This window comes from Narcine bancroftii, chromosome 4, assembly GCF_036971445.1.
Source record: "Narcine bancroftii isolate sNarBan1 chromosome 4, sNarBan1.hap1, whole genome shotgun sequence".
Taxonomy (NCBI): domain Eukaryota; kingdom Metazoa; phylum Chordata; class Chondrichthyes; order Torpediniformes; family Narcinidae; genus Narcine; species Narcine bancroftii.
The window spans coordinates 3,708,244-3,780,332 of NC_091472.1; the positions used below are offsets into that span (position 1 = coordinate 3,708,244).

Here is a 72,089-nt window from a genome sequence, read left to right on the forward strand (position 1 = left end):
GCTCATTTTGTCAAGGCATGCAATCTGCCCTACTCCATGCAAGACATTGGGGAAATGACCAGGTCTTACCAGATCTGGGCGGAGTGAAAACCGCACTTCTACCATCCCACAAAGGCGCACCTGATCAAGTCATCCAGGCCCTTCGAACGGGATTTTAAGGGACCTCTCCCCTCCACGAACGGGAACAGGAAGGCCTTGGACTGTGGAGAGAGTAAGTGCTGCAACGTGTGTGGGGAAGCAGGTGACCTCTACAGGGTCAGCACATAACGTGTAGCCACATACGCACAGGCAATGAGAGTGCAAACAGCCAACGTCACCACCCCTGGCGAGGTCAACACCCCTCAAGCTCAACTGCGGTAGAGAGCCCAGTAGAGACCAGGAAACACCTCCAACCCTCAAACCCCAGGCATGACGGTGGAGACCCCTTCCGAGGAGGGAAGGTCAATGGAGGAGGGAGCTGTGAAGGGACAGAAGCCAGCAAAGTCTCGAGGTCTGGTGATGAAGTCGGCACGAGCACAAGAAATTAAAATTAAAACCTTAAATTAAAATGTAAATATTAAAACAAATTGAGTTACATTTAATTAAAAAAGTAAAAAAGTAAACATTTTAAAAATTAAAAATTAAAAAGGTTTATAAGGGAATTTCTACTTTATTCAAGCTTTGTGTACAAGACAAAGTATAAATCCTGAACGATTCATATTCTGTATTGCATTATGTAAAAGTTATGTAACTAAAACAAATTTAAAAATTAATATTAAATTATAATTACAAATATAAATTAAATTGAAAATTTTAAATTTTAAATATATAAATTTAAAAATTAAATTAAATGGATGAAGTGTTGAGACAGAGGGGAAAGAAAGGACAATGGGTTATGGGGAAGCCCAACTGTGGGATGTACAGCAACCAGAGACCACCATCTCTGGACAACTGGGAACAATGCAGAGACTCCCAGCTCCGACAACTGAGAGCAGTGCAGTGATCCCCAGGTGTGGGGGACTGGGAGCACAGAAGAGGCCACCAGGTGTGGGGGCAGGAGGCAGTGCAGAGGTACGCAAGTCTGGGAGATGGTAAACAGCACAGAGACCCCCCCCAGGTGTGGGGGACTCGTAACAGCACAGAGACACCCCCCCAGGTGTGGGGGACCAGGAACAGTGCAGAGACCTCCCAGGTGTGGGGGACCGGGAACAGAGAAGAGAACACCTAGGGGTGGGGGACTGGGAACAGAGAAGAGACCACCAGGTGTGGGGGACCGGGAACAGCACAGAGACACCCGCCCCCAGGTGTGGAGGACTGGGCAGAAGGTCAAACAGATGATGACCATGGTGGTGAGGCTCCTTCAGGATTTTGGCTGTTCTGCTGAGGCAGTGAGATCTGTATAAATCCTCTAAAGAAGCCAGTGCACAGCCGATAACTTTCTGGGCCATCCTGATGACCCTGTGAAGGCCCCTCTTCTCTGGTGCTGCAAATTGCGTGGGAATGCAGTAGGCCAGCACACTCTTGAAGGATCAGCGATCGAAGGACACTAGCAGTTTCTCCTGCAGTTTGATTTCCCTGAGAACTCTTAGGGCATGGAGTTGTCATTGTGCCTTTACTGCGATGGTCCAGGAGAGATCTTCAGCAAAGTGCGTACCCAGAAACCTGAAAACAGTGACCCTTTCCACATAGTCCCCATTGATGTATAACGGGTCTGGAACTGAAGACTATTATAAGTTCTTTTGTTTTTGAGAAGTTCAAGACGAGATTGTTCTCTGAAGAACTCCGCGCTGTCGGTCTTTGGACTTCACCCCTGTAGGCTGTCTCGAATCCTTTTGAAACAAGTCCAACCACAGTCATGTTGTCCACAAAGTTAATGATGGTGTTGGTAGAATATGTGGGTATAAAGAGAGAAGAGGATGGGGCTTAATACACACCCTTGTGGAGTGCTGGTACTGTGTATAAGGGTAGAGGAGAGAGGAGCGCCAATTTTAACTGTCTGTGAGCAGTTCATTAGAAAATCTTTAATCCAGAGACAAATAGATTTGGAAAACCCTAATTTAGCAAGTTTTGTAACCAGTCTGCCTGGCATGACATCTATAAAAAGCATCCTCCCCTGGTATTCAAGGTGGATCAGTGCAGTGTGAAGAGCAGAGACGATGGCATCCACTGTAGACCTGTTTTGCCCTGTAGGATCAAAGGTGGGTGGGAGGCTGGCTTTGAAATGTTGCAAGGCCAGCCCCTCGAAGCCCTTCATAATGACCAGTGTAAGTGCTGCCGGACAGTAGTCATCGAGGGCGCTGATGACATTGTTCTGCGGCAGCGGGGCGATGGTGGCAGGCTTCAAGCAAGATGGGATGGTGGATTTAGACAGGGGCAGATTGAAGATCTTTGTGAAGAACACTTGCAGAGCTGGTACATACACTCCTTCAGCACTATTCCTATCGTGGCATCAGGCCAGGCTTCCCTCGGATTTGCCGCCTTGAGTACCCATCTCGCGTCATACTCCTGTACAGTAAGGGCATGACTATCAGGGGCTGATGGGGGTGTTGTGTTCGCTTCCGCTGCCTGCACCTCAAATCGAACAAAGAAACGATTAGGATCCTCGGCCAGCATGGCGGCACCGCTGACAGTCACACGGTTACTGGTTTTGTAATTGGTGAGACGTCGGATGCCCTGCCACACTAGCCGTGGGTCGTTATTGATAAAGCGCTCCTCATTTCTCTTTTTATAAAGCCACTTTAGCATCCTTGATGCCTCCCTTCAAGTTGGCTCTAGCAGCCTTGCATTACCTGCCAAAGGTCATGACAGGTGAGACTTTCACACAGGAGTGTGGGTTTTCATACATACTATCAGAGGTGGTGGCGATAGTGGCCCCATGGCCGGGGCTGCAGGGAGGCAACTTTGCAATCACTGAGGTGAAGGAGGAGATGGGGGGGGGGGGCAGCATCTCCTCGTGGTGGACCTGAAGTTCTGCCTCACCCCACTCTGGCTGATCAATGTGTACGCCTCGCCCGTGCAAACCGAGAGGCTAGCAATCTTCCAGCAGTTCCCACTGTGGCTGGTGACATCCAGGCCAGTCGTTCTGGCCGGTGACTTCAGCTGCGTGCTCGATGCAGTGCCAACTGTTATGGGCCCAGAGGACCCCAAAACCCAGCAGCAATAGAAATTCACCAAGGCTAATGTTTACTTAAACAAAAGTTGCTTTTAATTATCTTTAAGCATGAAAACAGGATCAAACTTATTACTATTAACTTAACCCCCTTCTAATTCTAAGTACACACGTATGTAATGTGTGTATAAGTTCATGAAAATTCTTTAATTCACAGTCCATTCTCACTTCTCACTTCTCCAAGTTTCACTGGTATCAAGCAATTCTTAGACTGTGCACTGAATTTAACATTTATGAATCTTCACCAGGCTTTGGTGCTTGAAAGGTAAATGGTTACCATTCAGGAAGGTTCTTGAGAGAAATTTGTTCCTCATTGGACACAAACTGATTCCTTCCAATCAGCCACGTTAGTGTCTTGCCAAAGAAACTTGACCCATCAGGGTTTTCCAGATGATAACCTCTTTCTTTCAGGTCACCACAGAGTTCCTTTTCTGTTTCCCTTATCTCAGGCTAAACATTATACAGCCAGTCATCTCCTCTTGCATACACCACAAGGGCTTTGAACAAGCTGAACTAAGAACTCACAACCAGTCTTCAAACTAGGGTTTTCCTCAAACTTGCCAGCTTGACATGTTCCAGTCCCAGCTACTACTGCTGAGCTGTAGAACTGAATTCTCTCTCTCTCTCAAAGAAAAACACATGACCCTCTTAGAACAGCCAACTGCACTCAAACAGACTGCGGCTCCAGACCTAATTTCTGAGATTGTTCATCTGTTGCTTTCCAAAACAATAACCCATTACTCCACAGCATGTCCAATTAACACCTATTTGTTGAAGTCCTTATAACCCTTCTTCAAAGTTTTTGCAAAGGCTTGGACTGACTGGCTTGAGCAGAGTTCTGACATTTTAAATGAGATCTGTTTTGAAGTGTTTGTGATTGTTTGTGACCTACACAAAAAAAACCCCACAATTTATCTCCCAAAAACATATCTATATACAATACAAAATATAACATAATCTGTCACACAAAAAATCATCCAGACTCCTAATGGAGAGGAAAAAGCATAGTACTGGAGAAACTCAGCTGTGGTCACACAGTGCACTTCATGTAGCAAAGGTAAAGATACACAACCAACGTTTTGGGCTTGAGCCCTTCATCAAGGTGTGGAAAAATGTCGGCAGACACCCGAACAAAAGGATTGAGGAAGGAGGAGAAGGGGGAGGAGCACACTCCCACTGGCGGGAGGTAATAGGTGGATGAGGGACGGAGGGCACAGCAGCAAACAGGGGGGGGGGGCTTGGCTCGGTGAATGGAGAGGGAAGAGGGGTAGAGAGATGGGGAAGGGAGGGAGAATGGAAACCGGAGAAGTCGATGTTAATGATGCCACGTGTTCTGAATGAGGGCATCTTGGATGACCCGGAATGGAGCAGATGGGGGCAGAGGCGGAGAAAGAGACAGAATCCTTGCGGAGACAGGGTGGGAATAGGTTCTGTTGAGGTATCTGTGAACGTAGTGGAATAATCTGCGGATAGTTTGTTTCCCAAAACGGAGACAGATAAATCGAGAAAGGGGAGAGAGTTGTCAGAGATGAATTTGAGGTCAGGCTGAAAGTTAGCAGTGAAGTGAATAAAGTTCATGAGCTCATCGCAGATGCCTGAGGCAGCACCAATGTAGCTGTCAATGGAAGAGTTGAGGGGCCTTGCCTGCATAGGCTTGTGGTACGGATTGCTCACAGAACGGCAGACATCGCTGGGACCCAGGAGGGTACCCGCGGCTACCCCTTTGACCTGAGCCAAAGGAAACGTTATTGATGGTGAGAACAAGATGAAGTGAGAATTGCTTTAACATCCCAAACTGTTCACCTGATACAAAGCAAAGGGGATATGATTGAGCTCATCAAACTATTTGTCCCTGAGTACCAGAGGCAATTTGCACTACATCAACTCGCTGCAACTAATTTAATGTCCTGTGGGAACTGGGTAACCGCAATAAAATCCATCCTGAAAGAGAAGAGGAAGCATTTTGCCGTAAGCTCCCAATAACTAAATGCAATTTCACAGCCAGATTAATGGTCTCAGATGGAATGGACTTAATGGAAAGCATTATACAGTTCCCATAAAATAGGCTTTAAGCTGTTCTTTAGAAATCGATCTCCTACTTTGTCAATTACATAACCTGAAAACTGCTCTCTTGCACATTGTTAATTGAAGTACATCTTCTCTTCAGCCGGAGAGCAGTGAACCCACTGGAATTTGCTACCACGGGCAGCTGTGGAGCCCTAGTCATTGTGTGTGTTTAAGGTAGAGGCCTTACCTTGAAGAAGGGCCCAGGCCCAGGTTATCTACCTTCATAGAACCATAGAAAACTACAGCACAAGCCATTTGGCCCTCCTAATTGGTGCCAAAACATAATTCTGCTCATCCCACTGACCTGCACTCATTCCATAACTGACCGGACATCTCCCATGCATGTACCTATCCAATTTATTTTTCAAACTTAAGAGTGAGCCTGCATGTAGCACGTCAGCTGGCAGCTCATTCCAAACTCCCACCACTCTCTGTGTGAAGAGGTTACCCCTAAATCTTTCCCCTTCCACCCTAAAGCCATGTCTTCTCATATTTATCTCTCCTCATCTAAGTGGAAAGAGCCTACTCACATTTACTCTGTCTGTGCCCCTCATAATTCTGTAAACCTCGATCAAATCTCCCCTCATTCTTCTACGCTTCAAGGAATAAAGTCCGAACCTGTTTAACCTTTCCCTGTAACACAGTTCCTGAACATCCTAGTAAATCTTCTCTGCCCTCTTTCGATCTTATTGATATCTTTCCTCTAGTTTGGTGACCAAACCTGCACACAATTCTCCAAATTTCATCAATGCCTTGTACAACTTTACCATAACATCCCAACTCTTGGATTCAATACTTTGATTTATGAAGGTCAATGTGCCAAAAGCTCAATTTACAACCTTATCCACCTGTGATGCCACTTTCAAGCAGTTCTGTATCTATATCCCCAGATCCCTCTGTTCCACTGCAACATATTACCAGAAATATTGCCCTCTTTTCTCCTTTCAGCTGTGAGCTCAGGTGTTTGTGTTTCATTTTGTGACTTGCTTGAATCCAGTTTCCTCTGTTTATTCTCCTAGGTTTTCTGTAACACTGTTGTCAAATTTCCCCTCAAGGATCTAAAGGACTTTAGAAGTGAAATCCTGCAGAGATTCTGGTTAGGAGTCGAATGATAAATCTAAAATATAAACTGCTGGAAAGATCCAAGGGATCGGGCAGCGTCTACGGAGCAAAATCTGGAATGAATGTTGAGATTATTTACTGCTTATTAGACAATGTAAGTGACTTGTTTCTTCTTTCAAAGAGGCAACACTGATACCATGGGCTGGACAACCTCACAGTCAATTTGATTGTCAAGTCAAGTTTATTGTCATCTGATTGGACAAGTACAACCCGACGAAACAGCTTTCTCCGGTCCTGGGTGCAAAACACACAGTCAGACCATCAGATGTAACACCCATACAGACAAACATTACAAATGCAGGACAAGTATTTCATCTACTCAAATAAATAAATAAATAAATTTTGTCAATGTGAGAGTCTCGGGTGGTCAGGGTGAGTGGTTCCTTTGGTCGTTCTACCTTCTCACAGCCCGTGGGAAGAAGCTGTTCCTCAGCCTGGTGGTGCCGGCTCTGATCCTCCTGGATCTCTTCCCCGACGGGAGAAGCTGAAAGATGCTGTGTGCAGGGTGGGAGGGCTCCTCAATGATTTGAGGATAACGATCCTGGTAGATCACATTGATGGGAAGGAGGGAGACTCCAGTGATCCTTGCTACCACTCTTGTAATCCTGTGGATTGACCTTCTCTGCAGCGACTGTACCGCACAGTGATGCAGCTAGCCAGGACGCTCTTGATAGGGCTCTTTTAGAAGGTTGACATGGTGGTGGCCGGTGGCCTTGCCCACTTCAGTCTTCTCAGCAAGTGCAGTCCCTGCTGTGCCTTCCTGACAGGTGAGGAGATGTTGAGGGTCCACGATAGGTCACTTGTTCAATGAACTCCAAGGAACCTGGTGCTCTCCACCCTCTCTACTACAGAGTTGTTGATGTGTAGTGGAGGGTGGTCATTCCTGGTCCTCCTGAATCCACGATCATCTCCTTCATCTTGTCCACGTTGAGACTCAGGTTGTTCCTCTCGCTCGATTTCACAAAATTTTCCACCCTTTCTCTGTAGTACAACTCATCATTTTTGCTGACGAGGCCAACGACTGTTGTACCGTCTGCAAACTTGATGACTCTGTTGGAGCAGGATCTGGTGATGGCGTCATGGGTCAGTAGCGTGAACAGGAATGGGCTGAGCACATGGGCTTGAGGTCCTCCAGAGTGTGCGTTATCCATTGGCATACTTCATGGAAAACACCCAATTTCCTAATGACCTACACATACACTCTAAACATGGGTTTCAAGGATGAAGCAGCATAATCTTTGAGTCTTTTACACCTGCACATCAAGTTCAAGGTGAACTTATATGTACATGTGTACATATATACATATTGTTTAATTAATAGCTCTGCTAACCTTGCTTCATCAGGATTAACAGATATTTGAATTTGGATCCATTCATACTCTTAAGTTACCGATCGTTAACCCTGTACTCAGCCTTCTGGTTTGTCCTTGCAAACTGCATCAACTCACACTTATCCAGATTGAGCCCCAGCTCCCAATTTTCTGCCCAACTCTGCATCCTGTCTGTATCCTTTTGTAACCTACGACAACCTTCAAGTCCATCCACAACTCCTCCACCATTGTCCGCTTAGAACAGAGATGCGGAGGAATTTCTTCAGTCAGATGGCGGTGAATCTGTGGAATTTGTTCCCGCGGGCAGTTGTGGGGGCTGGGTTATTGGGTGTATTTAAGGCGGAGATTGATTAGCCAGGGCACCAAAGGGGAGGAGGTCAGGCAGTGGGGCCGAGTGGGAGAATGGATCAGCTCATGATGAAATGGCAGGTCAGACTCGATGGCCAGTTTCTGCTACTCCATCCGATGTTCTTACAGTTGTTTTAGCAGATCCTTTGGTCTTTCATCAGCCTCGCTGCCCGTGGGAAGAAGCTGTGGTTCTGGCACCAATATTCCCTTATCTCTTCCCCAACAGATGATACCATGTGTGGGGTTGTAGGAGTCTTCCTGATTATATAACATTTAAAAATACCTTTAAAAATAAATACATTTGTCCAAAAGAAGAGAAAAAAGTGAAATTGTGTGGACCTCCTTCCCAATGGGAGCAGTTAGAAGGCAGGGCCTGGGGGGTGGGGATCCTTGAGGATAGAGACTCCTTTCTTAAGACATCACCTCTTGCAGATGTACTTAATGGCGTGAAGACTGATGGAGCTGGCCAAGTCACAACCCTCTGTAGGTCTTTCCCTGTCCTGTGCATTCAATCTCCACGGTACACCTGTAGAAATTTGCAAGAGTCTTTACCAACCAAATCTCCACAAACTCCTCACGAAGCGTGGCCGCTGGCGAACCTTCTTCATGGTTGCATCGACATGGAGGATCCAGGACAGATCTTTAGAGACATTGACAACGAGGAATTTAAAGTTCGACCCCCTGCACTGTTGACCTCTCTATGAGAATGGGTTCGTGCTCTCCTCGTTTCCCCCTGCGAAAGTCCACAATCAGCTCCTTGGTTTGGCTAATGCTGAGTGAAAGAATTTCAGGATGACACCGCTTAGTGAGCTGATCTAACTCCCTCCTGTAGGCTTCATCATTGCTGTACGTGATTCTGCCGGCAACCGCGGTGTCGTCGGCCAGCTTGACGAAAGGAAACTGGATTCCAGCAAGAAGCAAAATGAAGCCCAGGCACCTGAGGTCACAACTGAGAGGAGAAAAGAGGGCAATTTTTTTGGTAGTATGTTGCATTTTGTGGCAATCCACAGATCATTTTGTCTCAGATTTTTCTGCATTAATTTCATGATTTCTTCATGGTCCAACTGATGCTTTGCATTTTAACAATCATTCATTTATGCTTGTAGAAATGATTCATTTCCATGCTGGTGATTCTATCTTGTTCCGCTTCAGACCACAGAAGAAACAATAGTGTTTCACTAGACAGTTTGCTAACAATCTTGACTTGGTCAAGGCAACGCTGCTTGGACAGTTTATTGGGTATCAATACATTCTGTGCTTGCATTATTCTGTGAAGCTGAAGTAAGTTGTTCTCTGAAGTGGCGTCACAGTGGACAGGGTTGTAAAGAGACCTTTTGGCATACTGGCCTTCATAAATCAAAGCATTGAGTACTGGAGTTGAGATGTTATGGTCAAATTGTACAAGACCTTGTTGAGGCCGCATTTAGAGAATTGTGTGCAGTTTTGGTCACTGAACTTCAGGGAAGAGATCAATAAGATTGAAAGAGGGCAGAGAAGATTTACTAGGATGCTGCCCAGACTTCAGGAACTGAGTTACAGGGAAAGGTTAAACAGGTTCGGACTTTATTCCGTGGAGCGGAGAAGAATGAGGGGAGATTTGATCGAGGTATTTAAAATTATGAGGGGGACAGACAGAGTCAATGTAGGTTGGCATTTTCCAATAAGGGTCAAACCAGAGAACATAGGTTAAGAGGGAAAGGGGAAAGGTTTAGGGGGAATTTCTTCACACAGAAAGTGGTGGGAGTGTGGAACGAGCTGCCGGCTGAAGTGGTGAACGTGGGCTCATTTTTAACATTTAAGAAGAATCTGTACTGTCCTATGGTTGAAAATAGTGCGGCCCGGTTAGCATAAGCAATCAGCTCCATGCTGCTACAGCACAAATGATCGGAGAGGGGGGCATTTTTACGTTGGGGGGGAGGGGCGTACAGAGGTGGTTCAGGGTAGGCAGTAGGCACCACCACACCTGCTGAGCAAGTTTTGAATGTCAGATTGTGTCCCCCCCACTGTTACCCTAATTCCCCTGCTGGGTTTAAATCCCGCACTGTCTATAAAGAGTTTGCACGTTCTCCCTGTGTCTGCGTGAGTTTTGATATAAATTAAACTCTCCCTGTGCACACTCAAACCATAGTTCTGTGTTGTCAGTAAATGAGCTGTAGGATAATGCTAAACATGATCTCATCTTCCATCTGAACACACTCCAACCGGATGCAACTAACATCAACTTCTCCGGCTTCTGTTACCCCCACCCCTCCACGTTGCCATTCCTCTAGCTCTGTCTCTCTCTCTCTCTCTCTCTCTCCTTTTCCCTCTGACTCCTTCCCGCTCCCCCAGATCTGTTTCCATAGACCTTCAAACCCTTTAATTCCAACAGATGTTGCATGAGCTGTGGAGTTTCTCCAACATGTTTGTGGATTGCAGTCGACCACAATATCCTGCAGACTTTCCTGTTTAACAAGATTGCTAATATGGTGAACCACTGTTATGTAAAATTGTCTGGTCAGGCACGTCTATTGGCCGATTGTACCTGTGGCCCCTCCCCACAGGCACTTGTTTAAAGGTGATTTTTCCTCAGCCTCCTGCAGCTCAGTGCAGGACAACCAAACAGTGGGGATATGCTTGCGTTCTTGCCTATTGGCTTCTCTACAATAATCTTTTGAGTAACTGATGGAGCATCAATTTTATTCATTTAATTTTTTTTTTAACAATGGAGCAGATCCTGATGCCAGAAAAGCTGGAGATCGACCCTCAATCGCCTGGGGCATCCGCCAGCTTCGAAATCTGGCTGTGCTGTTTTGAAGTCTTCATGCAGGCCTCCTCTGTAAGGCCGACAAACTGCAGGTGCTGCACTCCTGGGGCAGCACCCTGGTGTATTCCATAATCAGGGAACATATCAGGAACCCATGGACATTTTCAATGGACAGAACCTGCATGTTGTCTACACCAGAGTCCTCCTAGTGACTCGACAACAACGACCCTAGTGTGTTCAACACCGAATATCTTTGGGCCCTGTGAGCCCTCGACAGAGCCTGTGAATTCATGGACACGGAGTAAGCAGAGGTCCTGATCTGGGACGTCTACATCATGGGGATCGGGTTGAACTACGTCCGACAGAGACTCCTGGAGCAAGGGGAACTCAGCCGGCGGAGAGCAGTTGAGATGGCAGGTGGCTCTCCAGAACATGGAAGCCTACTCGACTGACAATGCGGCCACCTCATGGTTATTCCAGACGCCGCCATCTTGGATGTGCCACCACCAATGGCTCGGCCACAGTAGGAGTGCTCCGCAGCCACCTCCTGCCGCATTTTTCAAGCTCTGGTGGCTATCTGACCACAGCCATGATGCTAAGGAAGGACCCAAAGTGCTACTTTCTGCAGCCTGGGACAAGCAAGAGAGGAAATGCAACCCAGCGAAGGATTCGATCTGCTCCAGCTGTGGGAAGAAGGGCCACTATGCCAAGGTGTGCATCCAAACCCCTTCCTAGCAATGCTGCGTATGGATCGAGGGGGGCCGCCATTTCAGAAACCATCATCACCTGGAGCCAGCAGCACCATGTGTGATCCGTGAGGTCCATCATCTTGGGTGCCATCTTCGGATTACAGCAGTGCCGCGTGTGGGCTCTGGGACTGCCAATTTGGACATCGCCGCCACCCATAATGGCGCCAAACAGCAACCCGACTGGCCTCCACCACACTCGTCCAGGACGATGGGCCCCATCCACCCCTCAGTGTAAGTAATCAACAGTTTTTGAATTGGCAACACCACCACTCACCACACACGACCTGCGGGCTCTCCATACTCAAAATTGCTCCCCTGTCGCTATTCGCCAATCTCACTCCCATTGGCACCAAAAGTAGGTGGTACAGCACCAGGGACAGGGCATTCATCCAGGCAGAGGTCCAGCTCTTACTCGAGGAGGGGGTCATTGAAGCCAGCACCACCCCCTGGAGAGCACAGGTCATGGTCGTACAGAACAGGGAAAAGAATAGAATGGCCATCGACTACAGTCAGACCATCAACAGACACATACAATTGGACACATACCCCCCTCGCACACATCGCCGACAGGGTCAACCAAATTGCCCAGTATCGGGTCGTTTTGACCATTGTCTAAAATCAGTATATCACAAATCCCCATCCTCCCAGAGGACCGCCTGTATATGACGTTCGAGGTGGATGGCCACCTCTACCATCCCTGCGGGTCCCCTTCGGTGTCATGAATGGCCTATCGGTCTTGCAGCGGGAGATGGGCTGGATGGTGGATCAGTACGAGTTGCTGGTTACTTTCCCGTACCTCGATAACTTCACTATCTGCGGCCATGACCTGCAGGACATGATGCCAATCTCCTGGACCCTGACCACCTGCGGCCGCTCCTGGAGCTTCCCCTCCCACACAGCCTCAAAGCCCGAAGTGCTTTTGGGTTCTTATTGATCTCAATGGGTCCCCATTTGTGCAGACAAGGACCACCCCCTCATCAAATCAACATCACTCTCCCTGGCGCCAGAGACTCATGTTGCCTTCAACCGCATTAAGGCTAAGGCCACAATGCACGCTGTGGAAAATGATGCATCAGACTTCGCCCTGGCAACCATCCTTAACCAGGCAGGTAGGCCAGTGGCCTTCTTTTCATGTACCCTGCAGGGCCCCATGATTCAACACTCCTTGGTCGAGAAAGAGGTCCAAGCCATTGTCGAGGCAGTTTGGCATTGGTGCCATTACTTGGCCGTTAAGAGACCAATCCACACGCTATCGCGTTCATGTTCAACTATCAGCAAAATCAAAAACAATCAAATACTGCGGTGGACGATCGAATTGTCCACCTTCAATTACGGTATTCTGGTCCGGTTGGGGAAACTTAATGAGCTGCAAGATGCCCTGTCCCGTGGGGCCTGTGCCAGCGCACAGATTGACTGGCTGCAAAAACTCCATGATGATCTTTGTCACCCCGGACTTGCCAGGTTTTTTACACTTTGTCAAACCACGCAACCCGCCGTACTCCATCAACAAGATCAGATCCGTGACAAGGAAATGCCAGGTCTGCACTGAGAGCCAGCCACACTTCTACCAGCCAGACAGGGTGCGATTAATTAAAGCCATCCACCCCTTTGAGCGGCTGAGTGTCAATTTTAAAGGAGCCCTGCCCTCCTTTACTTTGCTTTGTCCCCACACAAGATTCCCGCACCAATCCCATGCCCCTCCAGTTCCATCCCTGCCTTTATGCCCCTCCAGTTCCATCCCTGCCCTTATCAGACTCCGGATGGGAAGCCCCACAATCATAAGGACTATGCCTTGCGCTGTTTAACTGTGCCTTTCTTTCCGACGCTGTACCCCGCGAGACACTATCCTTCCACTCTCTGCCACACTCTGCAGAGGGTGACTGTCCTGGATAGTGTGCAGAACAAAGTTTACCACTTGAGAAACAGGAACGTCTGCAGACGCCGTGGTTGAAGTAAAAACACGACGCTGGAGAAACTCAGCAGGTCAAACCGTGTCCTTAATGTAGCAAAGATAAAGATACAGAAACGATGTTGCAGGCTTGAGCCCTTCACCAAGGTGTGGACAAAGTGTCGGCAGACATCTGATCTAAATGTAAGGATGGGAGAGGTTTCTATTTTCTCAGTGCACTTGGCAACAAACAATTCCATTATAATTTAAACTGGAAGAGGTTGCAATGTCCAGGGGCTGAGACAGGCAGAACTACAGCTCCAAATCGTACTGATAGGGTCGGACCTGTGGTGACGTGAGAGCAGTCACTGTCACAGAAGAGCTGTTAACTGTGTCTCGGGGGGGAGTAGAGTCTCCATTTGGCTCCGAAGCTTGTAGGTTTGAGTCCTGCTCAGTGCAACCTCTGTGCTGCGGAGGGAGTGCTGCATGGTTGGATGTGACGGAATTAAACTGGAACCACCTGCTGCAAACCCCGTGTGGTCAATGCCGCAGATCCCACAGCATCATGGAAAGGAAAATGTGAGTTTATCCTGGGGGAGGGGGGGCTTGGCTACTGTGAATCCTCACCCCCATATGTACTCTACTCACTTCTGCCTTTGGGATCTTAGAACCATTACCTACATTACAGCATTACAGTGTTTCCAAATTAATTAATTGCCTTGGGATGTCCTAAGATAGAATAACAGCAAAACAGTATCAAATGTATTTCACCTCCACCCCCCCCCCCTCCACCAGTTTATCTGACTCTCTCTCTCCCTCTCTTTCCTTCTCTTTCTATCGCTCTCTCTGTCTCCGTCTCTCTCTTTCTCTTTCTCTCTCTCGGTCTCTCTGACAATCTCTTTGTGTTTTTCTCTCTCTGACTCTCTCTCTCTCTCCCCCTCCCTCTCTGTCTCTCTATCTCTCTCCCTTCCCCCCTCTCTCCCTCTCTCCCTCCTGCTCTCTTCCTCTATCTCTCTCACTCCCTCTCTCCCTTTCCCTCACTCTTTCCCCTTTGTATGGTATGCAGGGCTTTTTAAGGTTCGTCAAGCCTTACTTTACATTTCTGCATTGTCCTTAAAGAAATTACGTTATTTCTCTTTCAGAATTTAGGAAACCACTTCAAAACATCGTTAAGGCTTCCCCGGGACATTGGATCCGTGGAACCGAGTCTCTCAGAACTTTCCTCCAGGTGGGAAAAGCGTTGGTGGACGCTCCACGGTGGATCAGCGATGCCGTGAGTAAAGCCATAGAACCAAATGGGAATAGAGAAGGGAGCTGCGAGTGAAGGGGGTGAAGGGGGTGTGTGGGTGAAGGTAGTTGGGGAAAGAGTGGGTGAAGGTAGTGGGGGAAAGAGTGGGTGAAGGTAGACCACCGTTTCTCCATCAATTCTGGACTGGACGGCATTTAAAGATATAAAAGTGCCCCAATGTGACATTAATCCATGGAGATTAACATCCATCATCCCAAGAACGTGGTCCTTTTTTTGAATACTTTATTTATAAATTTTAAACCACTATATAATTACATCGCATTCAATGGTAAACTAACCTTTAAAAAATTAATACATGTGGTAATAAACTCCCATCCCCCTCGACCCACCCTCCCAACTGCCCCACCCCTAAAGAGAAAGAAAAAACTGGAGAATGCCAAGAAAATAAAACATTTATGTTGAAAAATCTATTGGAAGTTATCAAGAAGTGAGGTCTTCAGAGAAGCAAACCAATTTTTTAAAAATATGGGCTCCATATTTTCTAAAAAATCTGGTATTTATCTCGCAAATTATAATGAATTTTCTCTAACGGTGTACAACTACAAAGTTCTGCCACTTTTCCAAACCTAAATCTGTATCTGACTTCCATCATATTGCTGTACATTTCCTAGAAACTGCTAAAGCAATTAACACAAGTTCAGTTTGATTCATATTTAATATTAATTTTGGCCTTATAACCTTCATATAACTCAATAAAAATAACACCGGGTCCTGTGGGAATTTAACCCCAGTGATTTGTCCCAAAAAAATTACCAGCCCCCAAACCAAAATTGTCTATCTTTAGGACATTGCCAAGTTGAATGAAAAAAGGTTCTTAACTCAGATCAACATCTAAAACATAAATCTGGTCCTTGTTCTAAAAACATCCAGTTGCAATCATCGTGTCAAGCCAAGCAGGAGTTCTCTATGCTTCGAAAACTCTGTTATAACGCTAAACTATATAAACTGTCTTCACTGGAGAGTGCCACCCCTTCCCCCTACCCCATCCCAGGAACCTTTCTGGTGAATCCTTCACTTGTGAGCACGGGTACGGAGAGCCAACCCACAGACAAGGACCCAAGTATGGCCTTGCAATTTCAGTTGAATGTCTCTCCTCTTGACCATGAATTCTCTTGAATTAAAAGCCAACCATTGCATACCTACAGCTTAACTGCAGTGATTCACGTATAAGAATGTTCAGGATGCTTTAAGCACCAACACCTTCTGGTCTCTCCCTACTGTACTCTGTGCCCTTCCACATTACTTTAAACCTGTCATGGCCCACATCCATTCACTAAGCTTCTGAAGTCCCTGAACCCACTCTGCATTCATTAAACCCATGCTGCCATGCAGTTCGGGATCTACTGCAGCCTTGGATAGAGTACATAAGGTCTGCTTTTATATAGAGCACAGAATTCTACAGCACAGTACAGGCCCTTCAGCACTCAATGTTGTGCCAACACATATATTCCTACCGAAAGAAACAAAAACCCTCCCTATCCTGTTACCCTCTACTATCCATGTGCCTGTCTAAGAGTCTCTTAAATGCCCCGAATACCTCCACCACTATCCCTGGCAAGACATTCCAGACATCTACAGCTCTGTGTAAAAAAAACTTACCCCTGATTTCTCCCCTAAACTTCCCTCCCTTCACTTTGTGCACACACATCCTCTGGTGTTTGCGATTCCTTCCCTGGGAAACAAATGTTCACTGCCTCTCATAATCTTGTCAACCTCTATTAAGTTTTCTCTCATCCTTCTATGCTCTAAAAAGTCCCAATTCTGCTAACCTTGCCTCATGAGACTTGTTTCCCAATCCAGGCAACATCCTGGTAATTCTCCTCTGCCCCCTCTCCATAGCTTCCACATCCTTCCTGTAATGAAGTGACCAGAACTAAGCACAATACTCCAAGTGTGACTAAATAGATAGTTAAATAGGTCTATACAAACCGAAGGGTCTCACTCCATTATCACGGAGTCCTAGCTAGAAAATAGACCATTGGACAAAGTAAAGAAAGAATCCTTCCTACAGAGAAGGATTCCCTGCATGGTTTATTCTCCACTTCATATTCAACATACAACAGTGTAGCCATCCCTTTCTGAGACCCCTGTGGTCCCCATGTCCCTAGCTGCAGAGGAACCCTCTTGGCCACTGGTGAGTCTGGATAGATCCATCTTCAAGGTCCATTGGCTATCCTGGGCCAGCCGCACTCACGTGAGATGCTCCCAACCTACAGCTGGATGCCCGAGTTGTTTGCCCCATGGTCTCAGCATCAGCTGGGCACAATGTGTGATGGTGCCAACCCCCAACAAGGGGAAGAACACTTGAAATAGTTAGACCAAAGAGGAAGAATCAGAAACAAAATGGATTGTCACAAACAAGTCTCAAAATTTGTTGTTTTGCGGCAGCGTCACAGAACAGACGTTCATATAAACCACCTCACAACAATAAATAAAAATAGTACATGAAAAGTCAAAGTGAGGCAGTATCTGGTTCATTCAGATTTATGGCAGTGGGGAGGAAGCCATCCTCGTGCCGCTGAGGGCTCGTCTTCAGTCTCCTATACCTTTTCCCGATGGTAGCAGAGTGAAGAGGGCATGGCCTGGGTGGTGGGGTCCTTGAGGATAGAGGCTGCTTTCTTAAGACACCGCCTCATGTAGATGTCCTTGATGGAGTGAAGTATGGTGCATGTGATGGCGTAGGCCGAGTTAACAACCCTCTGGAGTTTTTTTTCTTGTCCTGAGCATTGGTACTGCCGCACCAGGCAGAGATGCAACGGGCCAGAATACTCTTCATAGTACATCCATATAGGTTTTCGAGAGTCTTCGGTGAACAGAACTCCAGCCCGAGATCCGAGATGGACGCCCCAGGGCAGAGATTCGGCAGACATCTTGCCCCAGATGCAGGGTTAACCCTCCACTGGGATATAACTTTGATCAGGAGGTGCTTGCAGGCAGCTTGCAACACACAAACGTGCTGGACAAACTCAGCAGGTCACACAGCATCCACTGGAAGAAAAGGCCAACCAACACTTTGCATCCTTGGTCTTGATGTCACGGATTCCATCTTGAGAGACAGACTGTCGTCAGACATCTTCATCCTCTCACCCTGCAGGTGGGGGTCTGAAGATCACACAGGGGATGTGGTAAAGCTTAGGAGCGGAAAGTGGTCAAGTCAAATAAGGACATGGAGTGAAAATCAGAATCTGGAGGTGTTCACAGGCTCTCTGGATGGAAGTGAAATACTCTGCAGGCACACAGAGAAGTTTAACATAGAACACTACAGCACAATACAGGCCCTATAGGCCTCAATGTTGTGTCAACCCATGTGTTCATTAAGAAAAGTATTAAATCCTCCCCACCTCGTTACCCATTTTTCTTCCATCCATGTGCCCTAATGTTTCAGCCTCCACCACCACCCTTGGCAAGGCATTCCAGGCCTCCACAACTCTCTGTGTAAAACACTTACCCTTGATATCACTTTGAGGTCCTCTGGTGTTTGCTAATCCTGCCCTGGGAAACAGGCGCTGGCTGTCCACCCTATCGATGCCTCTCAGAATCTTGTAGACCTCTGTCAAGTCTCCTCTCATTCTTCTACGCTCCAAAGAGAAAAGTCCCAGCTCTCCTAACCTTGCCTCATAAGACTTGTTTCCCAATCCAGGCAACATCCTGGTAAATCTCCTCTGCCCCCTCTCCACAGCCTCCACATCCTTCCTTTGATGAGGTGATTGAATGCTTTCTATACTATGTATGTAAGGAATTCTGAGCACCCAAGATTGGAAGAGGCTGCCTCTAGCGATGAAGTTGCTTTGAACAGTGATTTTAGCACAGAGTTATGAGAGGAAGAGATTGATTGGAACCCGCAGGCTGTCTGGGGGACAGATTCTCTTTAACTTGGGCAAAGACATCAGTCGGGGGTGGGGGGAGGAATCGGGGGCTGGGGACTGGTGATTTCAAACTCTTACTCTTTTCTGGTCCTTGAATGATACCCCTGTGACTCAAGGTGGGTCCAGGGTGGCAGAGCAGTGGTGACTGGTAATGGCCGCCTGGTCTCAGGTGGACAACAGAAGGAAACTATTCCCACTGCGTAGGGAGTGGGACAACCAGGGTCTCAGAGGGGAAGTCACGGGAGGTGGGGAAGGGGGGAAAGAGGAGGGAATGTGCAACCCCAGCAAACGATAATTGTTCACATTCAATCTGAAACTTACCCTCATCCAAAGTATTCCTGCATATAGAGTTAAGACACGCCTTGGTCCTCATCTACTGCTGGTTGAGAAATTCCTGCAAACATCCTACATCATCCATTTGCTCAGTTTTGGAGCACTTCCATCTTTCCAACTTTTTAAGGCCTTCCAAATCCTTGCTTTCTTGCGCTGAGAGGTACTTTCCTTCAAGCAATAAGAGAGAGCCTGTGATCCTGTATATCTCTATGCCTGCCCTTCATTAATCCAGTCTCAGTCCATCTCACCAACACCCCCCCCCCTCCCCACCCCTTCCCTTCCATAAACCAACAGCAAGGACATAAGATCCCCATCTGAACATCTCTCCAAGCTCCCAGAGGATGAATCATCCCTTCCCCTCGAACCAGTAGTGGGTCCTTTCCCCGACCTAATGCTGTATTTTCTCCCGCTGAAGAGTAAGGAAGCCTCACAGTGTTAACCAGATGTGGCAGGTGGCTTAAACAGCTATCAATCGTTGGAAGCCTCCATCAGTGAGATTACGGATGCAAGAGGCCAAGGATGGATGTGAGGGAGGCTTCTCTCTGTTTGACCTTGATCAGGGGCACCTGAGCAAAGACAGAGATGGACCCTATTGCATCTGCTCAATGGAACTTTCCATCAAACCCTGTGTGCCAAGTATCTTTGGGTAGGAACCAGTCTGAAGAACCTATATGTAGAGGGATGGACTTAAATACATTAATGCTTCTCCATCCATTTGCCTGTAAGAAATATGCCCCTCCCATCACTGAATCTGGTATAAAAGCCCCTCCCATCACTGAATCTTGTATAAAAGCAGCCCCAGCACATTTTTTGCAGTTAGTTACTGGCTGTGGGGTTGAAGTGACAGAGTTGCTTGCCATCTCCCATTTGGATCTATGCTTGCTTTGACTGCCCAGAGGTCCACCTGCACTGGAAAAGAAGCAGAAGGGGTATTTTATTGAAGACATCTATAGCTGGACTGATCAGTGAGTAGGATTTTGGGGTTATTGTGAACTATGCAGAAGCCTTGTTTATACCCACCACCTTGGGATCTGTGTTTCCTGCTTTCTCTGGCTTCCACGACAAGCTCCTCTGGAATGGATGGCATGGGATTTAACTTTTCTCTGCATGTGCCGAGAGCCAGATGGTCCCTCCTCGACGATAGGGTGATTTACAGAGGGGAGGTGAATGATGGGGGGGGGGGGAGGCTTGTAAAACCTGAGCTGCTGAGGTAAGGGAGAAGGTGGAGGTAATTTGCGTCGAACTTGTTCGGATCTAAGGGTTAAGGAGATTTTTCTGGGGAGGATCTGGGGACCATTCCCGTGCGTCGAGGAGTCAGGGTGGATTCAGCCTCGTGGCCCGTACCTTCCTCAAACACTGCTGGCTGTTCCAGACCGCGCCCAGGCCATTTCGATCCCTTGTTTCTGCTGCAATTCCACGCAGGAAGTTGGGTCTCAGGAGCAAAAATGTTTATTGAAGATCAGGGCTTCGAATGTTTGTCAGTGTGAATGATCCTGAGTGTGTCTGTCTGGGTCCCTGTGTGTGTTCATGTGTCTGTTCACCTCTGTGAACCTTGGTCCAGGACTTAGATTTTTTTCCTCTGAACCAAAATTCCTAGTTGCGTTCGAGATTAAAACTGTTTTAGAAGCTTTCAGGACAGAAGAGTTTTCCCCATTTAATCCTCAAAATGGGACCTTAGCAGGGTTTATCACAGAGGGACTGACACGTCTCAGGAAGTAGAGAGAGAGAGAGAGAGAGGAGGGGAGAAGTCTGAGAGAAAAATCTTACTTTTGTAAAGGATAAGGGAGACCTATTCACTCAGAAACCTTTGGGGGCCAAGTTTAGTTGGTCCTCTGGGGGAAAAAAAAACCCAGAGTGATTCACCCACAACTTGCACTTTGTAAAGAAAAGGGGTTATTAAAAAAAAGCAGTCGGAAAGGCAAAAAAGATCTTGCAAGCAAAATGTATTCGTGTGGCAAAGATGGCCAGCAAACAAGATTTGTTTCAGGAAGAACTCTGTGTAGAATTTACATCCATAGAGTTGTTTTGAGAGAATAAATGGGCATTCAGATCAAACGTGAATCTTTTTAATAAAAAGGGGAATTCCCAGGCTTGAAGCCTATTCTCATTGTTTGAACACAAACAGAGACAAAGAGGCTCAGACTGGAAAGAAAATGTCTGACAAGTGAAGAGAGGGAGCTATCAATGGCATCTTTATTGGAAAGAAGAAATCAGCCCACATTGTTCTACTTTGCGGAGAGTTTTCACAGACTTAGTGCTGAGACAGAGAGACCTTGTTTGTCAGCCCTTCATTTAAGAGAGAGAGGGTTCAGACCCTGAAGATAGACTCAAAATGGCACCTGGGTGGGGCAGGCTTCAGAGGGTGACACAGAGAAAAAGGGAGAGCTCAAAATCCTGCGTTTTAACCAAGAATGCGTGGATGGAGGGGAGAGTGGATGTGATTGAGACGAATGTAAAGGGGGGATTATTTATAAAAAGCTTTCAACCATTAAAGAAAGCTGCAATGCAGAACTAGCCTGTGTGTGGGTTTGGGGAGGAGTGTGGTGTGTGTGTCTGTCTGTCTATCTATATGTGTGTGTGTGTGTGTGTGTGTGTGTGTGTGTGTGTGTGTGTGTGTGTGTGTGTGTGTGTGTCTCTATGTGTGTGTGTGGGGAGGGATGTGGGGTGTTTGTGTATGTGTATGGGTATGTGGGACAGAGGTGGATGGAGAAGGAGATGGAAAAGGGAAGGCATGAGAAAGGAGGAGAGAGGAGGAATGGGAGAGGGAGGGAGAGGGGGAGAGGTAAGGGAAGAGGGAGAGAGGGGGAGAGAGAGGGAAGAGGAAGAGAGATAGGAGAGGGAGAGAGGTGGAGAGGGATAGAGGTAAGGGAGAGGGAGAAAGAGGTGGAGATGGGAGAGGGAGAGAGGTGGGGAGAGGAAGAGAAAGGGGAGAGAGAGGTGGAGAGGGAAGAGGGAGAGAGAGAGGTGGAGAGGGAGAGAGAGTGGAAAGAGAGGTGGAGAGGGAAGAGGGAGAGAGAGGTGGGGAGAGGAAGAGAAAGGGGAGAGAGAGGTGGAGAGGGAAGAGGGAGAGAGAGGTGGGGAGAGGAAGAGAAAGGGGAGAGGGAGAGAGGTGGAGAGGGATAGAGGTAAGGGAGAGGGAGAAAGAGATGGAGATGGAGGGGGAGAAGGAGAGAGAGTGGAAAGAGAGGTGGAGAGAGAGGGAAGAGGGAGAGAGAGGGAAGAGGAAGAGAGAAGTGGAGAGGGAGAGAGAGAGGGGGAGTAGAGACAGGGGTGAATGTGAGAGAGGGGAGAATGTGAGAGAGGTGGAAATGAGAGAGGTGGAAAGAGAGGGAAGAGGGAGAGATGGAGGGGGAGAGGGAGAGAGGTGGAGGGGAGAGGAAGAGAGAGGTGGAGAGAGAGGGAAAAGGGAAAGAGATAAAGAGGGAGTGGGAGAGAGAGGGGGAGAGGGAGAGAGAGGGGAGAGGGAGAGAGATGGAGGGGAGAGGGAGAGGGTGGAGAGAGAGGGAAGAGGGAGAGAGGTGGGGAGAGGAAGAGAGGTGGAAAGAGAGGGAAGAGGAAGAGAGAGGGGAAAGGGAGAGGTGGGGAGAGAGGAAAGAGGGAGAGGTGGGGAGAGGGAGAGAGGTGGAGGGAGAGCGAAGAGGGGGAGAGAGATGGAGAGGGAGAGAGGGGAGAGGGAGAGGTGGGGAGTGGAAGAGAGAGGTGGGGAGGAGAGAGGGAGAGATAGGAGAGGGAGAGTGGGGAGAGGAAGAGAGAGGTGGGGAGGGAAGAGGGAGAGAGAGGTAGAGAGGGAGAGAGAGGTGAAGAGGGGAGAGGGAGAGAGAGGGGTGAATGTGAGAGAGGTAGAGAGGGAGAAGTAAAGAGGTGGTGAAAGAGAGGACAAGGAGGGAAGGGGAATGGAGAGAAGAATAGAAAACAGGATTTAGAGGGATAGAAGGGGAGAAAGGTGAGTGAGGGAGAGGAAGAATCAAGGAAATAGAGGGGGTAGAAATAAAAGTGGAGGGCAAAGGAGGGGAGTCAGGAAGAGGGAGAAGTGACAGAAAAAGTGGAGGAAGAAGAGTGGGAGAGGAGTGAGAGTGGGATTGAGGCAGAGGAAGAGAGAAAGAGGGAGAGAGAGAAAAGTAAAGGGGAAATGGGGACAAAGGGGAAGGAAGAGAGAGGGAGAGGCAGACTGAGAGAGAAAAGGGGAAGAGAGAAAGAGAGAAAACTGTGAGGGAGAGATGGAAATGGAAAGGAAAGAGTAGAGGAGAGAGGGAGGGAATAGGAGAGGTGGAATTGCGGGAGGAAGAGGGGAGGGAGGAAAGGAGATGAGGTAAAAAGGGAGACAAATGGGGAGAGAGGAGGATAAACGGAGAGAGGAAGGAGAGAGAGGGATGGAGAGAGTGAGAAAAGAGGAAAGTGCAAGGACAGCAATGAAAGGAATGTGGAGGGAGAGAGGGATTGAGGTGGTGTGAAAGAGGAGAGGGAGAGAGAAATAAGAGAGGATGAGAGAGAGGGGAGAAAGGGAGGGGGAAAGAGAAGGAACCGGCAGAGGGGGAGGGGGACAGGAGATAATGGGGGAAGGGAGGTGAGAGGCATTAGAGACAGTGAGGAAGACAGAGAGGAAGGAGGGGACAGGTGAGAAAGAGGAAGAGGGGAGAGAGAAGATGGGTGAGAGAGATAGAGAGCAAGGAGGGGCGAGGGTGAGGATGGGAGAGGGTGAAAAGGAGAGTGGGAGGGAGAAAGGAGGGAGTGGGTGAGAGGAGGAGGTAGAAAGGAGGAGTGCGGGACAGAGAGAAAGATTGAGAGAGTTGTAGCAGGAGGGAGAAAGGGAAATAGTGACAGAGGGTGATAGGAGAGGGCAGAGAAAGAGGGGAAGGTGAGACGAGGGAGAACAAAGGACAGAAATAAAAATATATTCATAGGCCTGTGGATTAGGAAATGTTTCATCTGGAGGCAGTCACATGGAAAGAGATAGATTTTGAGGTCAGCTGAGGGGGCCTTTTCCGTGCTGCAGAGCTCAATACATCTATTAGAAGTGAATTGAGGTTGGACAAGGCAGAGGGAAGAGAGACGAAAACTGCAGAGGGGTAAGGAGGGAGGAATGTGAAGGAGAGATGGACTGGGAAAGAGGAGTGGAAAAAAGTGACAAAATGAAAGGGAGAGGGGAAACAGAGGAAAAGGGAAAGGAAAGGGAGGGAAAATGAAGAGAAAATAAAGGGGAATAATGACCCTCACACACACTGATCTTCACTAGGGGAGGGGTCCAACAAAACACTGACACTCACTGGGGGGACGGGATCAACATTCACAAACCCTCACTGGTGGACTGGCCCCACACACACTGACCTTCAATGGGGGACAGGACCCACACACATTGACCCACACTGGGGAATAGGTCCCACTCACACTGATTCTCACTGGGGGATGGGTCCCACACACAGTGACCCTCACTGTGGTCTTGACCCACACATTCTGACCCTCACTGAGGGACGTGTCCCACACACACGGAACCTCACTGGGGGATGGGTCGCAAACACATTGACCTTCAGTGGGGGACGGGTCCCACACACACTGACCTTCACTTCGATACAGGTTACACACACACTGACCCTCACTGGGGGACGGGTCCCACAAACATTGACCCTCACCGAGGATGGGTCCCACACACACTAACCCTCAATGGAGGACGGGTCCCAGACACTGACCCTCACTGGGGACGGGTCCCACACATACTGACCTTCACTGGGGAGGGGTCCCATATACACTGACCTTCACTTGGCCACAGGCTGCACACACACTGACCCTTACTAGGGGATGGGACCTATGGACACTGACCCTCACTGGGGGATGGGTCCCACACACTGACAGCTAATTGGGTTTGGATTCCCACACACACTGACCGTTACTGGGGGACAGGTCCCACACACACTGACCCTTACTGGGGGACAGGTCCCACACACATTGACCCATATTGGGGGACGTGTCCCACACACACTGAACCTCACTGGGGACAGGACTCACACACACTGACCCTCACTTGGTGGACGAGTTCCATACACTGACCCTCACTGGGTGGATGGGTCCCACACACACTGACCTTCACTGAGGGGGCAGGTCATACACACTGACCCTCACTAAGGGATGGGTCCCACACACACTGACCCTCACTGAGGATGGGTCCCACACACACTAACCCTCACTGGTGGGCGGGTCCCAGACACTGACCCTCACTGGGGATGGATCCCACACATACTGACCTTCACTGGGGAGGGGTCCCATATACACTGACCTTCACTTGGCCACAGGTTGCACACACACTGACCCTCACTAGGGGATGGGACCTATGGACGCTGACCCTCACTGGGGGATGGGTCCCACACACTGACAGCTAATTGGGTTTGGATTCCCACACACACTGACCCTTACTGGGGGACAGGTCCCACACACACTGACCCTTACTGGGGACAGGACTCACACACACTGACCCTCACTTGGCAGACGAGTTCCATACACTGACCCTCACTCGGGGATGTGTCCCACACACACTGACCCTCACTGGGTGGATGGGTCACGCACACACTGACCTTCACTGGGGGGGACAGGTCATAAACACTGACCCTCGCTAGGGACGGGTCCCACACACACTGACCCTCACTGAGGATGGGTCCCACACACACTAACCCTCACTGGAGGACGGGTCCCAGACACTGACCCTCACTGTGGGACGGATCCCCCACACATAGAGCCTGATTGGGGAATGGGTCACACACACACCGATCCTCACTTGGGGACTGCCCCACCCACACTGACCCTAACAGGGGAATAGGTCCACACATATTGACCTTAAGTGGAAATGGAAACTGCACACATTAAATCTCATTGGAAATGGGACAACTTGCTGAGCCTCAGTGGGGAATGATCCCACAAAAACTGACCCTCCCTGGGGGACTGGACGCACACACACTGACACTCACTGGGGGAACAGGTCCCACATACACTGAAACTCACTGGGGGGGTGGGTCCCACACAGTGAACCTCACAGGGGAAGGGTCCCACACACACTGACACTCATTGGGAGCAAGTCCTCCACACAGACCCTCAGTCTGGGATGTTTCCCACACACATTGAACCACTCTGGGAAACAGAAGCCACACACACACATAGACTCTCACTTGGGGACAGATCCCACGCATTGAACGTCACTGGGAAATGGGTCCCACACAGTGAACCTCTCTGGGGGACAGGCCCCACACACACTGACCCTCCCTGGGGCTTGGACCCACACACTGACCCTCACTGGGGGATGGGTCCCACACACTGACAGCTAATTGGGTTTGGGTTCCCACACACACTGACCCTGACTGGAGGACGTGTCCAACACACACTGACCCTCACTAGGGGGTGTGTCCCACGCACACTGACACTCACTGGGTGGATGGGTCACACACACACTGACCTTCACTGAGTGGGACAGGTCATACACACTGACCCTCGCTAAGGGACGGGTCACACACACACTGACCCTCACTGAGGATGGGTCCCACACACACTAACCCTCACTGGTGGACGGGTCCCAGACACTGACCCTAACTGGGAATGGGTCCCACATACACTGACCTTCACTTGGACACAGGTTGCACACACACTGACCCTCACTAGGGGATGGGACCTATGGACACTGACCCTCACTGGGGGACTGGTACCACACACGAACTTCAGTGATGGGCAGGTCCCACCCACGCAGATCCTCATTGCGGGACTGGTCCCACACACACTGACCCTCGCTGTGGGACGGATCCCACACACACAGGCCCTGATTGGGGAATGGGTCGCACACACACCGATCCTTACTTGGGGACAGCCCCACCCACACTGACCCTCACAGGGGGATAGATCCACACATACTAATCTTCAATGTGAATGGAAACTGCACACACTGACCCTCATTGGGAACGGGGCCACTTGCTGACCCTCAGTGGGGAATGGTCCCACAAAAACTGACCCTCCCTGGGGGACTGGACGCACACACACTGACACTCACTGGGGGACAGGTCCCACATACACTGAAACTCACTGGGGCTGGGACACACACAGTGAACCTCACAGGGGAATGGTCCCACACACACTGACACTCACTGGGGGAAGGTCCCCCACACAGACCCTCACTCTGGGATGTTTCACACACACATTGACGCCACTGGGAAACAGAAGCCACACACACAGACTCTCACTGGGGGACAGATCCCACGCATTGAACGTCACTGGGAAATGGGTCCCACACAGTGAACCTCTCTGGGGGACAACTGACCCTCCCTGGGGTTTGGACCCACACACTGACCCTCACTGAGGACAGGACTCACACACACTGACCCTCACTTGGCGGACGAGTTCCATACACTGACCCTCACTCGGGGATGTGTCCCACACACACTGACCCTCACTGTGTGGATGGGTCACGCACACACTGACCTTCACTGGGGGGGACAGGTCATACACACTGACCCTCGCTAAGGGACGGGTCCCACACACACTGACCCTCACTGAGGATGGGTCCCACACACACTAACCCTCACTGGAGGACGGGTCCCACACACACTGACCCTCACTGTGGGACGGATCCCCCACACACAGAGCCTGATTGGGGAATGGGTCACACACACACCGATCCTCACTTGGGGACTGCCCCACCCACACTGACTCTCACAGGGGGATAGGTCCACACATACTAATCTTCAATGTGAATGGAAACTGCACACACTGACCCTCATTGGGAACGGGGCCACTTGCTGACCCTCAGTTGGGAATGGTCCCACAAAAACTGACCTTCCCTGGGGAACTGGTCGCACACACACTGACACTCACTGGGGGACAGGTCCCACATACACTGAAACTCACTGGGGGCTGGATCCCACACACAGACCCTCACTCTGGGATGTTTCACACACACATTGACGCCACTGGGAAACAGAAGCCACAAACACAGACTCTCACTGGGGGACAGATCCCACACATTGAACGTCACTGGGAAATGGTCCCACACAGTGAACCTCTCTGGTGGAAAACTGACCCTCCCTGGGGTTTGGACCCACACACTGACCCTCACTGGGGACAGGACTCACACACACTGACCCTCACTTGGCGGACGAGTTCCATACACTGACCCTCACTCGGGGATGTGTCCCACACACACTGACCCTCACTGTGTGGATGGGTCACGCACACACTGACCTTCACTGGGGGGGACAGGTCATATACACTGACCCTCGCTAAGGGACGGGTCCCATACACACTGACCCTCACTGAGGATGGGTCCCACACACACTAACCCTCACTGGAGGACGGGTCCCAGACACTGACCCTCACTGTGGGACGGATCCCCCACACACAGAGCCTGATTGGGGAATGGGTTGCACACACACCGATCCTCACTTGGGGACAGCCCCACCCACACTGACTCTCACAGGTGGATAGGTCCACACATACTAACCTTCAATGGGAATGGAAACTGCACACACTGACCCTCATTGCGAATGGGGCCACTTGCCTACCCTCAATGGGGAATGGTCCCATAAAAACTGACCCTCCCTGGGGGACTGGTCGCACATACACTGACAGTCACTGGGGAACAGGTCCCACATACACTGAAACTCACTGGGGGCTGGATCCCACACACATTGACCCACACTGGGAAACAGAAGCCACACACACACACAGACTCTCACTGGTGGACAGGTCCCATGCATTGAACGTCACTGGGATTGGGTCCCACACAGTGAACCTCTCTGGGGGACAGGCCCCACACACACTGACCCTCCCTGGGGTTTGGACCCACACACTGTCCCTCCCTGGGGTTTGGACCCACACACTGACCCTCCCTGGGGTTTGGACCCACACACTGACCCTTACTGGGGGACAGGTCCCACACACACTGACCCTTACTGGGGACAGGACTCACACACACTGACCCTCACTTGGTGGACGAGTTCCATACACTGACCCTCACTAGGGGATGTGTTCCACACACATACTGACCTTCACTGAGGCAGACAGGTCATACACACTGACCCTCGCTAAGGGACGGGTCCCACACAATCAGATCCTCGGTTGCACACACACTGAACTTCACTGGGGGATGTGTCCCACACACTGACCCTTTCTGGGGAACAGGAGATACACACACTGAAGTTCACTGGGGGAATGGGTCCCACACACTCTCACTTTTATTGGTGGACAGATCACACACACAGACAGAGCACACACAGACTCTCTCTCTCTCTCTCTCTCTCTCTCTCTCTCTCTCTTTCTCTCTCTCTCTCTCTCTCTCTCTCTCTCTCTCCATATATTACACCATAATCATGTCTCTGGGACATGTGTGGTAACTGGATCACCTGGAGAAAACCTACGTTCTCACCGGAGGACACGTTTCATCTCCACACAGTCAGGAGGGAGCAGCAAGACCACAGTTTTCCCATTGGAAGGCTGTGCGACTCGTCAACGTGGTCACAGTGAATGCACCTCCACAACCTCATTGTCCCCACTGCCTGCCACAATGCTCTATCTGCACAAAGCCCCCACTGCCCATGCCATTCTGTATCAAATATAGAACACTACAGCATAGTACAGGTCCTTCAGCCCTCAATATTTTCCAATCCAGGTTTGCGGGGCAAGGTTAGCAGATCCAAGGCTTTTCTCTTTGGAGCATAGAAGGATGAGAGGAGACTTGATAAAGGTCGACATGATTATGAGAGGCATAAGCCCCTTTTCCACTGGCACCTTGTCCCAGGAATTATTGGGAAATTAACCAGTTAAGGGTCCAGTGGAGAAAGAAAACAATCATCCCGCTGATGTCAAATCACACCAGGGTGATGGCCTCGACCTCTATTCATATCCCAGGCGATAACTGACATCAGCATGCCGATTATATCAGTGAAAAAGAACAGCAGAAAATCATCCGCTTCCGCTTGAAGGTAGACTCTCTGATCCCCAGGGATGAGCTGTGTTCAGCGGAAAAGCAGTCAGTGTCCCAGTTAAGGGTGGCCAAGTGGACCGGCATAAAGGGCTTCCTATCCCGGGATACTGCGCAGCCAGTTAACTGGGATGCCAGTGGAAAAAGGGCTGTAAACAGGATGGGCTGCCACCACTTGTTTCCCAGGGCAGGATCAGCAAACACCAGAGGACGTGTGTACAAAGTGAAGGGAGGGAAGTTTAGGGAGATGCAGAGAGTTGTGGGGGCCTGGAATGTCGTGGCAGGGATGGTGGTGGAGGCTGGAACATTGGGGGAATTGAAGAGACTCTTCGACAGGCACATGGATGGAAGAAAAATATGGGGTTGGGGGGGTTTATTCTTATTTTTTTGATCGGAATATATGGGTCAGGAGGAGAACTCCTTACAGGCAGAGCAGGATTCGAACCCTGGTCCTGATCACTGGCGCCGTAACAGTGTTGCACTAACCTGCCACTCCTGGGTGAGAGATTGCAGTCATTCCTTTTCCGGTGAACTGAGAGAGAGAAACAGGCCTCGTCTTAAGTCACCAACTAACTCTCCATTTGCTCCCAGCTCCCCAGCGCAGCCATGAACAGACAATGCAAGGAGTACGTGAACAATTTCAGAGACAAGACCCTGCCCCACTTTGTCCGGGGTCTGACCGCCCTGCTCCCCTTCGCCAAATCCGTCGCCATCTTCGGGGAAAAGGACCTCGAGGAGTCAGAATGTGATAAAGTGAAGAGGGAGGTGGAGCTCATCCACAGGGAGATGGATCAGGCAACGAAAGAGGCTGAGGCTTTGATCACTTCCATGCACAAAGACTACGAAAATCTGGCCAAGGACATCGACGAGGCATATGCCAGTAAGAAGAGCTTGGAGGAGAGCCTGCAAGACAGTAAGAATGAGCTGGTGAAGTTGGAGAACCAGAGGTACAACCTCAGCGACAAGCTTCAGACGTCCAGGAACTGGCTGCAGCAACTGGAAAGTACCCTGAGTGCAGCAGAGACGAGGTTGGCAGAGAAGACGACAGGGAGAGACATGGGAATTGGCTTGTTGCTGATCGCCCCCTGTGTTGGTAAGAGCTGCCTGCTGATTATACGTCCTTGGCCCTAAGTTCAGTTTTATTGTCACATTACAGTGAAAAGGGGTTCTTCAGCGAGCGATCCAGCAGATATAAAGTGGAAGAGAGAGCACATGACACACTGTAAATCTCGGAGGAACTTAACTGGTCTCTCAGCGTCCATAGGAGGCAGAGGTTGGTGTTGCAGTTAGCACAACCCTGTGGCAGCGCCAGCGATTGGGACAGCATCCCGAATCCCACTCTGTCTGCAAGAAGGTGGCATGTTCTCCCCCATGGGTTTCCTCTTGGGCTCTGGTTTCCTCCCACCGTCTGAAACTTACTAGGGGTTGTAGATTGATTGGGTGTAATTGAGCAGTGCAGGCTCGTGGGCCAAAACGGTCTGTTATCGCACTGTATGTCTAAATTAAATTAAAGATATAAAAGATTTTGCTAATACCTTGAGGAAGGGCTCAGGCCAAAAACGTCAGTAATATATCTTCACCTCCTGTGGACGCTGCGAGATCGACCGAGTTCGTCCACTATTTCTGTGTGTTTTTACTACAATCACAGCATCTGCAGAAGATCTGCGAAAAAGTCAGTTAGTCCAGAGCAAGGGCAGCGTGAGAGCATTGTGGTGAACTCATTCAGGAGCCTGACGGTTGCAGGGAAGAAACTGCCTTTGAACCTGTTGGGCGTGTGATGTCACACTCTTCAGCCTTCTTCCCAATGGGAGGAGGGAGAAGAGAGTGTACCCGGGGTGGGGCGGGTCAATCAGGACGTGGGCTGCCTTTCCCGGGCTGCAGGGTATGGAGGTGGAGTCCGTGGAGGGGAAGGAGGTGGGCATGATGTTCTGAGCTGCATTCACCACCTTCTGCACCCGGCAAGCCAAAATGAGAATCAGAATTTATTGTTGTGAACAAGTCATGAAATTCATTGTTTTGTGACAGCCTCATTGTGAGGGCTCGTCTTTAGGCTCCTGTACCTTTTTTCCAATGGTAGCAGAGTGCGGAGGACTTGGCCTGGGTGCTGGGGTCTTTGAAGACAGAGGCTGCTTTTTTAAGACACTGCCTCATGTCGTTGTCCTTGATGGAGTGAAGTCTGGTGCCTGTAATGTCGCAGGCCGAGTTAACAACCCTCTGGAGTTTATTCTTGTCCTGAGCATTGGTACATCCGTACCAGGCAGTGATGCAACCAACCAGAATGTTCTCAACCTATCGATCAATCGATGTTTACGAGAGTCTTCGGAGACAGACCGAATCTCCTCAGAGACCTCACAAAGTATAGCCGCTGGCGAGCCGCTGTTATTGCATCAACGTGGAGGCTCCAGGTCAGATCCTCGGAGACGTTGACACGCAGGAATTAGAAGTTCTTGACCCTCTCCACTACTGAGTCCTCAATGAGGACTGGTTCCGGTTTCCCTGACTCCCTCCTGAAGTCCACAATCACCTCCTTGGTTTTGCTGACATTGAGTGCAAGGTTATGGTCATTACACCACTCAACGAGCTGATCTGTCTCCCCCCTGGACACTTCCTCATTGCCGTTTGTGATTCAGCCGACAACTGTGGTGTCATCACCGAACTTGGAGATGTCATTGGAATTGTGCCTGGTCACACAGTCATGGGTGTATAGTGAGTAGAGCAGTGGGCTAAGCACACATCCTTGGGGTGGGCCTGTGTCGATGATCAGTGAGGAGGAGACGTTATTTCCAATTCATATGGGCTGTGGTCTTCCGATGAGTAAGTCAAGGATGCAGTTGCAGAGGGGGGTGCAGAGGCCTGGGGTTTGTAGATTCTTGACCGGCACTGAGGGAATAATGGTGTTGAAGGCCGAGCTATCGTCTATGAAGAGTAGCCAGATGTAAGAGTTGCTGTTTTCTTGGTGATCCCGGGCAGAGTGGAGAGCCAGCAACGTTGTGCCTGCTGAGGAGCTTGATGGGGCCCCTGCAGGAGATGTTGAGGGATGGGGGGGAGGGGGAGGGAAATGCTGACAGCCATCAGGTTATCAGGCAAGACCCCAATCCCAGGAAGACTCAGCAAACACCAAGGATATGGGTTGGAAACACATTCATCTCACATTAAAGCTCCAAGGGGTAGATTAAAGGAAACGTTTTGGAGTTGGCCGTTCCTTTTGTGGACCATACTCCATTTGATCATTCTGGAAAGATCCTTTTGCATTATTTCAGTCAAAGTCAGTGGCAATGTTTTCATAGATACATGAGAAATAGGAGCAGGAGTGGATCATCTGGCCTGTCTTGCCATTGCGTAAGGTCACAGCTGACCTGACCATGGACTCAGCTTCAACAGCCTCGTAACCCTTAATTCTTTACCGTGCAGAAACCAAACTCTGTCTTAAATACATATCATGAGGTAGCTTCCTCAGGTCCAGAGATTCACTGCTCTCTGGGAGAAGTGGTTGCATTTAAATTTAGACCTACAGCACGGTAACAGGCCCTTTCAGCCCACGAGCCCGTGCCGTCCAAATACACCCTACACTGCCGGTACATTTTGGACGGTGGGAAGAAACCAGAGCGCCCGGAGGAAACCCCACCCAGACGGTAAGAATGTACCAACTCCTTACAGACAGCGCGGGATTCGAACCCAAGTCCTGATTGCTGGGGCTGTACTGGCGTTGCGCTGACCCTGCCACTTCTGTTTCCTGCATGACATCCTCGCGCGGCTCCTCCTCATCTCCGCCTGAAACCGACTTCCCCATTGTTGATGCGCGTCATTGAAGTGCGTGAACTGGTCACCGTCGTTGCTGTTTTTGGGATCTTGCTGTGTGCCGTGGCTGCTGCACTCCTTGACATCAGTGAACCAATGCTAATTCACTTTGAGCGAGCAGGGCTCTTCAATATTCCCCCCCCCCCCCACTCCCTAGTCACTCGATTTTCCCCCTTCCCCCCCCACCCCCGCTGTACCCAGCACTCAACAGGAGGACCCATGATGGGTGATGGTTTGGGATCTTGTTCCTTGCTCCAAATGAATGCTGGCCACTGGCCTCTCGCTTCCCGTGCTCTCGGTGCATCGTTCTCCGGTGTCGACCTGACCGATGGTTTTTTTGTCACACCGAAGGAAAGGACACTGAGCATAGGGTAGAAGACGAGACCCTCTCAGAGCAGTGGAGAAAGGTAGGACACAGGCTCGTCCACGAAGGGGACGCTTCCAAGCTGGATGGGGACGCGTCCACCTGAGCCAGGCAGCCTCAGGCACGGGAGTGAGGGGTGGTGGGGGGGGAACGGCATTGCTTCCACCTCTTTCCGCTCACGTTTTGGACAGGGAGTGCTGGTGTAACCTCCTGTACCAGTCTACCTGAGGTGCAGGCTGTAAGCACTCACCTGAAACAGGACACCATGGCAAAGTCAAAGTCACACGTGAGTCACCCTTCAATACGTTAATCACAATCTCCAGCTCTGTGTGTTCATGCAACTAATGTCACCTTGATCACTTAATGATGCTCCACAGGGAGATTTAAGTCAAGTTCATTGTCATCTGATTGGACAAGTACAACCCGACAAAACAGCGTTCTCCGGTCCTCAGTGCAAAACACGCACAACCAGACAGAACACACGTACAGACAAACAATACATATACAGGACAAGGATTTCATCTATACAAATACATAAATAAATATTGTTTTGTACAAATGAGAGTCTTGGGTGGTCAGTGCGAGCGGTTCTTTTGGTCGTTCAGTATCTCACTGCCCGTGGGAAGAAGCTGCTCCTCAGCCTATGGTCCTGTGGATTGATCTCCGATCCATTTCCTGTGGATTGACCTCCGATCCATTTCTCTGCAGCGACCGTCCCACACAGTGATGCAGCCAGACGTGACGCTCTCGATAGAGCTCCTGTAGAAGGTTGACATGATGGTGACCGGTAGCCTTATCCGCTTCAGACTTCTCAGGAAATGCAGTCCTTGTTGTGCCTTCCTGACAAGTGAGGAGACGTTGAGGGTCCACGATAGGTCACAGATTAAGTGAACTCCAAGGAACTTGGCGCTCTCCACTTTCTCTCCACTACAGAGTTGTGGATGTGTAGTGGAGGGTGGCCGTTCCTGGTCCTCCTCAATCCACAATCATCTCCTTCTTCTTGTCTACATTGAGGATTACATTCAAGATTCAAGTTTCTTTTATTTTGTTATGCCATAAAATATATACAAAATTGCCTTTGTAAGGCAGACAAAACTTCACCATCAGCAGAAAACGCCTGGCATCCCTTAGAGTCGGAGAAAGACAGGCAAAAGAGAGTCCCTTTGGCTTTCTTGGCCCCCTCTCGCATCCCAATTCCTATACCTGATACCCCTTCAGCCAGTCTCCAGCAGCCCTCAGCCTGGTGCGAGTCCTTTGATGACAGTTGACAGCAACCCGCTTGGGTTCCTTGCCTCAATTTGCCAATAGCCTCGCCGACTGTGTGTTCTTTAGCCGCAGATCCTTTAGCTGCTCCGCCAACATGGTCACCATCCGTAGGTTAATCTCCTCTGCTTCTCCTTCTCAAATGGGTTGGGGGGGGATCTTCCCGCTTTCTGGAGCCCTGCGCAAGTTCCATGCTTTGTCGGAGGCTGCAGCCCCTTGAGGCCCATGCTGAACTCAGGCGCTGTCATCTTGGGCCCAGATGCCACGGTCAATGACTCCAAAACTGGAGAGTGAGGCTTTATTACACTTTAGACGTGTAGCTGGCCCAGTTCCAAGTGCTCGACTGAGGACTGAGGTCGACCTTTATTCCAGGGTCACAAGGGGAGGAGTCACCAGTGGAGGATGGGCCAGCTCCCCATTCATATCACCACAAAGGAATTATAAAATAAATTACCATCAACTCCATCAACAGGCCATTTAAAGCCTTTGCAGAGGTGCTGGTTGTTGAACTGGGCGGTAGAATCCCGCGGGAGAGCGCCATGCCTCCATCTCCCCACTCTCGGCGGTGCCGCATTAGCAGCTCTGCCACCTTTGTTCTGTAAGATCCTGAAAATCGACTGGTACTGCAGATGCTGGAAATCTGAAAAAAATCCGGTGGAAATCTGAGAAATGAGTAGCAGGCCGGGCGGCGTCTGTGGATCTGGGACATTCCTGTAGCAGCCTGCCATTCATGACTCCTGACAGTGAAGCAGTCCACATCCAACTGCAGCCACATCCAGACCATCTCCAGGCCATGGCAATATCCAGCAGGAGACGATCCAGCTCTCAGCCCCTGACACTCAACAGACGTGCAAAGGGACTTGGGAGTCCTCGTGTAGGATACCCTAAAGGTTCATCTCCAGATCGATTTTTAGGCCTGCAGCACGGTAACAGGCCCTTTCAGCCCATGAGCCCGTGCCACCCAATTACACACCCCCAGAAAGGTGAGAAGAAACCGGAGCCCCCGGGGAAAACCCACTCAGACACGGGGAGAACGTACAAACTCCTTATGGACAGTGTGGGATTCGAACCCCAGTCCCGATTGTTGGGGCTGAAAAGGCGTTGCCCTCAATGGTGGATAAGAATCGACAGGCCAAATGGCCTACTTATGCTCCTATCTCTTATGTAATTCCCAGCACTGAATCCCCTGCCATCTATATTCTGGAGTCACCACTGACTAGGCGCTGCAATGGAGTAGTCCTTTACTCGAGGTGGAGACACTATGGTGGAGTAACTCCCCACAGCCTGTCCCCATCCCCAAGTCTGGGAACCCTGTGGTGGGTAACTCACCCCCTAACTCCCCACAGCCTGTCCCCATCCCCAAGCCTGGGAACCCTGCAGTGAGCAACTCACCCCCCTAACTCCCCACAGCCTGCCTCCCATCCCCAAGGCTGGGAACCTTGTGGTGGGTAACTCACCCCCTAACTCCCCACAGCCTGCCACCCCCCCACCCCAAGGTTGAGAACCCTGCAGTGAGCAACTCGCCCCCTATCTCCCTACAGCCTGTCACCATCCCTCGTCCCCGTCCCCAAGGCTCGTGTCAGGAGTATGATGGATCATTCTCTGCTCTGCCTGGGTGAATGCAGCTTCAACAACCCTCTATAAGCTCCACAGCACACAGCAGCCCACCAGATAGACCCCCACTTCAACCAAACCCGTTCATCCACTCCCTCACCCACACATAGAACACAGCAGTTTGTGCTTTCCACAGGATACTCAGCACCAACTGATCAAGACTTCTTAGACAGCATCTTCTAAACCTGCCCCCTCTACCATAAGATCTAGGAGCACAATTAGGCCATTCAGCCCATAAAATCTGCTCCTCCATTCAAATCACGATTGATGTATTTTTCCTCTCAACCCCATTCTTGTGTCTTCTCCCCACCACCTTTGACATCCTGACTGAACAAGAACCTATTGACCTCTGTTTTAAGTCTACCGAATTACTTCACAAAATCACAAGGTTTTGCAGCTGGAGTAGGCCCATCGGCCCATCGAGTCTGCTCCTCCATTCTAATCATGAGCTGATCCATCCTCCCACTCAGCTCCACTCCCTGGCCTCCTCCCCGGAACCCTTGATGCCCTGACTAATCAAATACCTGTCAATCTCTGCCTTAAATACACCCACCAACCTCTCTTCCACAGCCGCCTGTGGCAACAAACTCCAAAGGTTCGCATTGAAGAAACTTCACTGTTCTAAAGGGATGTCCTTTTATTTCAGAGACTGTGTCCTCTGGATCTAATTCTTCAACTCATGGGCTCCCAGCTCAGCCCAAGGTGGGAACCAGGGGCTCCTGTAACTGTACGTTCAGACCATGTATCATGGTCTCTCTTCTGTTAGGGAGTGCCAGCAACTTCCTCCCACTCTCTTCACTCACTCCCTCCAACTGAGGTTCAAGAATCATTGCGTCTCAACTTCCCTGGGCAGGCCTACTGCAGAGATTTGGAGCCCAGTTTTATTTGCAGGGCCAAACGGTGTTCTCCCATGAAGCACAAACTGCCACTAGGAAAGGTCTGAGGGAAATCATAAATCAAAGCATGGAGTACAGGAGTTGGGATGTTAGGGTAAAGTTGTATAAGGCATTTGGAGTATCATGAGTTTTGGTCACCTAACTACAGGAAAGATATCAATAAGACAGAAAGAGTGCAGAGAAGATTTACTAGTTTGATAAGGATCTGTTCTAAGAGGGTCATGTCGTTTTGCAAGCAGAGAGAGTCAAACAGGCATTGTCTCTGTATGAGAGAGAGAGAGAGAGAGAGAGAGAGAGACAGAGATCAGTTCAACAGTGTTATAGTCATCCACATCAGCTGTAACTGGAACAGGACAAGCTGGAAAGCTTGTGGAAAACCCCATTTGGAAGACGAGTTGTGAGTTCTTGGTTCGGCCTGGTCAAAGCCCTTGTGGTTCATGCAAGAGGAGAGGACTGGCTGTTTAATGTTTCACTTGGAATAAGAGAAACAAAAAGGAACTCTGTGATGACCTGAAAGAAAAAGGTTATCATCTGGAGAACCCAGAAGGGCCAAGTTTCTCCGGCAAGACACTGAAGTGGCTGATGGAAGTAAATGTACAACAAATCTCTCTCTGAAAACTGACAAGATCTTTTTGTAAACAATAATCCATTAGTGAAGACACTTGGGCACTCTACAAAGCTCTTGTAAAGGCTGTGGAGCCAATATGTCTAGCATTAGCAGAGCTCCAGTATTTCAAATAAGATTTGTTTTAAAGTGTTTCTGTGTGACCTACACTAACAAACCCTGCCCAAATTTATTTCCCAAAATCATGTCTATATACTCTGTCACACTAGGATGTTGCCTGGACTTCAAGAACTAGTTACAGAGAAAGGTTAAACAGGTTAGGACTTTATTCCCTGGAGTGTAGAAGAATGAGGGGAGATTTGATCAAGGCTTTTAAAATTATGAGGGGGACAGACAGAATAAATGTAGATCGGCTTTTTCCACTGAGGTTCAGTGAGATACAAGAGGACATGGGTTAAGGGTGATAGGGGAAAAGCTTAGGGTAAACATAAGGGGGAATTTCTTCACACAGAGAGCAGTGGGAGTGTGAATCAAGCTTCCAGCAGAAGTGGTGAATGTGGGCTCAATTTTAACATTTAAGAAGAATTTGGGGAGGTACGTGGATGGGAAGGGTATGAAGGGCTGTGGACTGCGTACTGGGGCTAGGCAGAAAAAATGCTTCAGCATAGACTAGAAGGGCTGAAGGGGCCTGCCTCTGAGCTGTAATGTTTTACAGTATGAGCAAAATGTAGGTGTGCGTCTGAACACAATGGTTGGGGGGGGGGGGGGGAGGGAGGAGCACAGTCCCGCAGCCAGGATTGGCGGATGAGGGGGGGAGGGCATAACAGCAAACAGGGGGGAGGGGGGTGGCTCCGTGAATGGGGAGGAAAAAGGGTGGAGAGCTGGAGGAAAGAAGACAGAGGGAATGGGGAGGGGAGAGAAAAAACAGAGAGAGTAATCTTGCTCCACCTGTTGAGCTGAAGGGGAGGTTGACTCGCATGTTTATCACACAGAAGAAATCTATGTTGGTTCACATGGTGATAAACAATTCATTTCAAGGATTGAGAAGGGTTTAATCATAGGAAGAGATTTGATTGGCTGGGCTTGGCTTCCTTAGTGTGACGGGAACTGAGGGGTGACCGAGCGGAAGGGTATTGGACTGTGAGAGGCAGATAGACAGAATCATTTTTCCCATGGCCAGGTAACCAGAGGGCACGAGTTTAAGGTGAGAGGAAAGAGTTTTCAAGTGGGATCTGAGGGGAAGATTCATTTTATATGGTTGATATCTGGAACTCACTGCAAGAGTTGGGGGGTGGGTGGTGAAGGCAGATTCAATCACGATGTTCAAAAGATATTGGGGAAAACACTTAAATAGGCAAGACATCTTTTTTAAAAAAAAAATTACATTTAAATTTAGTCCAATGGTTCTCAACCTTTTTCTTTCCACTCACATCCCCCTTTAAGTCATCCCTACGCTGGTGGGTGCTCTGTGATTAGTAAGGGATTGCTTAAGGTGGGATGTGGGTGGGAAGAGAAGGTTGAGAATCACTGCTCTAGACCCGATCATTACTTTAATATTTTGCTTGAGAAAAATTATCACTGGCCCATTTCCTTTGGAGTTCTGAATCCATGCACATAACGAGTCCATGAGGGACGATTAGGGTATTGTGGACAGTGAGGAAGATTACCGTAGCTTAAAAAGAGATATAGGAAGGCTAGAGGTGTGGGCTGAGAAATGGCTGATGGAATTTAATACAGATAAGTGTGAGGTGTTACATTTTGGAAAGGCAAATCTAAATAGGTCATATGCATTAAATGGTAGACAATTGAGGAGTGCAGAGCAACAAAGGGATTTAGGAGTGATGGTAAATAGTTCCCTCAAGGCTGATACTCAGGTAGATGGTGTGGTGAAGAAGGCATTTGGAATGTTGGCCTTCATCAATCGGAATATTGAATTCAAGAGTAGGGAGGTTATGATGAAATTGTACAAGGCATTGGTGAGGCCAAATTTGGAGTACTGTGTACAGTTTTGGTCACCAAATTATAGGAAAGATATAAACAAAATAGAGAGTGCTGAGAAGGTTCACGAGAATGTTGACAGGATTTCAGGGTCTGAGTTACAGGGAAAGGTTGTGCAGACTGGGGCTTTTTTCTCTGGAGTGTAGAAGATTGAGAGGGGACTTGATAGAGGTGTTTAAGATTTTAAAAGGGACAGACAGAGTAAACGTGGATAGGCTTTTTCAATTAAGAGTGGGGGAGATTCAAACTAGAGGGTATGGTTTAAGGTTGAAGGGGGAAAATTATAAGGGGAACATGAGGGGAAATTTCTTCACGCAGAGGGTGGTTGGAATGTGGAATAAGCTTCCGGCGGAGGTGGTTGAAGCAGGAACGTTATTTACATTTAAGGAAAGACTAGATAATTACATGGAGGGGAGAGGATTGAAGGGGTATGGACCAGGTGCTGGTCAGTGGGACTAGGAGGGTGGGGGTTTGTTCCAGCATGGACTAGTAGGGCCAAACTGGCCTGTTCTGTGCTGTATATGGTTATATGATTAAAACAGTGGTTTTCTAACTTTATTTTCCCACTCACATCCCACCTTAAGCAATCCCTCACTAATCACAGAGCACCGATGGCAGAGGGAATACTTAAAGTGGGATGTGGGTGGAAAGAAAAAGGTTGAGAACCACAGATTTAGACATACAGCACGATAACAGGCCCTTTCGGCCCACGAGCCCGTGCCACCCAATTGCACCCAATTAACGTACAACTCCCGGTATATTTCGAATGGTGGGGGGAAACTGAAGCCCCTGGAGGAAACCCACGCAGACACAGGGAGAACGTGCAAACTCCTTACAGACAGCGCTGGTTCCACTAACAGTGCCGTCCCCAAATTGTGAGATGCATCCATTAGGTCAGGTTTTCAGATTTTTTTTTTCTCCCATGGCAGGGCGATCAAAATAGGAGGTTGAGGATCTGAGAGGAAAGCCTCTATTACACAGAGAATAGTTGATGTCTAGAACTCATTTCATTACAGGAAGGATGTGAGAGCTGTGGAGAGGGGCCAGAGGAGATTCACCAGGATGTTGCCTGGATTGGAAAAAACTCTTATGAGGCAAGGTTCGCAGAGCTGGGACTTTTCTCTTTGGAGCGCAGAAGGATGAGAGGAGACTTGACCTCTATCGAGGTCTCCAAGATTATGAGGCATGGATATGGTGGACGGCCAGCACCTGTTTCCCAGGGAAGGATCAACAAACACCAGAGGACGTGTGTATAAAGTGAAGGAAGGAAATTTAGGGGAATCGTCAGGGGGAAGCTTATTACATAGAGGGTTATGGGGGCCTTGAATGTACTTGCAAGGAATGGTGGTGGAGACAGGAACATTAGGGGCATTTAAGAGACTCTTAGATAGGTACATAAATGGAATAAAAATAGAGGGTTATGATGTAGGGAGGGTTTATTTTATTTTAGGTAAGTGTACAATATTGTGGGCTGAAGGGCCTGTTCTGTATTTTTATGTTTTATGTCTACAACTGACGTTTCAGGCTTGAGCCCTTCATCTAGGCATTGAAAAATGTCAACAGGTGCCCGAACATAAAGGTGAGGGTGTGGGGTAGGGGGAGGAACACAATCCCACAAGCAGGAGGCAATAGGTGGAGAAGGGAGGGAGGGCACAGCAGCAAACAGTGGGTAGGGGGGATGGCCATGGGAATAGAGACGGAAGGGGATGAAGAGCTGTGTGAAAGAAGACAAAGGGATGGGGAAGGGAGTGAGAAAGGAAAGCAGGCTAGCAGAAACCGGAGAAGTCGATGTTAATACTGCCCAGCTAGAAGAGTTATCATTGAGATTTTGTTGTCAAGGGAAGAATTTTTGACCCTTTGAATAGAACGACTCTGATTTTAAGGTGACATTTTTAAGTTTTGGATCATCCAATACAACGGCATATACAGTGATTTTTCATGACAGAGTACAATGGCCATGCTATAAATGGGGATCACATTTAGCGTAGCGGTTAGTGTAACGCCATTACAGCGCCAGGAATAGGGTTCAAATCCAGCGCTGTCTGCAAGGAGTTGGTACGTCGTCCCCGTGTCTGTGTGGGTTTTCACCGGGGGCTCCAGTTTCCTCCCACCATTCGAAATGTACCAGGAGTGGTTGTAGATTAATGGGATGTAAATTGGGCGGCATGAGCTCGTGAACAAAATGGCCTGTTACGGTGCTGGATGTCCAAATTTAAATAGTTTTTCAAAACTATTTAAATGTAGGCATTAAAAATAAATTTAAAAAAATCACAGCCTAGGGGTGCACCCCTCTCTTGAACAATCGCTAACTGACAGTGTGATCTCTTTCCAGGAATCCCCATGATTGTTGATTACAACAAAGAGCTGAACAATGCGAAGAACCTGCTGAAGACTACCGACAACAAGAAGCATCATCTCAGCGAGGCTATCTCCAAGAACGAAGAGGAAATAAAGAGTCTCAACATTAAGATTCCAGAGAAAAATGATGAAATTGAGAAGTTGAAGGACAACTTGGCGCGGCAGGTAAGGAAGGTTGAAGACCTCGAGATGGCTTTCAAGGCTCTGACCGACACCAAGGATGACCTTAAGCATTGCTTCAACTATCTCACCAGTGTCTTAGAAACCGTGAAGATGTTGAACTCATCATGTAATGACCTCTACAGCCTGGAGCCCCTCATGACCGTGATCACCGAAACCTTTAATATCATCAAGAAGCAGAACTCCAGGAATGAGCTGCTCACCAATAACCCGTGTGTCAAAGAGCTGGTCAAAAGCCTTTGGATGCAGCAGTTCCAAGTGGTCCCATGTGAGGCCCCTGCTGTCCCGCGGCCTCTTCATCAATCAATGGGCGTTGAGTAAGAAAAAGGGGTGAGGGGGGGGGGTGGGGGTGAGGCGATCCCAGAGGGGGAGAGCAGGAGCATTTTCTTTGACCGTAGGCCTGAGGAAGATTAATAGGAGAAATATATGATGAGAAGAGGAACAAAATAGAGCAAGAAGGACTGGGAACTGTGGAGGAGGAGTTGGGGGAGAGGAAGAGAGAACCATAGAACATTACAACACAGAAAAAGAGGCGCCTTCGGCCCTTCTAGTCTGTGCCTCATCCTCTGACCTGCACCCAGTCTGGAGCCCTCCATCCCTCTCCCATCCATACACCTGTGTAAATTCCTATAATATATTAAAAATTGAGCCCGCAAGATCACAAGGGGACAGGGGAAGCCGTCCTTCAAGCCTGTTGCACCATTTAATGTGAACAGGGCTGATCTATGATGGCCTTTGTAGAATCAGAATCAGGTTTATTGTTATGAATGTGTCATGAAACTCGTCTTTTTGGACCAGAAATCACTGTAAATAACAATTCCATAAATACAATATCTAAAAAAATAGCTAACGCAAAAAAGAGATCAAGTGAGGCGGTGTCTCCGGTTCATTGTCCATTCAGAAATCTGATGGCGGAGGGGAAGAAGCTGCTTTTCTACCACTGGCCATTTGTCTCCAGGCTCCCGTACCTCCTTCCCGATGGTGGCAGTTTGAAAAGGGAACGGCCAGTTCCCCAACACCATTTATTCTTTAATCTTTTCATTGGCGGCGTGGCTGGCCTAGCAGTTAGCACGAACCAGTGTCCGGGACCGGGGTTAGGATCCTGCGCTGTCTGTAAGGAGCTTGTACATTCTCCCCGTGTCTGCGCGGGTTTTCCCCGGAGGCTCTGGCTTCCTCCCACCCTTCAAAACGTACTGGGGGCTGTAGGTCAATTGGGTGCATGGATAGGATGTGTTTGGGGGGATATTAGTCTGGTATTTAGGAGAATGGGGGAGGGGGGATCTCATTGAAACATTTTGAATGTTGAAAGGTTGTTCCCCATGGAGGGAGAGTCTAGGATAATAGGGCACGACTTCAAGATTGAAGGGCGTCTGCTGAGAACAGAGATGCAGAGGAATTTCTTCAGCCAGAGGGCAGTGAATCTGTGGAATTTGTTGCCACGGTCAGTTGTGGAAGCCGGGTTATTGGGTGCATTTAAGGTAGAGATTAATAGGTTTTTGATTGGCTAGGGCATCAAAGGTTATGGGGAGAAGGCCGGGCAGTGGGGCTGAGTGGGGAAATGGATCAGCTCATGATTAAATGGCGGGGAAGATTGATGGGCTGAATGGCCTATTTCTGCTCATATGTCTAATGGTCTTATCAGATCAAGTCCCTGGCCAACACTGCAGGTGACAACAGTCGATCAAGGCTGTGAGTTCAAAGCCCCCCCCCCCACCCCCACCTCCCCATATTTAGTGGGACAGTCTCGAGGGACAGAGTTTTCAGACCAAGGGATGGTTATTTAAAGTTGAGAGTTGTTGGACCTCTGCCCTGGAGGATGGAAGAGGATGGAAGGCTCGGGGCTGATAAGGAGGAGGTGGGGAATGAGGTTTGAAAGGTCAGGAAATTGAGGGCACTGGGATCTGGTACAGTGAGACATGATGAGGGCTGAGGTTAATAAAGCACGAGAAAGTCGATGATGGGACCAGCTTCAGGGGGCCTTGTGGTGCCCTTTGCAGACAGCCAGTGATCACGGTGAATGTGAGTGATTGATGCCTGCCGAGGTGGAAGGACAGTTGACCTGTTCATAGAACGAGACCTGGACCATGCCACTGGCAGTCCTACTCATGACTCTCTGAAGGGGTGGGCAAGAGCAAACAGCCATCATGTTGGCCCCTCAACCCATTCGGGAATGTAAGCGTTTGATCTATCCGATCCCCACAACACAGGTGCTTTAAAAGGGCATTATGGTCAGTACTGATGTCTTGGGCCAAAGGGCCTGATCCTGTGCTAGATTTGTTCCATGTTCTGCAAACCTTTATAGAACATAGAACACTACAGCATAGTACAGGCCCTTCGGCCCTAGATGTTGTGCCAACCTATATATTCCTTAAAAAACATACTAAACTCTCCCTACCCCATAACCCTCTATTTCCCTTCCATCTGTGTGCCTGTCTAAGAGTCTCTTAAATGCCCCCAATGTTTCAGCTTCCACCACCATCCCTGGCAAGGCATTCCAGACCCCCACAACTCTGTGTAAAAAAGTACCCCAATGTCCAGTTGACAAAAGTGAGCCCAGCGTCTCCGCCATCCACCACTATTTCCCCCCCCTCCCCCCATGAGTGAGGCCCATGCCAGCAGGATGGAGAGCCTCGTGGCAACACCGGAAGTTCTGTGGGGAATGCATAAGCTTCACTCGCCTGCCAGCTGCTCTAGAATCTTCTCTGGGTTAGTCTAGCTCCAAGCTGAGGAAATGTGTTTATTTTTGTAATGGCAGGGAGGCAGGGGGTGAGGAATGTTTGAGTTACTGCTGCCGGGTTATTGCCAGGGGATAGACGATTGAACGTGCCCCTCTCACCACCCACAGCCATTAATTGATGAAGAGCCATTCTTTCAATATTAATCTCACTATAATTAATTCCTGCTCTGATTAGCCCTGTTATTAGCTTGCTTGCTTACATTTTATTTAATCATACAGCAATGAAAGGCCCTTTGGCCAATCAATCTCATGCTAGCCTCAAGAATCCATCAGTACAAATCTGACTTATAGGTACGTCCCATGCTTGGGTGCTCAGAGCTTGTGTAGATACCTTGTGGGGGTGGCGGGGATATTGCTGGAGTGTGTGGCTGGAGTCAGCTTCTGATTGTAGCTGTGGCTCCCATGGTGGTTGGCATCATCGACTCCCATCACCTTGGCCTTGAATCACTCATACTCGCGGGGAGCAGCGTCAATGCCACCCGATAGCAAAGGTCACCAATTTCTCCAGGTAAACCCCTCTGCCCCTTTCTCCTACTGTCTGATCTCCTCTCTCACACCTTCCCCTTTTTCTTCCAACAACATCCCTCTTTCTCCACCCCCCACCTTCACCTACATATTCCTCCCACCTGCTCACCATTTCCTCCCCGCCCACCCTGCACCCCCTCTCCACTCATCACCATCCTTTCTTTAAGATTTGCAGCACTTAGCTATCTCCGCTCATTGCCTCCCAGCCCGTCTTGACCTTCCGTTCCTCTCTTCCCACATCCACCTGCTCATCAACTCCCCCCTCCCCACATCTGGATCCACCTAACCCCTGGCCCACTCCTCCCCCTCTAATCCTAGTTATTTCCTCTCATCCAGAAGCAAAACACGAGAGTCTGCAGACACCGGGGTTGAATTGAAAACACACGCTGGAGAAACTCAGCAGGTCAAACAGTGTCCTTCATGTACCAAAGATAAAGATACAGAACTGACATTACTGTTGCTCCCCTCACACCATTTTGTTTGGACGCCTGCTGACATTTTGCCATACCTTGATGGTATTATTAAACCCAAGTTTAACCTCAACTGGCACAGTTGAGAATTCGAAAGATGGGCAAGTCTCAAAGGGGAAAGCTCAGGAATTTGACCTTTCTCTATATCCTGTCCACCTGTGATGCTACTTTCAGGGAATTGTGTATCTGTATTCCCAGATCCCTCTATTCTACCGCACTCCTCAGTGCCTGACCATTCACCATGTGCGTTCTTTCTTGGTTTGTCCTTCCAACATACAACACCTTAGATATGAAGACCCTAAAAATTCCATCCAGAAAGTGTTTGTGGGGAAAGATGTAAACTATGGACATCTCTCCCAAGAAGCCAAGGACCTCAGCAGGGCCAAAGAGGTCACGTTTCATGGCATAAAAACAGTGACAGAGTTGGGAATCAGAAGCTTTAGAAGTTTCGTGATTAACAAATGCAGCCTCACCATAAGACTCACTGTTGAGATACTGAAGGTGATCACAGACCATGGCAAATAGCATCAATCTGCTTGATACCGATCCCTGCTGACAGCTCGTACATTCCGGCCAGTCCACATCATCCTCACCCTGGTGCCATACAGTTGGTTACAAGTTACCCTGGAAACCTGGTGATGAGCTGGTCTCGTTCCAGAATTGAAAGCAGTGGACATGACATTTTAAATTTAGACATTCAGCGCGGTAACAGGCCATTTCGTCCCACGAGCCCGGGGCACCCAATTTATACCCAATTAACCTACACCCCAGTTCGTTTTTTTTACCAGTAGGAGGAAACCAGAGCCCCTGGGGAAAACCCACACAGACACGGGGAGAACTTACAAACTCCTTACAGACAGCGCGGGATTCGAACCCCGGTCCTGATCTCTGCCACCGTAAACCAGAAGAAATGCCCAAGTCAATCCCAAAATGTTGGTTCTGTGTCTTTATCTTTGCTCCCCCTGCTTTGACCTGCTGAGTTTCTCCAGCATTATGTGTTTATACTTATCTCCTCTCACCCAGTCCAGGTGAAAACGCTCTACCTGCGACATAGACAGTCCCTCTCCCACCTCCACAGATGCTGTCTGCCCTGCTGAGCAGCCCATTTTTGCCTCTGCAGTTGCTTGCATCTCTTCTCTTGGACAATTGATGCTGTCAAACTCCAAGTCAATGCAGGAGACGTGTTGAATGGCGAATTGTTATCTCGCTTATTCGGTTGTATTGTCTTTTAAAGCCATGTGGTGCAGGTGAAACAGGCTCCACAGTTCTGGGGCCGCTGTGTGGACCAATGTCACTGTGAGGCGGTACCTTTCACCCTGCAGAACAATCATGGATGGCTGAGAATCCACACTGGTGGAGAGAAATTTTTTTAGGATGTATCTCAAAACTGACAAAGAATGTAAAAGAGTTTTATTTTTATGAGATTGGTGACGGGTGTTAGTTGAGGAGGTAAAAATGTAAGGTAGCTTTTATATATTTCTATGTTAGCTTATTTGTGTAATCATGTTGGGGACCAACAATGCCCTGAGTAAATGGGGAGGTGTGTGTGTGTGTGTGTGTGTGTGTGTGTGTGTGTGTGTGTGTGTGTGTGTGTGTGTGTGTGTGTGTGTGTGTGTGTGTGTGTGTGTGTGTGTGTGTGTGTGTGTGTGTACGTGTGCATGTCTCACAGGCTAACCTGCCTCAGTAATGTCCACACAAGTTGCTCAAAGAGCATCCAGACCTGGGGATAACAGCTTCCTGCCAAGGTTGTGGCTGGTAATCGTGATACATCAGTGCACGTGACCCCTACACCCTGCTGGATGTTCCTCTGGGACTGGGCAAACACAGGCCACCTCTCTCATTCATCCTCACAATCTTCAACGCGGTCGATGTAGAAAGTCCAAGAATGAAATAATCCCTTTGGTAACTGGTTCACAAATGTTCGCATCACTGATTTTGTTTAATGGTGATAATTGTCACCTCACTGTAATTAAAATAAGAGCTCGATTTGGCATGATACAAGTTTGTGCGCCTTATGACACATGTAATAAAGAATGATGAGATATGTATCGACGTGGTGTATTCAGTCGCATGCATTGAGCTGTGGCACATCTCTGAGCCCTGGATTCGTAACAAGAACACGTCACAGGAGCTGTGATGAGCCTGCTCCGCCATTCAATAAGATCAGGCCTGATCTAGCTGTGAACTCAGTTCACCTTTAACTCGTTCCCCAGAATCTTAATTCTCTTCCATTTTCCGATTATTCAAGAATATATCTATCTGTGCTTTTGAGGCAGTCTCTCCTGCTTCCTCAGGGAGAGAACTCCACAGATTCACCATGCTCTGACAGCAGTTCCTAGATCCATAGAACATTACAGCACAGAAACAGGCCCCTTCAGGCTGAGGGACCGGGTACTGATCAGCCTTGATCATAATGAATGGCCGTGTAGGCTTGAAGGGTCAAATGGCCGAATCCTGCACCTATTTTCCATGTTTCTATGAATTATTATTCTGCCTAGTCTCGCTGACCTGCACCCAGTCCACAGCCCTCCATACCCCTCCCGTCCATGTACCTGCTATGGTGATACGAATATGTGACTGTCAATGGGTAGCTGGCCTGTTCCCCCCCCCACTTGGTGACTCACCCCTGGTAACTCCTCCCCTTGTGCCTCTGGAATAAAGGTTGACCTGCCTCTCCCTGTCCTCAGTCGAGCACTTGGAATCAGGCAAGCTAAAGTCTAAAGTGTAATAAAGCCTCATTCTATGGCTTTGGAGTCTTTGATAGAGCATATCAATTTATTAAACTTTAAATTTCCCACACGGGATGGACAAACTGCTGCGACCCGACAGGCTAGTCCTTGACCCACAGACACAGACACCAGGGCAGCCCTCACCTGATCATCCGCGATGATGGAGATTGAGGCAAATGGGAAACGAACCAACTGTCTGTTCAACAGTAGAAGCTTCATTCACCTGAACTCTCCTCACAAACTCTATCTCCCCGTCAGACCAACGAGCGGCACGATATCAATGGCCACAAAGGACCAATCTGCTGAGATTCTCTGGTATTGTATTGCATCATTAACGAAGCAGGGTGACAGTTTCTATTTACTCTTAATGCCTCAACTCAGTGCACCGATCCTTCTGAGGCTGTTCTTCCAGAGCCGGTTCAGGAGTTTCACGATGGCTTTTGGGGGGCCCCAACCACACACCACTGTGTATAACCCCCAGCTCACGGACCCTCCACAGCTCGCCCCCACCTGCAGGCTCTCTACCCTCCGCATACCCCCACCATCATTGTTTCAGTACCTGATCTCAGACTGTAAGCCCATAGTGACTAAGAGCAGACACTACGACGCTGGGGACAGGGCATTCATAAAGTCTGAGGAGCAGTGACTTCTGGAGGGGTGGGGGGGGAATCATAGCGTTCAGCTCCAGCCCATGGAGAGCCCAAGTCGTGGTGGTTAAGGGCAGAAGTAAACCCCGTGTGGTGATCGACTATAGCCAAACGATCAATGCTTCACGCAGCTGGATGCTTACACCCTTCCCTGGATCACTGACATGGTCAAAAAGATCACCCAGTACAGGGTGTTCTCCACTATTGACCTAAAAGTCGGTGTACCACCCTGCACCCAGGAAACCACTAGTATACCGCGTTCAAAGTGTTTGGTAGGCTCTACCACTTCCTCCGGGTACCCTCAGAGTTACCAATGGTGTCTCTATATTTCAGAAGGAAATGGATGAGATAGTGAACAAGCACAAACTGACGGCCATGTTCCCCTACCTAGATAATGTCATCATCTGTGGCCACGACCAGCAGGTCTACGACGTGAACCTTGACAAATTCCTCCACAATGCTAAGTCCCTCAATCTGACCTACAATGAGGACAAGTGTGTGTTTAGCACAACTCGCCTGGCCTTCCGATGTGTCATGTCACATAGTGTAATCGCACCCGACCCCGACTGCATGCATCCCCTCATGGAACTCCTGACCCCATACAACCTCAAAGTGCCTGGGGTCTATTATGCCCAGTGGGTGCCCGACTTTCCCAGTGAGATCCACCATCTTCCCCTTATCGGCAGAAGCACAGGCAGATTAAGGGAGACATCACCCAGATCAAGGAAGACATCACCCAGATCAAGGGAGACATCACCCAGATCAAGGGAGACATCGCCCAGATCAAGGGAGACATCGCCCAGATCAAGGGAGACATCGCCCAGATCTAGGGAGACATCGCCCAGATCAAGGGAGACATCGCCCAGATCAAGGGAGACATCGCTCAGATCAAGGGAGACATCGCCAAAGCCACTATGTATGCCGTGGATGAATCCATCCTGTTTCAGGTGGAGAGCAATGCATCCGACTTCACGTTGGCCGCCACTCTCAGCCAGGCAGGCCTTTTTTTCCCGTTCTTCTGAGACATGGCTCTCCTCAGTCGAGAAGGAGGAGAAGGCCATCATTACCTGGCCGGGAAGAGATTAACCCTGCTAATGGACTAATGAGCCGTTACGTTCATGTTCAATACCAAATTGTGGGGCAAGATCAAAAGTGACAAAATCCTGAGGTAGACAATCGAGCTCTCCACCTACAACTACGACATCCTATACTGACCGGGCAAGCTCAACGAATCCCAGACGCACTATCCTAGGAGACATGTGCTAGTGAGCATCTCAGCCATTTCCAATCCCTTTGCGATGACCTTTGCCACCCCAGAATCATAAAATTGTTCCACTTCGTGAAAGCCTGAAACTTTCCCTCCTCCATAGAGGATGTCAGGTCATTGACCAGACACTGTCAGGTCTGCACGGAATGCAAACCACAGTTCTTCCATCCCAACAAATCACACCTCATAAAGGCCACATGCCCCGTTGAACGACTCAACATCGATTTCAAGGGTTTTCTGCCCTCATCCAACATGAAAATGTCTTTCTGGAACGTCATTGATGAGTACTCCAGGTTCCAACATGACCTCAACCACCATCATAAAGGCACTCTACAGCATATTTGCCCTCTTTGGGTACCCAAATTACATCCACAGTGATCAGGGGTCCTCTTTTATAATGACGAACTCTGGCAGTACCTGTTGGCTAGAGGCATTGCCACTAATAGGATGATCAGTTACACCCCCAAGGGGGAACAGCCAGGTAGAGAGAGGAAACACCCCAGTTTGGCAGGAACTCCTGCCGGAAGTACTCCTTGCCATTCACTCTCTGCTATGCACCGCTACCAACTCAACCCTACATGAATGCATGTTTTCCATCCCCAGGAAGATGGTGACTGGAACCACATTGCCTCCCTGCCTCTCATCACCGGGACCCATCCTGCTGCGGAAACATGTGAGGGGTCACAAGTCTGACCCCATGGTCGAAGAGGTGCAACACCTGCACGCTAACCCTTAGTATGTCTATGTGGTGTATCCTGATTGCCATGAGGACACAGTCCCCGTCTGGAACCTGTGGCATGCCGGAGACCCCTGCCTACCCCCCACCCCTTTTTTTTGTATAATTTATTTTAAATCCAAATAAAAACAGACAATAAAATACAGAATATAAACATACAACATTTTCCCCATATATATCCCCCCTCCAATCCCCTACAACCACAAACTAAAGAAAAATATATAACAAACCACCATAGCTGTGTTCGATGTCACCAATCACCCATTACATATTTAAACCCATTACATATCATATAGGGTCCCCACACATTAATAAAATGGCTACTTATATAAATTATGTTATTTTTTCCTATGGAATACATGATCGCAGTTCCATATGCAATCTCTGGATACTTAATTCAATTTCATTCTTCCAAGTTATGGCTATACATTTCCTCGCGACTGCTAATGCCAACTGAATAAATGCAATTTGAAATTTATCCAATTTCAGTTCCAAACTCCATTTTTTAATGTGTCTCAATAAAAATACTAAAGGATCTAATGAAAGCTTAAATATAAACAACCCCTCCAAAAATTCCATAATTCTATTCCAAAAAGGTTTCACCTCCTCACATAACCAAACACAATGTAAAACAGACCCTATCTCTTCCCCACATCGAAAACACATATCTGAAGAAATGAACCCATGCCTCTTCAACTTCTCTGGAGTTAAATAAAGTTGATGAATAAAATTATAATGAATGAATCTATATCTTACGTTTACAAACTTGGTCACACTATCCTCACATATTGTCATCCACTCATCCTGAGAAATTGAAACAGACAGATCTTTCTCCCACTTACTTCTCGCTTTATAAATATCCACCTTACGCATCTTATGTTGCAATAAAGCATACATTTCTGTAATAAATCCCTTTTCACCTCCTTCTATAATTAAACTTTAAAATCTAGTGCTTCTTGGTAATCTCAAACTACGTCCAAAATTATCCAGTAACAAAGCACGTAAGTAAACAATGAATTTGAAGAAATTCCATATTTTTCATTCACTCTTTGAAATAAAACAAAATATCCAGCTTCATAACAATCTTCAACCAATGTAATACCTTTCTGTTCCCAAATTTTCAAGAAATTATTATTCATTGAAAAAGAAAAAAACTTATTCTGAGATTTTACCTTCAGTTCCAATAGCAACATTTGTCTTATATCATAATTCTATCAAATGTTTTAACACCGGTAAATTATAATTTTGCAAAAGTTGAGGACTCCATTTATAAATAAACTGTTCCATTCTTTATTCACGAATTTTAGCCCAACTTAAAGATTGTTGTGATTCAAACATTCCATTAATAAACTTTAATTGTGCGCTTCATAATAATTCTGAAAATGTAGTAATTGTAAACCTCCTAAAGCAATACTTCCAAGTCAATGTTTGTATAGGCACTGTTGCCAATTTACCTTTCAATAAAAAAGATCTTACCAACACATTAAAATCCTTAAAAAAAACTTTCTCGGAATCCTACATGGAATCGATTGAAAAAGATACTGAATACAAGGGAAAACATTCATTTTAATACAATTAACATGTCCTATTAACGTTATCAGTAAATCCTTCTACCTATTTAAGTCTAATTTAATTTTATGCAATAATGTTAAATAATTCAACTCATAGAAATGATTATAATTATCATCTACAATTATCTATAAATACTTAATTTTATCTGACTACTTAAATTTAACAATATGTCGATATTTTGCATAGTCTGTTCTTTCCAAAGGCATAATTTCACTCTTATCCCAATTAACCTTATATCCTTATGACACATCATACTGTTCCAACCTTCCTGCCTAACGACTGCACAGGATTTGTTAAATATGTCAAAATATCATCCGCAAATAAATTTATTTTATATTCTTCTTCATTCACTTGAAAACCTTTAATATGACCATCTTGTCTAATCATTTGCGCTAATTATTCAATAACCAAAGCAAATAAAGCTGGTGACAAAGGACATCCCTGTCTAGCTGATCTAGATAGTATAAACTATTTTGTCCATTTGTCACCACTCTAGCCAATGGATTTTTATATAAGGCCTTCACCCAACCAATAAAGAGTGGTCCTAATTTAAATTTTTCCAATACTTTAAATAAAAATCCCCATTCCACTCTATCAAAAGCCTTCTCAGCTTCTAAAGAAATTATCATAGGTTGGTTAGGTTGCTCCCGAGAAACATTAATCAAAGAAATGAATTTTACAATATTGTCAGCAGAATATCTGTTCTTAATGAAACCCACTTGATCTATATGAATCAAACCTGGTAAATACTTGGCTAATCTATTTGCTAGAGACTTAGCTACAATCTTATAATCCACATTCAGTCAGGATATTGGTCTATAAGTTCCCATCTTCAATGGATCTTGATCCTTTTTTGGAATAACCGTAATCAATTCATTTGAAAAAGAATCCAGAAATTTACCAGTCTCAGTAGCCTGTTGTAAAACTTCCATCAATACAGGAAGTAGCAAATCTTTAAATTCTTTATAAAGCCATGCTCACCCAGAGATTTCCCATTTGGCATTGCAATGCTTCTTTGACTTCTACACTCGTAAAAAAGGTATCTAATTCTTTTGCCTCCCCTTCTTTTAAAAATGGTAAGTCCAAACTAGATAAAAACTCATCACTTTTAAAACTATCCCCCATAGCCCCAGAAGTATATAATTTTTCATAAAACAAATGAAATTCATCATTAATCTCCTGCGGCTTATAGGCAATAGATGTGTCTCGTCTAATAGTGGGAGATGGACCGTACGAGTTGCGGGCCATTTTCCCGTACCTCGATAATATCACCATTTGCAGCCACGACCTGCAGAACCATGATGCCAATCTCCAGATATTTCTCGAGACAGCCAAGCTACTTAATTTGACATCCAACAAGGCCAAGTGTATGTTCCGCACAACCCGCCTGGCCATCCTTAGCTGTGTCATGGAGAATGGCATCATCTGCCCGGATCCGCTCCTGGAGCTTCCCCTCCCACACAGCCTCAAGGCCCTGTCCTATTATGCTCAGTGGGTCCCTAACTATGCAGTCAAAATCTACCCCCTCATCAAAGCTACTTCCTCCCCTCGGCAGAGGCAGCTCTTGCAGCCTTCGACCACATCAAGTCCGACATCGCCACAGCCACAATGCATGCGGTGGACGAATCCACCCCTTCTCAGGTAGAAAGCGACACTTCTGACTTCACCCTGGCATCCCCCCTTAATCAGGCTGGCAGGCTTATCGCATTTTTTTTTCACACACCCTGCTGGGCCCCAAGATTCGACACTCCTCAGTCAAGAAAGAGACCCAGTGTAGAGCGCGTCGAAAGAACCAAAGACGTGTTGATCCAAACCAAGCCTTTTATTAACTAAAAGACTGGAGCCTATCACAAGTAGGTCGACCAGTCCAGAATGACCTGGTCTGGCTAGGAGCAATCCTTTAAGACCTGCCAGTAGGTGGTGCTACACTCTCAGCCGATCACAGTCATCCTCCACGACCATCTATACATAGACACATTGGTGATAGAATCTGTACGATCACACCCAGGCCAATGTTGAGGCAGTGGGGCAGTGGCCCCATTATCTGGCCGATCAACCCGCTGTCGCATTCATGTTCAACAATCAGCAGTGGGGTAAAATCAAAAACGATAAAATACTGTGGTGGAGAATAGAATTATCCACCTATAACTGTGACATCCTGTACTGGCCGGGGAAACGTAACGAGCCACCAGACGCCCTGACCCGTGGGACTTGTGCCAGCGCCCCGATCGACTGACCGCAAAACCTCCATAATGATCTCTGTCACCCTGGAGTCACCAGGTTCTTTCACTTCATCGAAGCACACAACCTGCTGTACTCCATCGACGAGATCAGGACCATGTCAAAGAATTGCCAGGTCTGTGCTGAGTGCAAGCTGCACTTCTACTGGCCAGACAGGGCACAATTTATTAAAGCCATTTGCCCCTTCAAGTGACTCAGTGTCGAGTTTAAATGACCCCTGCCTTCCAACAACTGTAACATCTACTTCCTTAACATCATCGATGAATACTCCTGCTTTCCATTTGCTTGGACATGGCCCCGCGCAGCCACTTCACTCTGTTTGGCTTCCCCAGTTATATGCACAGAGACTGGGGGCCTTCCTTTATGAGAGACGAGCTACGTCAGTACCTGTTGGCCAGAGGCATTGCCACAAGCAGGACCACTAGTTACAACCCCCAGGGTAATGGGCAAATGGAGAGGGAGAATGCTACGGTCTGGAAGGCAGCCTTCCTGGCCTTGCAGTCCAAAGGGCCTCCCGGTCTCCCGTTGGCAGGAGGTCCTCCCAGAGGCCTTCCACTCTACCAGGTCCTTGCTGTGTACCGCCACTAACGCTACACCACACGAACGTATGTTTTCCTTCCCCAGGAAATCTGCGACAGGGATCGCACTACTGGCATGGCTGACGTTCCTGGGAATTGTTGCCGTCAGCAATCATCAAGGATCCACACCATCCAGCATACACTCTGCTCTCGTTGCTGCCAACAGGAAAGAGGTGTCGGTGCCACTAGATGAGCGCCACCAGGTTCAGGAACAGCTGCTACCCTCCACCATCAGACTCCTCAACGACAAACTCTTGTGCTTTTTCCTCTCTGTTTTGCAGTCATTTGTTTACATGTTCACATTGTGTCATTAATTTTCCACTAACAACAAGAGGCAATTCTGCCGCGCCTGCAGGAGAAAGAATCTCAGGGTTGTATGTGATGTCATGTATGTACTCGGACAATAAATCTGAAATCAGCTCTCCTCAAGAGAGGCCAAGTTGCCCCTCCTCCCTCTGCTCACTGCTGTGCCCTCCCTCCCTTCTCCACCTATTACCTCCAGCCTTTGCGACCCTGTTCCTCTCCTCTTTACCTTTTAAGTGGGGCGCTGCCGACATTTTGTCCACACCTTAATGAAGGGCTCAAGCCCGAAACGTTGGTTCTGTACCTTTAACTTTGCTACATCAAGGACACTGTTTGACCTGCTGAATTTCTCCAGCTTCGTGTTTTTACCACCTGTCCTATTCAATAGTGTGTTTCTGATCTCAGAGTTTGCAACCCAGACAACCTCCCCCATTTTCCAAGATGCTGAAGGATGTTTGGAATATTGAACCAACCGCCATAGCAATTTTCACCCTCGTCGACCTGGGAAGCATCCAGTCTGGATCTGGGGACTGACCCACCGCTCACTCACGCGTTGCCCCTTGGAGGAGATCCCCCGTTCTGTCGGCTGCTGCCATTTCCCCCTTTGCCCGTTAGACTGTCTTCGGAGCTTTCTAGATTTCATATCAAAGTTTAACACAATCCAAATAACCTCCACTTCATTTCCTCTTCTCTCACTCTCACACCCTGCCCCCCCTCTCTCTCACCCCATCTCATCCCCTGGCTTCCCCTTACTCTCCCCCTTCCACCCTCAGTATCTCCCTCGCCCCCTCTCTCTTATACCCTCACTCTCCCCTTTCCACTCTCACACTCTCTCCCTCTCCCATACCCCCTCTTTCACACCTCCTCTCCCTCTCTCACACTCCCTCACCCCCTCAACCCTCCCCCTCCCTTCCTCTCTCTCACCCTATCACTTTCCCCCTTACCCTTCTCCATCATTCATTTTCATCCTCTCCCCGCCTCCCTCTCGCTCTCTCTGTCCCTCTTTCTCCTCTCTCTCTCTCTTATTCTATCTCCCTCTCTCTCTTTCACTTTCTCGCTCTCCCTTTCTCCTTTCCCTTGCTTCGCCACCCCTCAGTCAAAGCTTTTTGCTGATTTGAGTAGGGATCTTTTCTGGTACAAGGCTGAAGATCTTGCCCTGTGATTAATTGACAAGTGCTGAAGCCCTGCCCACTCGAACCTCGAGTCATTGCCTTTCTCTGTCTTTAATGTTTGATATTTACAAACAGTTAAATCATTCAGGGACCATTAAAAAATAAAACCACATGTTCTTTGAAAATCAATAAATAAGAAGAGATGAAAGTACTGTGCACAGTAACCATTAAATTGACTTCAATTTACTATATTAAATTAAATATGAAGTGACTCAACTTCTGCCAAACCATTGCTCATACTTCAGGAGTTAAGGAATTTTATAGATGGCAGGCATTAGTGCAATGAGATTCAGCCTTCTAAAAAATCCATTCAACTGCAAATTATAAGTAATCGCTTTTAAATTAAACGGAACGGTACTGGGGGCCAGCACGGTCAGGGCAACACGTCATCTATAAGGAATTGGTACGTTCTCCCCGGGTCCGTCAGGGTTTCCTCCAGGGACTCCGGTTTCCTCCCACCATTCAAAATGTACCGGGGGTTAGACCATACAGCACAGTACAGGCCCTTTGGACCTCAATGTTGTACCAACCCATATATTCCTTTAAAAATGTACTCAACCCTTCCTACCATCCGTGTACCTGTCTCTCTTCTCTTTGGCTTGGCTTCGCGGACGAAGATTTATGGAGGGGGTAAATGTCCACGTCAGCTGCAGGCTCGTTTGTGGCTGACAAGTCCGATGCGGGACAGGCAGACAAGGTTGCAGCGGTTGCAGGGGAAAATTGGTGGGTTGGGGTTGGGTGTTGGGTTTTTCCTCCTTTGCCTTTTGTCAGTGAGGTGTGCTCTGCGGTCTTCTTCAAAGGAGGTTGCTGCCCGCCAAACTGTGAGGCGCCAAGATGCACGGTTTGAGGCGTTATCAGCCCACTGGCGGTGGTCAATGTGGCAGGCACCAAGAGATTTCTTTAGGCAGTCCTTGTACCTTTTCTTTGGTGCACCTCTGTCACGGTGTCTAAGAGTCTCTTAAATGCCCTGAATATTTCAGCCTCCACCACCATCCCTGGCAAGGCATTCCAAGCCCCCACAACTGTCTGTGTATTTTTAAAAAAACTTACCCCTGACTTCTCCCCATAATTTCCCTCCCTTCACTTTGTACACACGTCCTCTGGTGTTTGCTGATCCTGCCCTGGGAAACAGGCGCTGGCCGTCCACCCTTTCGATGCCTCTCAGAATCTTGTAGACCTCTATCAAGTCTCCTCTCATCCTTCTACGCTCCAAAGTGAAAAGTCCCAGCTCTGCTCACCTTGCTTCATAAGACTTATTTTCCAATCCAGGTCACATCCTGGGTTGGAGGTCATTGGGTGTAATTAGGTGGCATGGTCTCGTGGGCCGAAAGGGCCTATTGCCGTGCTATAGAATTACATCTTTTCAAAGGACAGGATTTAAGGATAAGGAAGGGTTGCGGTTTTCACAGCACAGTTACAGACCCTTCAGCCCAGCTCATCAGTGCTGGCCATTCCTTACCTGAGCTCACCCCACTCACCTGTGTTGGGCACAGATCCCTCAAAACTTCCATCCATGGACCTATCCAAATGTCTGTTTGATGTAATTATTCTCACCTCCCACCACTCCCTCAGGCAGCTTGTTCCATGCAGCCTTTCCCATTGGGGCCTCCTTTCAATCCTAACCTGCTATGCCCTCTATAGTATTAAACACCTGTGGAGATAAGGCCACAACACTGGCTGCACTCCCACTGGCCTACTGCAGGGAGCGACCTCTGCACCTGCAGGTAGGCAACCTGGGAGGCTGGCCCCACCACCAATCACCGGCCTGTATATAGACTCGAGCCGGCCCCTCCCGGGGTCCATCAGTCAGATATGTGAAACCAGCAAAGGACAGTCAGGCACACGTGGAGCCAGCAAAGATATTAAGATTGGTGTGTACAGAGTATGAGCTGATTAAAGCCTATAGTTAATTCTCCTCATGTTTTGTGTTTGCTTGCTGCACCACAGTGCACCACAAGCCCCTACCCTCCCGAAAAGACTGTACCATTCTCCTCACCTGCCTTGAGTTTCTCCAGCATTGCATTTTTACTTCCACCACACTGTCTGAAGACTTTTAGATTTTACTTCAGAATTCTTAAACCTCCATCGGATATCCTTGCAGCCTCAGACACTCCAGAGAGAAAACTCCCAGCCTTTCCTGCATCCACACCCCCCCCCCCCACCCACTCCCCAGTCCCCGCAACAATATTTCCTTCAATCTTGTGGGTTTTTTTCCAGCTCAATCACATCCTTCCGACAGCCGGGGTGATAAGAACTGCCCACATTCTCCACAAGTAGTCTCACCCATCGACACCGAGAAACCCACCAAACGGCAGCCAGGAGAGATTCACCGGATGCAGTGAACTGAGATTCACTGGTGGTGTGTTGGGCTGAGGGCTAGCCCCGCCTCTCGGCTCCGCTCCCATCTGCTCACATATAACCCATTTCCCGCCTAAACCCTGAGCCCCTCTGAAGACCACAGTGAGACCCTACCCTCAGTTATAAGCAAATAAAAGTGTTTGTCCTCCCTCCAGTTATGAGAGATTTTATGAGCTTATTCCCTAATCGATGGAAGTGCTACTCAAGCCAAGTTTACTGCTGATAGACCCCCCTGTCCCCCAAAGCAGCTGAAGTGTTCATATACTGGCTACACTGCTTCCAAGCCAATCTGAACGCAACCAGTGATGTCTTCCACACTGATGCGCTCATGAGGTCCGCACTCGTTTCGAGGGTATGATGGTGACATCGAGGCACTGAAGGCTCGGTACCCGAAGTCGCAAAACGAGGTCCTAGCGAGGCACTCACTTGTTCTATATTGACAACAGCCAGGAGAGACCATCGATGATTACCTGCTGGATCTGTGGACGCTTGCCAAGAAGGGCAGGCACGAGGTGGCTATAGGGCATGTTTGTGAGGAAGAACAGATCCGGGACACTCTAGTCACGGGGATCCGCTTGAGGAACACAAGGCAGCAACTGCTCGAGTCGGGTAAGAAGGACCTGGCTAATCATATTGAACTGGCCAGATCACTGGAACAGGCCAAGCTTGAGAACACGACCTTGAAGACAGTGAGTTCACTCATTCAGGTGAGCCCTTCCAAGGAACGGCTGCTCCTACTACCCCAGCCATAACAGCTGCCGTTTCCTGTGCCAGGAACGCTCCCACCGTAGCGAGGGCTTTTTCTGCAGCAAGAGGCCGTCATTCCCGATCTCGTTGCCCCGCTAAAGACTCAGTGTGTTCCACCTGTGGCAAGAAAGAACATTGGGCAAGGGTTTTCCACATGAGGGGAAGCCCGGGGAAGTCTGCGGCCTGCACTGCTCCGGGATCTGATTCCAGCCCCAAACCATCTGCTCCGAATTCACCTGAACCCACTTACTGCGCTACATGTCGACAGAGGGTGACAGTGAGGAAACGGCATGAAAAAGCTGGACAGCCATCTTGCTGTGACTCAAATTCAAACACGGTGCTATCATCGTCAGAGGAGGAAGGAGGGGAGCCATCTTGCCGCCCCACGAGGTCAACGCCATCTTACCCACGCAAGGCAACCTAGGATGGAGGGGCTTCTCAAGTGAGGAGTATGGAGTCTCCGGGGTTCTAGCCTCGATGGTTCTAGACCAGGACAGACCTCACCAGCTCAGCAACTCCAAAGTGACTGTGAAAGTAAACAGACTTCCACTAAATGCCTCATCAGCACAGACTCTACTGAAAGCTTCATAGACTCACGGACTGTGCAGGAATACAGGTACACAATATTTTATCTGGACATCTAAAATCCGGAAAGCTCCAAAATCCGGCAAGTGGGGAGAGAGACGGCAGCACGAGTCGGGTAGGCGAGAGACCGTCAGCGCGATTTGGGTGAGCGAGAAACTGGCAGCGGGAGTCGGGCTGGCAAGGGGGAGAGACTGGCAGCACGAATTGGTGGGTGAGCGCCCAGCAGCACGAGTCGGCGGGCGAGAGCCCAGCAGCACTTGTCAGCGGGCGAGAGACCGGCAGTGCGAGTCGGGTGGGCGGTGGCGGGGGGGCGGGGGGGGTGGTGGATATGGCAGCACATTTCGGGTGGGTTAAAATCTGGCTTTCCAAAATCCAAAAATATCCAAAATTCAGAACACATTGTCCCCCAAGGGTTCCAGATAAAGGATTGGGTACAGGCTAAAGATGGATCCTTCCAATTATCACCTATTCCTTGCGTCTCAGTTGCGCTCTACACGTGTTCAACAACATTGTATCATACATTAGTTGTTGGAAGGGGGAAATTTTATTAAATATGCCTGTATGTACTCGATGAATTGTGTGTCCGATACTGTTGGGTCTGGACTTCCTGTGTCACCTTAAAAATGTGAGCTTGGAGTATTCTGGTCCCCTCCCCTCATAATGGTTCGGAACGGAGGGCCCCTATAATCGGAACCCACATGCAGCCTCTCCACACTGAATATCTATGCCCCCCCCCCTCCGCCACCCCACCACCACCTCTCTTCCCAAATCTGTCCTTGGACTGCAAACCTATTGCTACCAAGAACAGGAGGTACAGCACAGCTGACCAAGATTTCATACAGTCTGAGACACGAAGGTATCATCGAACCTGGCACCAGACCATGGAGAGTGCAAGTGGTCATGGTAAAAGTGGAAAACGAGTCCATGAATCGTTACTCGCTCCTGGATGCATAACCCCCTCCCTCAAATTTCGGACACAGTGAATGATATAGCACAGTATCGGGTCTATTTGACCATTGACCTGAAAGCTGCTTATCACCAGCTGCCAATCCATTCCGAGGACCGTCCACATACGGCATTTGATGCTAACAGTCGTCTCTATCAATTCCAGAGGGTCCCTTTCAGTATTACTAACAGGGTTTCTATCTTCCAGAGGCAGATGGACAAAATGGTGGATAATGTCACCATCTGTGGCCATACCTTGGAAGACCATGACGCCAACCTCCAGAGTGTACGCCACGCGGCAAAAGCCCTGAACCTCACTTATAACTCTGACAAGTGTGTGTTCAGGTCTAAACATCTGACTCTCCTTGGCTACATGGTGGAGAATGACATCATTGACCCTGATCACAATAGGATTTGCCCCGTTAGAGCTCCCCATTTCCCAGGACCCCAAAGGCTTTGAGGAGATGCCTGGGATTTTTCTCATATTACGCCCAGTGGATCCCTCAATACACCAATAAGGTTCGGCCTCTCTTAAAAGCCACTAATTTCCCCCCTCGGCTGAAGCCCAAACAGCTTTTAACTACCTCCGGAATCACAATGTGAAACCCACCATGCACATGGTGGACGTGAATGTACCTTTCCAAGTGGAAAGTGACACTTTGGACATAGCCCTGACGGCTACCCTCAACTAGGCGGGCAGGTCAGTTGCATTTTTTTCTCAGATATTATAATGCCATGAGCTCCGGGACGCATCTGGGAAAAGGAGGTTCAAGCCATTGTAGAAGCCATGAGGCACTGGAGACACGACCTGGCTGGTAGGAAATTTACGCTCCTCACTGACCAGCGCTCGGTCGCATTCATGTTTAATTATGTCAAGAGGGGAAAAATCAAAAATGACAAGATTTCTAGATGGTGGATCGAGCTCTCCACCTCCAATTATTACATTGCCCATCGGCCAGGAGCCCGTAATGACCCTCCAGATGCCTTATCCAGAGGAAGCAGTGACTCTGCACACACTGGCCAACTGCGATTTCTACATAATGAGCTCTGCCATCCAAGGGTCACAAGCATGGCTCATTTTGTCATGGTCCGCAATCTGCCCTACTCCATGGAAGACGTCAGGGAAATGATTAGGTCTTGCCAGGTCTGGGTGGAGTGCAAGTCGCACTTCTACCACCCCTCAAAAGATCACCTGATTGTCATCCAGGCCCTTCGAATGGCTCAGTGTTGATTTTACGGGACTTCTCCCCTTCATGAACAGGAACATTTTTTTCCTCTCTATCACTGATGAGGACTCCCGCTTCCTGTTCACCATCCCGTGTCCAGACATGTCCACCGTCAGTCATAAAGGCCCTAGATTCTACTTTTGTCCTGTTCAGGTATCCTGGCTATATTCATAGGGAGTGGGGCTCATCCTTTATGAGTGATGAGCTTCATCAGGGACCTGGCCCCCACCAGAACAGAGGGTCCATTGCCTCAAGTGCCCTGTGAGCCATGGAGCTCATTCCCACCACCCCCAGTCAGGGCCTCAGAGGATCCGGTTCAGGATCCTCCAACATAGAGCCGGAGACCCAGCCCACCTCTCCTCCCCCACAAGGGGATCAAGAGACCCAAGGAGTCCAAGGCCCCCCCTGTGCTTAGGCATTTCACCAGGATCTCCAGACCCCCGCACCACTTAAATCTGTAAATTTCTAAATAGCCGTATATTTTTCAACCTTTTTTTTCTGAACCCATGTTCTCGGTCTTCATTCACAGACCCTAAATTCTGCAGGAAGGAGTGAATGCAGTGAACTGAGGTTCACTGGTGGTGTGCTGTGCTCATGGCTGGCTCCACTCCCATCTGCTCACTTATAACCCTGGTTTCCCACCTAACACTAGAGCCTTTCTGAAGATCACTGTGAGACCCTCCACATGGTTATAAGCTGATAAAAGCGTTTGTTCTCCCTTCAGTCGTGAGAGCTTTTATTCACACTACACTGGAAATCTCAATGACCGCAGGGTAAGGACTCCAGGAGGTCAGAACAGGGACCAGCCCATCTGTCCTCTTCTTCCTGCTCCACATTCACATTCATCCTTTCATATCTACACATCCATGTCACAACTTCAAACATACATCTTCACTCTGTCCTGGCCCACCTGGAGAACAACACCTCATCCACCAGGCTGCTGCTCATTGACTTCAGCTTGGTGTTTAATACAATCATTCCCCAGAGACTGGTGGAGAAGCTGTCCTCACTGGGACTCAACGCCCTTCTCTGTAGCTGGATCCAAAACCGTAGTCTGTCCGGGTCAGTGGCAGAACATCGAACACAGTCACACTCAACACTGGTGCACCCCAGGGCCATCTGCTCAGCCCGCTCCTGTTCGTGCTACTGACCCACGACTGCAGATCCTCAGATCCAGCTCCAACAGTGTCATCAAGTTTGTAGATGACACACAGTCATTGGCCTCATCAGTCGCTCTACAGAGAAGGGGTGGGAAATCTTGTGAAATGGTGCAAGAGGAACAACTTGAATCTCAATGTGGACTTCAAGAGGACCAGGAACGACCACCCTCCACTGCACATCAACAACCCTGTAGTGGAGACACCAAGTTCCTTGGAGTTCACTAAACTAATGACCTATCGTGAACACTCAACATCTCCTCTCTTATCAGGAAGACACAAAAGTGACGACACTTTCTGAGAAGACTGAAGCAAGCAAGGCTACCGGTCACCATCATGTCAACCCTCTCAGGAGTGTCCTGGATGGCTGCATCACCATGTGGTCCAGTTGCTGCAGAGAAATGGATCGGAGGTCAATCCACAGGACCGTAAGAGCGACAGAGAGGATTACTGGAGTCTCCCCTTCCCCCCACCCCCAAGGACCACCTTATCAACGTGATCTACTAGGATTGTGGTCCACAGAGCGGACACAGAATCATCGAGGACCCCTTCCACCCCGCACACAGCATCTTCCAGCTGATCCCATCGGGAAAGAGATCCAGGAGGATCAGAGCCAGCACCACCAGGCTGAGGAACAGCTTCTTCCCACAGGCAGTGAGAATGGAAAATGACCAAAGGAACGGCTCACACTGACCATCCAAAACTTTAATTTGTACAAAACAATATTTATTCATTTGTATAGATGAAATACTTGTCCTGTATGTGGTATTATTTGTCTGTACGTGTTATGTGTCTGCGTGGTTTGCACCGAGGACTGGAGAACCAGGGTTCGTTGGGTTGTACTCGTCCAATCAGATGACAATAAACTTGACCTGATTACAGCACAGTTGAGGCCTTATGGCCCATGATGTGGTGCTACCTATGTTCTTTGGCTTGGCTTCACGGACGAAGATTTATGGAGGGGTGAAGTCCACGTCAGCTGCAGGCTCGTTTGTGGCTGACAAGTCCGATGCGGGACAGGCTACCTATGTAAACACAATCTAAATGTTCCATACATACCCCAAACCCTCTATTTTACTTCCATCCATGTTCCTGTGTAAGAGTCTCTTCAATGCACCTATTGCAAGAGCCTCTATTACCAGTGAAATTGGGATAGAACATCAACAGCAGCGCCATCTGTTGGGGCATTGGAGAATAACAGTGAGAGCAGTGCCATCTGGTGGAGTTGTGGGGATGAGCAGGGAGAGTGCCGCCATCTAGTGGGGAGCAGTGGAAAGTCCAATGCACAAAACAGCTGGAAGAAGTCAGTGGATCAAAATAGGAAGTGAATTTATTGTCACGGACGCGTCACAAAATCTGTTGTTTGGTGGCAACATCACACAGTGCAAATTTTGCCTAAAAAACAAATAAAAACATAAATTGTGTAAAAGAAGAAAAAGTGAGGCAGTGTCTGTGGTTCATTGATCATTCAGGAATCTGATGGCAGAGGGGAAGAAGCTGTCCTTGTGCCGCTGAAGGCTCGTCTTCAGGCTCCCCGATGGCAGCAGAGTGAAGAGGGCATGGCCTGGGTGGTGCAGTTTTTTGAGAATCGTGGCTGCTTTTTTAAGACCCTGCCTCATGTAGACATCCTTGATGGAATGAATTCTGTTACCTGTGATGTCGCAGGCCGAGTTAACAACCCTCTGCAGTTTATTCTTCTTCTGAGAGCTGGCACCTCCGTACCAGACAGTAAAGTAACCAGCCAGAATGCTTTCCATGGTCCACCTGTAGAAAGGTGCAAGAAGGTGGCACAGTTGACGTTGGGGTTAGCAGAACGTCATTACAGCACCAACGATCGGGACTGGGGTTCAAATCCCACGCTGTCTTTAAAGAGTTTGTACATTTTCACATTTTCCCTGTGTCTATGTGGGTTTCCCTTGGTGGGGCGGGGGTCTCTGGTTTCCTCCCACCATTCGAAAAGTACAGTTAAAAGGGTGTATTTGGGTAGAGGCCTGTTACTGTGCTAAATTTAAAATCTAATTTTTGTGACATCCTAAATCTCTCAAACTCATCACGAATTATAGCCGTTGGCGAGCCTTCTTCATGATTGCATTGACAGGGAGGCTCCAGAACAGATCTTTGGAGATGTTGACACCCAGAAGTTTGAGGTTCTTGGCCCTCTCCACTATTGAGACCTCGATAGAGTCTAGTTCCAGTTTTCCTGACTCCCACAATCATCTCATTAATTTTGCTAAGGTTTAGAGCAAGGTTGTGGTCGTGACACCACTCACCTAGCTGGTCTATCTCCCTCCTGGTCGCTTCCTCATTGCCATCTGTAACTGTGGTGTCATCGGCAAACAGGCATTAGAATTGTACCTGGCCACAGAGTCATGAATAGAGCAGTGGGCTAAGCACGTATCCTCGGGGTGGGCCTGTGTTGATGATCAGTGAGGAGGAGATGTGGTTTCTAATTCGTACTAACTGTGGCCTTCTGATGGGGAAGTCAAGGATCCAGTTGCAGAGGGGGATGCAGAAGCCCAGAAAATGAAGCTTGTTGACCAGCGCTGAGGGAATAATGGTGTTGAAAGCTGAGCTGTAGTTGATAAAGAGCTGTTGATCAAGATCGTTCAGGTCTCGCAGTATCCATAGGAGACAAAGATATATAACCAACAATTTGTGCCTGAGGTCTTCTTCAAAGTATAACCAAAAAGCAGAGAGGTGCCTGAATGAAAAGGAAGGGGGAATAGGGAGAGAGAAAGAGGCAGGGGAAAGGACTGTAGGTCCTTTCATGCTGGCTACGAGCGCGGAGTGAAAACATAAACTGACCTATCATCCTTTCTTCTTTGGCTTGGCTTCGCGGACGAAGATTTATGGAGGGGGTAAAAAGTCCACGTCAGCTGCAGGCTCGTTTGTGGCTGACAAGTCCGATGCGGGACAGGCAGACACGATTACAGCGGTTGCAAGGGAAAATTGGTTGGTTGGGGTTGGGTGTTGGGTTTTTCCTCCTTTGCCTTTTGTCAGTGAGGTGGGCTCTGCGGTCTTCTTCAAAGGAGGTTGCTGCCCGCCAAACTGTGAGGCGCCAAGATGCACGGTTTGAGGCGATATCAGCCCACTAGCGGTGGTCAATGTGGCAGGCACCAAGAGATTTCTTTAGGCAGTCCTTGTACCTTTTCTTTGGTGCACCTCTGTCACGGTGGCCAGTGGAGAGCTCGCCATATAACACGATCTTGGGAAGGCGATGGTCCTCCATTCTGGAGACGTGACCCATCCAGCGCAGCTGGATCTTCAGCAGCGTGGACTCGATGCTGTCGACCTCTGCCATCTCGAGTACTTCGACGTTAGGGATGTAAGCGCTCCAATGGATGTTGAGGATGGAGCGGAGACAACGCTGGTGGAAGCGTTCTAGGAGCCGTAGGTGGTGCCGGTAGAGGACCCATGATTCGGAGCCGAACAGGAGTGTGGGTATGACAACGGCTCTGTATACGCTTATCTTTGTGAGGTTTTTCAGTTGGTTGTTTTTCCAGACTCTTTTGTGTAGTCTTCCAAAGGTGCTATTTGCCTTGGCGAGTCTGTTGTCTATCTCATTGTCGATCCTTGCATCTGATGAAATGGTGCAGCCGAGATAGGTAAACTGGTTGACCGTTTTGAGTTTTGTGTGCCCGATGGAGATGTGGGGGGGCTGGTAATCATGGTGGGGAGCTGGCTGATGGAGGACCTCAGTTTTCTTCAGGCTGACTTCCAGGCCAAACATTTTGGCAGTTTCCGCAAAGCAGGACGTCAAGCGCTGAAGAGCTGGCTCTGAATGGGCAACTAAAGCGGCATCGTCTGCAAAGAGTAGTTCACGGACAAGTTTCTCTTGTGTCTTGGTGTGAGCTTGCAGGCGCCTCAGATTGAAGAGACTGCTATCCGTGCGGTACCGGATGTAAACAGCGTCTTCGTTGTTGGGGTCTTTCATGGCTTGGTTCAGCATCATGCTGAAGAAGATTGAAAAGAGGGTTGGTGCCAGAACACAGCCTTGCTTCTCGCCATTGTTAATGGAGAAGGGTTCAGAGAGCTCATTGCTGTATCTGACCCGACCTTGTTGGTTTTCGTGCAGTTGGATAATCATGTTGAGGAACTTTGGGGGACATCCGATGCGCTCTAGTATTTGCCAAAGCCCTTTCCTGCTCACGGTGTCGAAGGCTTTGGTGAGGTCAACAAAGGTGATGTAGAGTCCTTTGTTTTGTTCTCTGCACTTTTCTTGGAGCTGTCTGAAGGCTGTTCCAGTGTCCCATTCATGTTGAACGATGCCTCGTACTACCTTCCAGACACAATGGAGGAGGGGCGACTGGTGCCGTAGCACCATCCATCATAAATAAACAACAAAGCAATGGCCATCTTCCCTACCCATAATCCCCCAAGTAGCTGCAACTGTTCCCAGAACAGTTCCAGCTGCATGGAGGGATTATGGGTAGGGAAGACAGCCATTGATCTGCCGCACTTTGAGCTGCTGACGAGCTGCCCAGTGAGGTGCCGGAGCGGCCTGTGGGGCTGTCACAGCCCGCACCGGCCGCCCTGACGGCCCCCACTCTGTCAGCTCCCACCGGCCATTCCTGCCCTGACGGGGTCACAGAGAGAAAGAGAGAGAGAGAGAGAGACAGAGGGGGGTGGTGAGGGGATGGGAGAGAGAGGGGTCTCTGTCTGATGGCGTCATCAGCCCCCGTCCCTATCCAGCCGCTTGTAGTGGCTGTACATCCATGCAGGGTGGTGGAGCCCAGCGCTCCCCCGCTGACCCTTCCCCCAAGAGGGATTGCAGTCGGCGCCTTGGAGCTGGCCATGGCGCATTAATGGAGGTACGTCTCCTGACGCAAGGGTGGAGAATCTCTGCCTTTACACTGGGGCTTTTATCACAGAGCTTCCTTCAAAGACAGAGGCATCTTTTGCAGAGACTGCAGTGGAGCAGCTGGATGGGGTTCCACAGGAACGTCTGCAGTCGCTGTGGATGGTGGTGCAATACCCAGAAAATGCTGGAGGAAATCAGCAAGGCCTGCCCCACTGCATCTACACCCTTTAACTCCCACAGAGGTTGCAGGACAACCCCAGCGTCCGCACTTCCCTGCTCACCTCTGTGGTGGTCCACCACCGGCCTACTGCAGGGATCAACACCTATACCTGCAGGAGTGTAAGGAGACAGGACAACACCTGGCCAGCTGTCAATCAGTCGGCCTGAAGGGACTAAGCCCCACCCGGTCAGGTGTCAATCACCCTCTGGGATATGAGCCTGCGCCGGCCACCCGAAGCTCACTCAGAGTTACTGCAGCTACACCCAGCCTGGCTCTGTAGAAGTCCTTGTGGATTAAAGCCTGTTGTTCTGTCTTTACCTTGTGTGTGTCTGATTCTGGCTAACAGCGCGCCACAATTTAATCCACAAAATTTTCTAACAGCTGCCTTGGATAAACTCCTGAGCTCAGGGAGCCTTAAAGTCGACCCATGCCACCCGGAAGCCCAGACACGCTTCGAGATCTGGCAGCACGCGGTCGAGGCAATCATCGAGGCGCATGAGGGCGACATCCTGGACTCAGATCGGAGGAGGTTGGTCCTACTCCAGTCAAAGCTGGGTCCCTGTGCCTTCCAGGCAACCAAAGGCTCCTCCACGTACAAGAGCACAATAAACACTCTCGAGAACTTGTACAAGCCCCCCATGAATGTGGTCTGTGCAAGGTACCTCCTCAAAACCCGAGCCCAGCAACCCGGGGAGACGGCTGAGTCTTACCTGAGACACCTGTGAGAGTTGGCCCGACCGTGTCTGGCTGAACCCGGGGTAGGTGCAGAGGAGGTCGAGAGGCTGATCTGGGATGCCTTCATCCGATGGCTACACTTGAGGGCCATCTGGCAGAAGCTGCTGGAAGACAATATCTATGGCTGAACCAAGACAGTGGAAGTGGTCCAAACACTGGAAGCGACAGCCCTGCACATCGAAGCCTTCGATTCCAGGTTCCCCCAGGCTCCCTCATGGCCCTCTCACACTGCAGCTGCAGCCCCAGACCGAGCTGGGGAAGAGAACGTCGCTGCAGCAGGTGCCCAGCGCCCTTGTAAGTACTGTGGGTCCTGGTGTGGGTCAGACCAACGATCACGCCAAAACTGCCCAGCTAGGAACCAGTATTGTTCCCGACACGGCAAGGAAGGCAACTTCGCTAAAGTGTACCTCTCAAAACCAGCCGGCAGCTCAGCGGCCCTCTATGACCTTCCCACCTCCCCCGCGGACCCCTCCACGTGCACGTGCCGGGCAGCGCCATTGTCCCCGCTACGACTTCCGCCTTCCCCAACATTGATGGTGCAACATCCGGCCCCACCACCATGTGCCCCGAGCACCTGGACCACTTCCCCCGGTACAACGAGCACGGCTGGAGAAGGAGGCCAGCCACGCAGCAGGCCCTCACGAGCCGCCGCCATCTTGGGCCAGGCAGTGGCCAACATGGAGGGCTCCCGATGATGTTGAGAATGACGTGGTCAGAATGGGCAGTGACCAGGCTGCCCTACCGATGCTCCCCATGCTTCCGGGTGCCAACGGCTGCCGCATGCCGCACCCCACAACAGAAGTCGGTGAATGTGGTGCTACACCACCGTCCTACTGCAGGGGGCGACCTCTGTCCCTGCAGGAGTGTAAGGGGACAGGACAACACCTGGCCGGCTGTCAATCAGTCGGCCTGAATGGATCAAGCCCCACCCAGTCGGGTGTCAATCACCCTCCGGGATATAAGCCTGTGCCGGCCTCCCGAGGCCTCACACTGAGTTGCTGCAGCTACAGTCAGCCTGGCTCTGTGGAAGTCTTTGTGGATTAAAGCCTGTTGTACAGTCTTTACCTTGTGTGTGTCTGATTCTGGCCAGTGGGGGCCAGAGGCCGTATAGCAGCACCATTGGTGGGGTGAGCGGGGGGGGGGGGGGGGTGGAAGGATCAGTGCAGCGGTGCCATCTGCTGGAGGCTGCGGGGAAATTCCATGTCAATACTGTATAGCAGAAATAGACCATTCAGCCCAGCCCTGCCATTCAATCATTAGCTGATCCATTTTCCCACTCAACCCCACTGCTTGACCTTCTCCCCATAACCTTTGATGCCCTGGCTAATCGATCTCTGCTTTAAATACACCCAATGACCCAGCCTCCACAACTGCCCGTGGCAACAAATTCCACAGATTCACCATCCTCTACATCTCTAAGTGGATGCTCTTCAATCCTGAAGTTGTGCCC

At 49.0% G+C, this 72,089-nt stretch overlaps 1 protein-coding gene across 2 annotated transcripts; it reads left to right on the top strand.

Annotated features, from left to right (window-relative positions):
- The first annotated feature begins 10,783 nt into the window (after positions 1-10,783).
- On the top strand, positions 10,784-48,668 carry LOC138760294 (uncharacterized). Of its 2 annotated transcripts, XM_069930676.1 has the most exons (4): positions 10,784-11,742; positions 14,542-14,672; positions 30,444-30,945; positions 42,683-48,668. In XM_069930676.1, the coding sequence occupies exons 3-4, from the start codon at positions 30,459-30,461 to the stop codon at positions 43,207-43,209; spliced, it is 1,014 nt and encodes a 337-aa protein (XP_069786777.1). In that variant the 5' UTR covers positions 10,784-11,742; positions 14,542-14,672; positions 30,444-30,458; the 3' UTR covers positions 43,210-48,668. The 2 variants fall into 2 exon arrangements, with proteins under 2 accessions (XP_069786777.1, XP_069786776.1); XM_069930675.1 differs by lacking the exons at positions 10,784-11,742; positions 14,542-14,672 and adding an exon at positions 19,706-19,872.
- The last annotated feature ends 23,421 nt before the right edge of the window (positions 48,669-72,089 follow it).

Coding starts and splice junctions, on each gene's coding strand:
- LOC138760294 (XM_069930676.1), top strand. CDS start 30,459: ATGAACAGACAATGCAAGGAGTACGTGAACAATTTCAGAGACAAGACC. Junction 30,946..42,682: donor GCTGATCGCCCCCTGTGTTG/GTAAGAGCTGCC, acceptor ATCTCTTTCCAG/GAATCCCCATGATTGTTGAT.